This window comes from Phragmites australis, chromosome 8, assembly GCF_958298935.1.
Source record: "Phragmites australis chromosome 8, lpPhrAust1.1, whole genome shotgun sequence".
NCBI classification, from domain to species: domain Eukaryota; kingdom Viridiplantae; phylum Streptophyta; class Magnoliopsida; order Poales; family Poaceae; genus Phragmites; species Phragmites australis.
The window spans coordinates 32,089,008-32,146,557 of NC_084928.1; the positions used below are offsets into that span (position 1 = coordinate 32,089,008).

General features: G+C 43.8%; 6 protein-coding genes across 9 annotated transcripts; 2 read left to right on the top strand and 4 right to left on the bottom strand.

Moving 5' to 3' along the window:
• Window positions 1–1,415: 1,415 nt before the first annotated feature.
• Window positions 1,416–4,171, bottom strand: LOC133927085 (protein SRC2-like). The gene is made up of 7 exons (XM_062373373.1): window positions 4,051–4,171; window positions 3,818–3,922; window positions 2,765–2,891; window positions 2,613–2,684; window positions 2,497–2,545; window positions 2,073–2,424; window positions 1,416–1,987 (listed from the first exon to the last, which is right to left on the bottom strand). The coding sequence occupies exons 1-7, from the start codon at window positions 4,082–4,084 to the stop codon at window positions 1,950–1,952; spliced, it is 777 nt and encodes a 258-aa protein (XP_062229357.1). The 5' UTR covers window positions 4,085–4,171; the 3' UTR covers window positions 1,416–1,949.
• Window positions 4,172–5,728: 1,557 nt separating this feature from the next.
• On the bottom strand, window positions 5,729–13,218 carry LOC133927086 (probable E3 ubiquitin ligase SUD1). Its single transcript, XM_062373374.1, has 9 exons — window positions 12,804–13,218; window positions 11,466–12,143; window positions 10,095–10,862; window positions 9,781–9,992; window positions 9,312–9,683; window positions 7,376–7,533; window positions 7,114–7,277; window positions 6,802–6,948; window positions 5,729–6,642 (listed from the first exon to the last, which is right to left on the bottom strand). The coding sequence occupies exons 1-9, from the start codon at window positions 13,047–13,049 to the stop codon at window positions 6,127–6,129; spliced, it is 3,261 nt and encodes a 1,086-aa protein (XP_062229358.1). The 5' UTR covers window positions 13,050–13,218; the 3' UTR covers window positions 5,729–6,126.
• A 2,651-nt stretch (window positions 13,219–15,869) lies between these two features.
• Window positions 15,870–18,453, bottom strand: LOC133927747 (APETALA2-like protein 4). The gene is made up of 10 exons (XM_062374155.1): window positions 17,849–18,453; window positions 17,683–17,708; window positions 17,548–17,578; window positions 17,355–17,442; window positions 17,096–17,241; window positions 16,939–16,983; window positions 16,743–16,834; window positions 16,517–16,644; window positions 16,242–16,412; window positions 15,870–16,106 (listed from the first exon to the last, which is right to left on the bottom strand). Exons 1-10 carry the CDS (start codon window positions 18,232–18,234, stop codon window positions 15,870–15,872), a joined length of 1,350 nt encoding a protein of 449 aa, XP_062230139.1. The 5' UTR covers window positions 18,235–18,453.
• Window positions 18,454–26,467: 8,014 nt separating this feature from the next.
• Window positions 26,468–30,898, top strand: LOC133927087 (uncharacterized). 3 transcript variants are annotated; one of them, XM_062373376.1, is made up of 11 exons: window positions 26,468–26,645; window positions 26,776–26,844; window positions 26,973–27,047; window positions 27,124–27,194; window positions 27,276–27,378; window positions 27,515–27,565; window positions 28,272–28,425; window positions 29,420–29,564; window positions 29,662–29,767; window positions 29,853–30,034; window positions 30,104–30,898. In XM_062373376.1, exons 1-10 carry the CDS (start codon window positions 26,498–26,500, stop codon window positions 30,002–30,004), a joined length of 1,074 nt encoding a protein of 357 aa, XP_062229360.1. In that variant the 5' UTR covers window positions 26,468–26,497; the 3' UTR covers window positions 30,005–30,034; window positions 30,104–30,898. The 3 variants fall into 3 exon arrangements, with proteins under 3 accessions (XP_062229360.1, XP_062229359.1, XP_062229361.1); XM_062373375.1 differs by lacking the exon at window positions 30,104–30,898 and having other exon boundaries at window positions 29,853–30,082; XM_062373377.1 differs by lacking the exon at window positions 30,104–30,898 and having other exon boundaries at window positions 26,510–26,645; window positions 26,709–26,844; window positions 29,853–30,082.
• Window positions 30,899–40,770: 9,872 nt separating this feature from the next.
• Window positions 40,771–44,618, top strand: LOC133927089 (protein KINASE OF THE OUTER CHLOROPLAST MEMBRANE 1-like). Of its 2 annotated transcripts, none has more exons than XM_062373378.1 (5): window positions 40,771–41,093; window positions 41,615–41,982; window positions 42,077–42,168; window positions 42,603–43,076; window positions 43,423–44,618. In XM_062373378.1, the coding sequence occupies exons 2-5, from the start codon at window positions 41,617–41,619 to the stop codon at window positions 44,381–44,383; spliced, it is 1,893 nt and encodes a 630-aa protein (XP_062229362.1). In that variant the 5' UTR covers window positions 40,771–41,093; window positions 41,615–41,616; the 3' UTR covers window positions 44,384–44,618. The 2 variants fall into 2 exon arrangements, with proteins under 2 accessions (XP_062229362.1, XP_062229363.1); XM_062373379.1 differs by lacking the exon at window positions 40,771–41,093 and adding an exon at window positions 41,111–41,509.
• A 498-nt stretch (window positions 44,619–45,116) lies between these two features.
• Window positions 45,117–47,943, bottom strand: LOC133927090 (elongator complex protein 4). Its single transcript, XM_062373380.1, has 8 exons — window positions 47,731–47,943; window positions 46,992–47,245; window positions 46,828–46,903; window positions 46,322–46,478; window positions 46,049–46,127; window positions 45,755–45,914; window positions 45,573–45,664; window positions 45,117–45,496 (listed from the first exon to the last, which is right to left on the bottom strand). Exons 1-8 carry the CDS (start codon window positions 47,888–47,890, stop codon window positions 45,329–45,331), a joined length of 1,146 nt encoding a protein of 381 aa, XP_062229364.1. The 5' UTR covers window positions 47,891–47,943; the 3' UTR covers window positions 45,117–45,328.
• Window positions 47,944–57,550: the final 9,607 nt, after the last annotated feature.

Here is a 57,550-nt window from a genome sequence, read left to right on the forward strand (position 1 = left end):
CGGGAAACAATGCTTGCATCGTCGTCATTTGTCCATATAACCTGAACATCATGTTCATCATTCATCGACTCTGGATCACGGTTCACTTACCGACCGGACCTTAGTTACCGAGCTCCGACGGTAACCAAATATGGTTGTTGTGGTAATCGATCTAAAATTAAAAAAATCGGATAAAATTTATTTAGCAAAATTTAAAATTTGAAAAAAAATCATGATTTTAGCCGTTCGGTAACCGCTCGAAACCGAGCGGTTACCGAGCGGTTTTTACGATTTATCGAGCGATTTTTTTGAATTTTCCGTATTATCGGTAACCGCTCGGTTTTCTCGATTTATCGAGAGGTTTTCTCGATTTATCGAGAGGTTTTCTCGATTTTCAGTGAAATTAAAAAAACCCAAAAATTATTTCAATCTTGTAAAATCAATAACTAATTCATCTGAGCTTCAAATCAAATGAAACAAATTTTGTTGGTTTTCTTGTAACATGATCTACATGATAAAAGTATTTATACTCATAAAAAAGTTTATACTCATAAAAAAGTTCAAACTTTTCTGTGAGAAATTGTATTTGTTAAACCAAGTTAAATGCATAGTTTACTCTTTGCTAATCCAAAAATCATGAAACTAATTTTTTTGTCTTCTTACATGATCCTATGTCTTTTAAAAATATATGAGCCCATGAATTAGTTATTATAACATACATGATTGTGTAAATATATTGCGACTAGATTAATTCATAATTGACCCATCACATCTCAAAAATTAGTGAAACCAACTTCATTAGTTTATTTATACTATGATTTACGTAGAAAAAATAATTGTAGATATGAAAAAGTTAATTACAGTGTTGTTTCTTAATATATTCACTTTATGCTTGTGAACTTTGTAAAAATCATAGAGAAATGAATAAAACTCTAAATAAAGTGAAATCAATTTTAAAAATCCTCTTAAGATACGTTTTACACGATAAAAATATGTGTTTGCATGTTAAACTTTTCCTTAACATAAGTTAATAACTGAGCCGCACACTTCAATTTTTTCATTTTTTTTCAAACTTCCTCCTATAAAATATGATGCAAACGATATTATTTTTTTAAAAAAATCACAGAATATCTTAGAATTGTGTCTATTTTTAAAAAAAAAATTGAAATTTTTTATTTTTTTTAAATTTTTGAATTCAAATTCGGTTACCGTTCGGTTCCTGAAACAGAACCGAATGAGAAGGTCGGTTATCGCGATTTTTGCTCGGTTACCATCGGTTTTTTAACCCTGCTCTGAACAGAATGTGTAGCTGCTGGATTTAGGGAAACAGGGCAACCACGATATGCCCCACTCTAGGGTCACTGTGCAGGATTTGCTACAAGGTAAAGTAGCACAATGAACAAAACTATAAAAGTTCTTGCGTGCCGGGCATACACTTCAAGAGTTCAAACCAAAGCAAATTTATTGGGTGTTACAAATACATGTGCAACCTTCACAGCTACCACATTTGCAGTTATCACCAATACCCCATTATGCACAATTTTTATAGCCACCGAACAGTCAGACATGACTCCAAAACAGAAGCAAGTTGGGTCTAATCTCTGATCCGGCAAACCACAACAAGCAAATATAGGTTAGACTTCGTCAAGACATTCTGCAAGCTAGTACATATTAGAGAGGGTAAATATAACTGATGTTTGCTGGGCTGTTCACTCGATTCATTCAAAGGAAACAATTTCCATTTGTTTCACTTAACCAAGCTTCTTCAGCGTCAGACATGTAAATACTTGATATTCCCTTCTATTTCTCACAAGGCATCCATGCCTTCAGCTTAGATTGATAGTATTTTGTTAGAAAAATAACCATATAACCAGAAATAAAGAATCCACACGCAGTCACACATCATATAGCATCACGATGGTTGTTTGTTGCTTTTGATGCCTCTGCTTGAGGTTACCGAAGCTACTATATCAATAAGGTCTTGGTGGATAAGTTCCAGGGTAAGGTGCTGCATAAGACAATCGAATTAGTGCACTGACTAATATCATGAAATTGAATGGATTCATCTCTGCTCAATTGGATCTTATTCTTACCAGGTGGATACGGGGACTGTGCTGTTGGTGGGGGTGGGTATGGTTGCCCATATGGCTGTGGTGGGTATGGTTGCCCATATGGCTGTGGCGGATACGATGGAGGAGGATATCCCACTTGTGGGCATGGTTGCTGCGGGGGTGGTGCATATTCTGGGCTGGTGTATGGTGAATGGCTCGGAGTTGGATAAGTTGGGTACCGAGATGCTGCAGGATATGCTGAAGCAGGTGGATATGAAGGTTGGACGCCAGTGTATGGAACTGCTGATGCTAACGCTGGGGCTGGTGTAGGCATTGAAGGTGGAGGAACAGAATGCATCCTTGATGTGGCGGCACTTTTAGTCATCTTGTTCTTCTGGCAGACATAAGAAAATCAAGCACACGTCAGTGTTAAGAAGGCAACAATGAATAATAATCAGTCTCTCACCATTGCTGAGACATCAAAATGCATAATGAGCTTCACTTCCCCAGCAGATCTGCAAATACCACACTGTCAGAAAGTTTACAAGCGCAGGGCGGTCATGATATATGAGACAAGAGTACCTCATGTGGCGTGTCTGAAGCGGCCATGAGGAGTCATCGTATCCTTGTGTGAGCACCTTGTGGAGCTGAACCCTACAAGAAAGCCCAGCCAATGGTTACATAAGAACAATAACCACCATTCGCCAAATGGACGAACATTAAGAGCCACAAACCTGCCACTGCCGATGAAGTCATCATGGGTGAGTGTGTTGCTGTTCCAAACGTTAACATTCAGCTCACGGAGCCCTTCAATGAGGGGTATGTGAAACTTCTCATCAAAAGTCGGATTTCTTCCACCATCTGCCATCAATATCACATTTATCGAGGAAAAAAAAAACTAGGCTGAGATAAAGTCAGAAAATATCGTAATAGTAAGCTGATGTATGAGTTAAGTTCTGTAGAAGCCTACTTGTAATGAAAAATACTGTAAGTTCATCGAGAAAATATCTCTGCAAGATGAATATTTCATCTCTGTTGGCAATGCCTTATAGCTCAATTGGTTAAATCAACCCCAGTCAAGCATATTATGCCAATTGCAAGGAGCCATGATTCCACTAGGGGGCATCTAACATATTGACCGCACAACACATAAATTAGGCACAAAGACACAACGCAAAGTTCGACAGAATCAATCCAGCTAGTCAGCTTCTGTAGTAAGCTGTGTTCCAGTGGTATTTGTTCCCTATGAGTCCTAGCACATTGTCTGTGACTTCTCCTATTTGTTGCTTTGCTTCGCCGTCTTTTCTGTTCATTGTTTCGCTTTTGTGCTTGTTTGCGGTTTGTCTTGGCTTTATCTTTGTAGCTAAATTTCTTCGTCTGTCTTTGTTCCCTAACTTCTATTCCTTTTTAAAAAAAAAAAAAAATCTCTCCTGGATTGTTACCATTCACCATGAAGTCAGCAGCCCCACATTGAGATCAACGGGAGGTGGCAGTAGCTGACCTATTCACCTACCCAGCAACCTTGTTAATATCGACAGTTCGCCCAATGGCTCAACCCAAACCAATTGAACGAGTATGCCCTAAAGGTCCAATCGACAACATAGCTCGGCGATTCGCTGTCCACAGTTCAAAGTTTAGTATCAGGTTTGGTATGTACTGTAGCTTGATACGAAATTGTCTCATGCCGGTTCGTTGACATCACGAAAAACAGGAATACACGCAACATCGGGGAAGGAAGAGGGCATGGGAGAATTAGGGGGGAGGCGAAGGTTGGGGGGCTCACGGACCGGTGCAGGTGCGGGTGCGGAGCTTGGTGGTGGCGTACTCGAGGACGACGTAGGGGTCCTGCCGCGTGAAGAACTCCGTGTCCCGCAGCTTCCGGCACCCGGTGACTGCAGACACACGCACACAATAGGGATTCAGCGAGGTTTCGGCGCATACCAACGCCGAGATGGGACGAGGAAGAAGAGGAATCCGGATGGATTGTTGGGGGGGGGGGGGGGGGATTCAAGGGAGGCACCTCTGACTTCGAGGATTAGCCCGTGGATGGACATGGAAAAGGACCGTCGAATTAGAGAGGAGACCGGCGGAGCGTCGTGGTGGCTAATGGATGCGAGCACGACACGAATGGTGCCGAGGGCTCGCCCGGTGGCGCTTTAAATAAACGGATCTTACAACATCTTTAACTATATTCTTTTTTTTTTTTACTTACTTGATTCCTTTCTCATTCTTATTCTCTTTATTTTCTTTTATCTTTAACAGTTTTATTTCGAAAAAAAACACGAAGGGAAAGAAGAGATAATCTTATCCTAGAAAAAATAGTTTTAGAAATCCTTTCGTAACGAAAACCGTAAAAGAAAAACCGTTGAAGTACTAAAAGAGAAAAAATTCCTTCACGACAGAAATCTGGACCGTAAAGAAATTTCCTTAGATATAGTCTTATTTAAGGAAGAAAAGAAGAGACTTGATCAAAATTTCTTCATGGTCGCTCAGTTGAATAATGTAAGTCGTATTTTATTTTAAAAAATTATTAAAAATAATTTTTAATTTTTTATAATATATTATTAAATGCTATAAAATTAATATCACATTAAAATATTTTTAAATATAATTCTATTAAAACTTTGTATATTAAATATGTATATAATTTGATTAATTGTCGGTTAAAACTTATAAAATTTATTTTTTTAACAAAATAGCCTTGCATTTTTTAACTGAGAGAGTATTATATTGCATAATTTTGCTGGATTTATTGCATAGCTGTACCATGTGATTTGGTTTGGTTCAAATATGCGATCAATCAATTGATGTACGGATGAGTCGTTGCAGCGGACAGGACAATTACCTCGCCTTTTCGGCTCCCCTACCGTTGGGCTTGCGTCATCACGTGACGCACCTTTACAGATTCGTGTTTATCTCCCGTTGCTATTTTTTATTTTTTACAGTAAATTTCTCAAAAGATTTTATTTCTATTTCTCTATACGGATACTTTATTTCTATTTTTTCTTTAAAAAATAGCGCTCCAAAATTCTCCTCCTTTCCATCAGTTTCATCTCAATCCCTACTCAGTACTCACTTATCTTCCCTTTATATACCCCAGTAATACTAGCTGACATCTATAACTATTAAAGCTGCACTAAGTTCCATCACTTGTCTCGAAAAGAAGAGACGAGAAATCAATTCAGACGCACCTTGTAAGTTGTGCTTTAACTTACGTCTGGACCGCGGGAGCCAGACACGCCAGGCAAATCAATTCGGACGCGCCTTGTAAGTTGTGCTTTAACTTCCGTCTGGACCGCGGGAGCCAGACACGCCAGGTCATGCGCTCGTATCGTACGTATCCGTTGGCGAATAGTCTCGTTGCCATCGCCCCTCCAGCGCGAGTCCAGGCCGGGACTTCGCATGTGCGGCAACCGCCCTCCACGTTCCAAGTCAACCCGTGCCCGGTGCGCGGCAGTCGTCGCGGCGCGGCCGAGGCCCAGCCACGACTTCTTCGAGGTGGAGGAGCCCCGCCGGCCGCCGTCCTCCCGGCCGGCCTGCGTCGATGAGAACCACCGCCTCGGCCCCCGCGCGCCCACGACTGAGCAACCCACATGGGCTGCCTTCTCAGCCGCATCATTGCCTGGGACTTCCTTGATGGGTTGCGGCCCATAGCTAAAAGAGTTACTTTATTTTACTATACAAATGGAACATTACAGTTGCAAATAACAGTAATAAAATAGACAGCATCCACATAAAAGGCGGAGCACAATATCATCTAGCTACTCGACACTTCACTTACTCCTAACTCATTAGCCATTACAACACAATCACATCAAACTGAGTGGGGTTGGGAGTGTTCTGTCAAACAATATTTACAGTCAGCAACGACTACCGAAGGAAAGGGAGTTAAACCATCAGTTTCTGGCACGACCATTTCAGCTTTACCCCCAGCAGGCTTTGTGTTGTACAACAATCCTTTATGTAACACTATAGAAAGACTCACTCTACAATGCACGTTACAAACCACAAGCAGAAGCTGCAGGGTGGAAATTACACCGTGGTTATGCGCTCCTTATCAAACTCCTTCCTGCTCATCCTCAGTCCCAGCTCCCTTTCATGCAGCTAGCCTGAGTTGTTGATTCGCACGCAGGTTATTTCGCCTCATCCTCAGTCCCAGCTCCCCTTCCCGATCTCGTAGGATTAGCGCCTGATCCTGGTCATCTGGCCCTGAAGTTGCTCCGGATTCAATTGGCTGGGGTGTATCCTCACCAAAGTTGTGCAGCCTCCGGCCAATCAGATAGCGGTCATCCCTAATGGAATTGTGGAGATTGGTAAACCAAAGATGGAATCTTTTGGCGCAGAAGAAGAGTGCGCTGAATATCAGGCAGCCGAGCCAAGCAAAACGGTAGACTGCGGAGTTCACAATGAGTGGATAGCCCAACGCTGGGAAGACACCCCTTGCAAGGACGTATGGAACACAGAGGGCAGTGAGGAGCTTGCTGACAATCGGCAATATAATTTCATGCAGAACCCACAGACCCCTCAAACGGGAGAAGCCATCATCTCTTACTCTCTCAAACTTCGCCCTCCAGTTTTCATCAACCAAAGGTGCCATTTGATCCAGCATAACCTGGAAATGGTATCAAAGTAAGTTAATCAACTCAACCTATTCTAGTGCAAACATTCAAATAGGTAACTACCATATGGAGCAAGATTCGTAAATAACTGGGAAAAAACACCAGAGGTTTTTAAATGTGAGTACACAAGAATTAAAGATCTATAATCTTACCAGTCTAGTCCATATTTTCAAGAATATTAACCCAAGTGCCCAATCCTGGTACAGTAGAAAAACGGGGCTCTCATCGATAGGCACCCTCATGGGTACAATGACCAGTAGCTCAAACAGGAGTCCAATCAACACTGGAATAACGAAGATCTGAAAGAGAAAAATTACATTACTCGTAAGATTTTTTAGTATACTGCAACACCTAACTATAGCACCAAAGATCTGAAACTCCTCTTCAACAACAAATCAGAGAGCTTAAACAATAAGGGCATAAGAGGATGGTTGAAACAAAGTAGTTCAGTCTAGAAGAATTACCCATATTGACAGGAGAGCAGAGCTCTTCAAAACAATAGAGCACCACTTGCAGATCTGTTGTACCAGGAAGCCCAGCTGTCCTGATCTAATGTAATTAATTGCATATCTGATCCCAGCTGCTGCGCTCCAGATAATATAACACCCAATGCTAAAAGAGAACAGATCTGATCGGAAAAAAAAGTTACCAAAAGATGTTAGCAAATATGTTACAAAATCGATCTCACAAACATGAGAAGCCATAATACAGTCACCAGCAAATTACCATTGCACTTGATGCCATGTGTGATTGGCAGGCGGGGAACAGCCTCAAAAACAAGACGGCCAAGCGAGATAGGAATAACAATCATTCCAGCATTGAATATTAATAGTGTCATCCATGCCAATACAAGCAAGAGCACAATCCGAAGCACAAAGCCGTATCTTCAAAAGAACAAATTCAGATAAATTCAGATAACTGAGCCATAGTTTATGTTGATATACGAATCAGTAAAAATCTATTAATAATGTCATACATGCGTCAAAGAATATGACTTCAGAATTTCTCTAAACAAAGGAGGGGAAACTTCAGGCGAACAATTATTGTGAAATCAAGATTCACTTTTGCTCTTAAGAATTTGTTATAAATAATAGGAAAGTCCAAATTACTCCCTTGAACTATTCCTAATATCCGGATAACCCCCAAACTTTAAAACCGTTTATTTAACCTCCCCCCCCCCTAAATACCGGATCACATAACCCTCTGGAGTGGTTTGCAACAGCGATTTTGATGATGTGGCTACCATGTCACCTGCTTTTGCCACATGGCTACCTCATCATCTCTCTCTCTCTCTCTCTCTCTCTCTCTCTCTCTCTCTCTCTCTCTCTCTCGCCACTTGCCGCCTGCTGGCCTCCACCTCACTGCTGTAGAGCTCTGCTCCACCCTTCACTTCCCCTCCGGCCTTATCCTTTCACCTAGCTGCCCTCTCATTCCTCTCCACCCTGCTCTCTCGCGCTCTCTCTCCAGCCAAGCTCCACCGAGAGCGCAAAGCAGAGCAGCTTCACGGCGCTGACACGCCACCGACCCAACTCCCAGTGGCTCCCTCACCTTTCCTCCGTCGGGATCCGAAAGAGCAGGCCACCGAGAGCTCGTCCACCACCCTCCTGAGCTGCGTCAACAACCGGAGCCCACCAGCGTGACCGCCTTCTTCCTCACAGCCAACAGCCCTCCGCCCGACACCACCTCCTCCGTCAACAGCCCTACTCCGACCGTCCCCTGTCCAAGCCAACCCTGACACTAGCTCGCCCAAGCCGAGGTGAAGCTCCGACGCCCCTTCCCTTTCTCTCCCTCTCGCCGTAGCGCGCCACAGCAGTCGGCCCAGCTCCGCCGCCCGCCATGGCCGCTACCAAGCTAGCTACGCCACTGCATGTCGCCGCCTCCACTCCAAACGGATTCCCCGTCGTGCGTTGAAGGTCGTGGTGTCATCCTCCATCCGGCCGCAACCCATAGAGCTCCAGAGCCGGCCGCCACCATTCCCCTTCCTCTCTCACCCAATTTTGACTAGGTCAACAATTTGGACCGGGTAATGTGGGTCCAAGCCCCACTTTCATCTCTGTGGCTATGTGGATCTTAGTAGAAAAAGATTTGTGGTTTGGTTTTTTCTGGAAAATCCAAAGAAATTGCAAAAGGGTTGTTTGTTAACTGTTAATGTGGGCTTGCTCGCCACGTGTACACTGCCATATCAGCGAAAATGACATCGTGGGATGCCACATCAATGAAACCGCCGCCACATCAGCAAAACCACCCAGAAAAAATACTCCAGGGTGTTATCTGATCCGGTATTTAAAGTTTGGAGGGGGGGGGGGGTTAAATAAACGGTTTTAAAGTTTGGGGATTATCCGGACACTAGGAATAGTTTAGGGGAGTAATTTGGATTTTTTCCTAAATAATATTAATACTCAATCATGTTCAAAATTTGTTTAGTTCCTATGATAGCATAATATGGGCAGGTTTACACAATATACAAGGAATTCAAAAAATTCTAAACAAAGGAGGGGAAACTTCAGACGATCAATTATTGCGAATCAAGATTCACTTTTTGCTCTTAAGAATTTGTTATAAATAATATTATTCAATCATGTTCAAAATTGTTTAGTTCCTATGATAGTGTAATCTGGGCAGGTTGACACAATATACAGGGAAAAACATAGATTGAACTCACTCAGAGTCTCCCTGATCATCCACATCAGATTCTTCAGCGACGTCATTGGCTTCATTTGCATTTCCCCTGCCATTATCTTCTGCAGCAACATGTTGTATCATGCGTTGTTCAACCTGTTGGGCAACCATTTCCTGCCCACCATGTACCCTGTCTCTTCTTTCTGCCCTGCCGTTCCAATTTTCTTGCCCACCGTTTTCTTCAGGTTTTGGCAGTAAGAAATCGGTTAAGCACAGGGCCCAACCAACCGCAGCAAACCAATGATGCAAAAGGGCTTTAATTGTTGCACGAGGCTTGAAATGCTCAATCGCAAATGGGATGCATATTTGGAACAGAAGCACGTCAACCGGAATCTCTGTAAACGGGTCAAAAATGCTGCAACCACAGAGGCCAACAAAATTTAGGTGTGAAATCCTAAAAATGAAAAAAAAAAACACATCGGTGGAAAAGATAAAGGGATAAGCTAACTCACGTGATGTCCAGAGGAAAAATTGAAGGAGCTACTCGCATGGCCAGCTTTACAGGTAAGAAGACCAGCATCACAATCAAGCTTCCATACACTGCAACTGATAAAAGAACTCGTCGAGCATGTTTATGCACAGGATCATCAATCAAGTCCCTAAACGGATTGTAATTTGGATCAGCAGGGTCCCGCAGAAAATAAAGAACCCCATTGCGCAGTACCTAGCATAAAAAGTTGAAAGAAAAGTGAGACAAATGAGATATACAAGAATTTACAAGTCTGAAGGTGCAGTTACTGGAGATATATAGAGGACTGAGTAATACCCCTCGAAGAAGACTAACAAATATGCTTATTTGGAGCATATATACAATCCCAACAAGCCAATGGATAGAGGAGCTCGCCAAAGGTGACATTGTAAAGAATTCAACTCTTTGAGCAATTGTTGAACCCAGCATCTTTAGAGTGCAGACATCAAGCCACCAACCACACATAAGAGGAAATACACCGAGCTCAATCACCAAAAGGAATGCAACTTTGACCATAGTCAAGAGATGCTTCATTCCAGCGAAGAACTGCCTGCATAGAGATGGGATGGCCTCTGATATAGTAGCTATACCATAGAGTCTTCCAATGGTAAAACGTTCTCCCCTGGCATATCGAAGTAAAGCCAGCGATCCGATGTACAGAAATACAAGGCAAAAGATAAACATGTATCCAACAGCAAGAGTTGTCAGGTCGGAGAGATAAGATGAGCCGATAGTTGTTCCCTTTATCAGACTATTCCTCCCAGTGCCTTGAATTACATTAAGACTAGTAGCATTTATCTTCAAGGATTGAGTAACAACCTCAATCACATGCCCAATAACACCTTCATTGCGACTGTCGGAGGAGAAGTTTTTCACAGCATTAATCGCAGTCGTAATTGTATCATTAGCCAATGAAATAGCAGTTTCTGTGAAGGGCATCACTTTCGCCAGCATAGGACTAGAGGCCGATGAGAAAAACCATGATAGATAGTACAGGACAATCCTTCCCAATGAGAATGGAACAAAGATTACAACAATGAGGAATATAGCATTGCTGGCCAAAACCTGGAGAAAAGACATTCCTGTTAATGCTCGAAAATAAGCAGATGCAACTGTAATGAAGGGCTGAACAGATGATCTACTTGCAAAAAGTTAAAAAATAAAGATCAGGTGAATCATGATTTTTGAAAGTATAGGAATGTCAAGCTTCACTCATGCTACTTCCAAGACATATTTTGGCAATAAAAACTAACAGACAAATAAGCAAGGAGATACAAATAAACCATTTGCTGAAACAGCATCCTGACTACATCTTGGACATAAGTGTTAAACACCGTGTCAAATGGATAAACAAAATAAGCTATGCAAGTCCTGTATGGAAAGCCGGGGGGAACAATCTTAAGATTATCAATAAAATTGGATTCAACCATTCAAGCTTATTGGAACGTCATTTCAATGGCTCCCTGTTAAACAAAGGTTTAGGCTTATGGCAGATCTAAATTCACTCCTTATCACTTACATACTGGAGCTTAATAGAAACAAGGAGAGTTCCTAGTATTTTGGAGTAGCATGGCAATATGAGTCCGAAACTCAAAATAGTTATGCGGAGTTTGCAAAACATATGTAGATCCCTACAAAAAAATGTTGTAAGAAAAAAATAGTACTTACTGTTATTGCGTTCTCAACCAAGTGGAAGACAGGGCCTTGCATGCCAACGAGTTCGTCAAAAGGAACATCCTCCGCACCATCTGCATCATCCAGACCATCAAGCATCTGCTCAACTTGGGCTTCAAGTCGTTCTAATCGAGCAGCAACATTTTCGGCATTTCTCCTCAGAAGTTCACCAGCACCGATTCCTTGGGCTTCTGCTAATTCATCAATATTCCCATCGGCAGGAACCCTGTTATTAGGACCAGCTAGCCTTCTGACAGCCCGAGCACCATGCCTTTCACGGCCTCCATCATCCCTCTCAGCATCGTGTCCACCAAGTTCCCGCAAGTGCCTTATATAGTCCCGTAACGAGGTGGCTCCAAGAAATATAAGGACAATGATAGCTGAGAGAAGAAACCCATGTAGGCAATCACTAAGGATCAACTGAGCACTGATGTGACTCAAGAACAACCTTTGCGCTTCGCCGAGACTTCTCACAAATGTTAACCGCCATATCCAATAGGTAATGAATGGGATAATCATGAGCCAAACTGAGAGAACAAAGGCAAGCCGGAGGATGAATTGAAACACATGGCATGCTTTCATTCCAACGCCAACAATGAGTTCTTGGAAAGGAAGTCTTGTTGGAGCATCATCAGCGTACACGGGTGAGAAGGAGAATGCATGTTTACAAACCTGCAGTGCACAGATGCACAGATCAGAAATTACCCGCACAAACTGAAGGTAAGACAAAGAACATAACATTGTACTCCTTTGCCTGCAATTCAAGCCATTACCACCCAGCCCTAGATTAGTGTTTTGAACCCGCAACATCTATCGCCCACCAACACCCAACCGTGTGATGCTTATCTAAGAAGTTATTCAAGAGGAGCTTTCATTTAAAAGAGCATTAGGTAATTGAAACTGTAAATCTCTTGTCAATACCAGGTCGAGACATCACTGATAAGCGGCACAAACACACACAATTGTAGGTTGTACGGCAATTATCCTTCTGAAATATCCCAAACCACAGCAGTAGTGCATTCGTATCAAATTCCGTTTGCTAGCAGAATAGTCCATAAAAAACATTCAGTCGACGTGGTTTTCAAACCGAATCCCCTAACTCTAGCAACCTAAGCCATAACAACCTCAACTATCACTAGCCCTATCCACTACCAACGCCTATCGACCAAAATTTGTCCCGATCCTCATCTCAAAGCAAATAATCAGCACCCCAGGCTCCGTCTGAGCATCCAACCGATCGATTCCACCACCCAATCGAATCAATCGAAGCCTTAAAGCAACAACCGAGCTGCCTGCATCCCAATCCACGCGGCGGGGGCGGGGGCGGCTTACCTCGCACTGGCGCGAGTTGCTGTGGTCGAGCCACTGGAGGAGGCAGTCTTGGTGCACGAACTTGATGCTGCCGCTGCAGGCGCATGGGTACCGGAGCGGGTGGTCGTCTTCACCGCGGTTGCGGCAGATCCGGCACACGTCCCCCTCCTCCTCCTCGTCCTCTTCCTCCTCCTCCGCCCCCGCGGCGGGCGGCCGCGCCTCCTCCGGCAGATCGCCAGCGACGGCCCGGTCGGCAATCTCCGCCATGGCTAAGTCGGCAGCGGCGGCGGCGGGGCCCGCGTGCTGTCGATCGCACGGGGAGGAAGGCGGTGCGAGGGTTGGGGAAGCGCTGCAGCGGAACGGGGAACTTTCCGCGGCCTTGCTAACGACGCGTCGGTGACGAGGCGGTCGGCTTAACGGGTCTCGATGGGGTGGATTGGGTGTGGGGGGGTCGGGTCGGAGCTCCGGAGGAGCATATATAGGGCTAGGATCTGTTAAGCTGATCGTGTTGAGCCCGGATACACTTGTTGTTTAGAGTTTGATGGGCCTGGACTGGCCGACATGGGCTAGCCCATCATGGCGCTTGGAGGCTTGGAAGGCTTGGAGAGGAGAGATGGCCTTGGATGGTCCTCATAGGCCCAGTCCAATTTTTATTTAGCTCAACAGAACCCAGCCCATTCCGACCTAAGTCAATTTGTTCATCCAACACCATTTATTTTCGCCACAGTAGGGGAATAGCCTAATAGCCCAGAAATAGATCCATGAAGGAGGTCAGTCTAATTATATATAATGACACAAGTTGTAATTCCCATATACCACAAAGGGTAAGAGGAAGATTTACCCTTGAGATGGTCATGAGCTCTCAAGCTCATTCGGTTGTCCATGATTTCATTTCTCTCATACCGTAGTTACCACAACAGCCATATAGCATGATTTTCTTGTTAACCAAGATGATGGCAAATAGGTTGCCCCCGAGGCTAAATGAATTAGTGTCCACAAGTCAAAGTGTGTTCATAAAACGAATGTGCATTCATGAGAATTTCTTATATGTGCAAAATATGATCAAAGAGCTCCACGAGAACAAACAACATGCTCTGTTTGTTAAACTGGACATCTCAAAGGCTTGACTCAATTAATTGGACCTACCTTCTAGAGGTTATGCAGATTCTTGGTTTCGGTTGAAAATGGAGAAACTGAATTGCATCATTATTGGCCACCACATCATCCAAAGTTCTTCTCAATGGGACCCCGAGAAAGGAATTTCGACATGCATGGTGCCTGCGCCAAGGTGGCCCTCTCTCACCAATGCTATTCATCATGGCAATTGATCCGTTGTAGCATATTATTGAATTGGCAGCTCAAAAGAATATTTTGCAACCAATCCTACCACGACCAGCATACTTGAGATGCTCCCTATACGAGGGTGATGATGCCATCTTTGCAAATCCTTGCAAGTCCGACCTTATCACTCTATATGAAATCCTGCAGACCTTTGAGAAGTGCTCGTGTTTGATCACAAAGCTAGCAAAAACTGAAGTTTTTCCCATCAGATACGAACAGATACCTCTGGAGCAGATCCATATTGATTTCGCAGGCAAGATTAGCAGTTTCCCATAAACTTATCTTGGGCTTCCATTGCACACACGTAAATTTAGGAGGGTAGATGTCCAACCTTTCCTAGACAAGCTCAGGGGCCGTCTACCTGGATGGAAAGGAAAATTATTCTCAAGAGCGGGCAGAGAAACTCTAGTTAAATCTGTCCTCTCCTCCCAACTGACATATCATCTGTTTGTTTTTAGTCTACTAAAATGGTTAACTAAGAGGATTGATAGGATTCAGAGATCATTCCTTTGGCGAGGAGATGAACATGAAAATATCAACGGTGGATATTGCTTGCTAAACTGGATCACAGTTTCCTGACCAAAACATCTAGGAGGGCTTGGGGTGTCAGATTTGCAAAGATTTGCCAGAGCACTATGCCTCCTATGGATGTGGCTCCAATGGAATCTATGATCTTGCAAAGATTTGCAAAGAACAGCCAACAATCTTGCAAAGAGGGGATGCCCCCATGATCCAATATGCAAGCTATGTCGAACAGAGAATGAGACCTCAATATATTTGTGCAAAAATCGCTCCTTTACAAAGGAGGTACGAAAGGAAATCACCACATAGCTAAAAACTTGACGGGTCTAGGAGAGCATATGACAATTAAGAGACGGTGGCATTAGGCACGAAAGAAGATCGAATGACAACAACTGCAGGTTTGACGATATAGTCATCTATTTTTAGTAGAATATTTAGAAAGAAAGGAATTGAAGAACCTTAAAAAATGTTCAACTTATAGTGACACAGTTGGCTTACCGAATTAAGGAGGAGGTTGATCAGCGCCGTTTAGCTTTTGTTTTTGTTTCGTAAGGCTGGTGTAGCTGTTGTGTTTTTTCTACCAGTATTGTAGCCCCGTGGTAGAAGGACGGGAGTTGCTCTACATTTGTTTCTTCTAGTGCATACTCTAGCTGAGACTTTTTGTTTTCTTTTCTTTTTTATTCTTCTAATATAAGATCGGCAATACTCTGGTTGTCCCTTTTCGAAAAAAGAAAAAAGTTTCAGCCTTTTACATCATGTGATGCATATAACCCTTAGTTTATTATTACAGTATCTCAGCTCATAGCTTAATATTGAAAGAAAATGAAATGCAAGCGTTTTCTTGGATTCACATAGGCATCGAACTATTTTCGACAAAATAAATCAATATTTTTATGGTATCTCAAATTTCATCTGAAAATCCCAACAGTTTTACACACACCATCAGGGCGTAGAAATTCGAGCTTTTAGAGGCTCAGAGCTCAAAACCTGAAGCTCAAACCTTTTCCTGCCTGACGACCAGTTCACCTCAGTACAACGTTCGTTGTAGCCACAGTGCTGTCGGGTCCTCACAGCCGGAGTTGTCTCGTGCCAGCGGGGTGGTGCGCCTGCCACGGCGGGGTGGGCGCGGCGGCCCAGGAGAACGGCGGCTCTTGCTATAATCTTAAAGGCCACGGCGTGACGGCAGATTGCCACTGCTGCGGCTGGTGTTGGTGGTGGACAGGTTCAGCTGCTGGGCCTGGACGCCGTGGCCGGCTGCTGCGGCGCCCAGCAGCGACCCAGCTGCTGCCCCAGTGGGAATCCTGATGATGCTGCAGCGGCGCTGCTGGCGTCGTCGTCGGGCTGCCGGGGCCGGGCGGCGTACGGCGGCAGCCAATTATTGCCGCCGTTGGGCCAGCGCATGTGCGGCCCTGCTGCAGCGCCTCCACTGCTGCCGATCTGGCCCTGCGCATCGGTCAGGTGCTGCCGGGCCGGTCAGTGCGTCACGAAAAAAGGAAACGAAACGAAAGATCGCAGTTTGCAAGCGTCTTAGCATGCATCGATGCATCTCTTGGAATTTTCAGTGAGGTGTTCACACCGATCGTATGAGTGCCGTACCATCTGGAGCATGTGCAGCGTGTCCCTGCTGCTGGGGCGGTGAACGTGATCGTCAGCTGGGTGGTGCCTCAGCGCGTCGCGGTTCGGCGTGGCCGGAGTCGGCGGAGGTCTGCTGAGGCCGCTCCTGTGAGGGTGACCGGCGCTCGTCGCGTCCTCCTCCGGCAGCTCGAGCTGGTTTTCCGGCATGGAACGTTGTCAGTGTCCGAGGCAGTTCAGTCAGGTGTAGCGGTAGCGGTAGCAATGGGCATAGGCAAAGCCCAGTATGGTTAGTGTACCGTCAGGATCGTCCTCTGCTTGCCCTGCGCGGAGTTGAACGCCTCTTCGGCGATGCTGACGGGATCGCCGCCCCTCTCGCCGCCTGCGCAGCCCAGGCTGAGCTCAAGATCAAGCTCACCATCCCAAGCTACACTCACAATCACAATTTGGATTCAGAACACCTGAAGAGTGGTTCGAGAGTGCGTGGTCAAGAATAAACATCAAGAACATGTCGGGGAGACTCACATTGCGCATGGAGCTCGTTGTCGTACGTCTGGGGCTCAAAGTTGGTCACTGCCTCCTTGCCGTAGCACTTGATGGCAGCCTTGTCATAAGCCCTGATTAGTATGGCAGAAATGAGAAACTGTCACATACTAACAAGCAATTCTGTAACAGTCAATGATGCATCACAGAAATGCAGAGAAGTGCATTGCAGACATACCGGGCAGCCTCCATCTCTGTTTCATACAGGCCAAGGTACACATATCTGCAATGACAAGGAAATCAAGCCAAATTCAGTTCAAACTTTTGCGGTAAAATGCCGGGTTTGGCTTCTTGTTTTGTTTATATGAATCAGCTCGGTAATGTATTAGGATTACTTCTTGCCCATGAGCTGGCCAATCCTGGCCTCCCACTTTCCGCACTTGTGCTGGGTGACTCCCCGGAACCTGGAGCCCCCTCTGACGAAGCCGGCGCCCTGTCGCCGGAGGACCTGGACGAACTCCTCCTTGCTGAAGTATTTCATCTGGCAATGACATGGAAAGAGCAGAATCAAACAGTGGGAAAGATGGAGATGAAACAGAGCAGCTCTTTGTTACACTACTGTTTATGACGTCCTATGATCCAATCAGTGATCACCTTCTTTATCTCATCCTTGTAATCGTCCAGGGTGAAGTTGATGTCTGCATTCACACCGCGGAACTTGATTGCAGCTTGGTCATAGGCCCTGGAAAAGGTTCAGAGAACAAGGGGATTCAGATAAAAAATCATCCGCGTAACCACATTTCCTTCAGACTTCAGTCTCTCTTGGTTTGTGCACAACTGTGCTAACCTTGCAGCAGCCTGCGCTGTATCAAATCCACCTAGAAAAATAAAATAAATAAATAAAATGCAATTTTTTTTTACCATGATTAAAGGTCCAGAAATCACAGTAAGTTTTAAGTGTTTGATATGGGCAGGAACTCACCCAGGTACACTTGCTTTCGACAGTCCCTGCGAATCAGAGCACACACACAAGAGAGAAATGAATATCAAATGGAGATTGCACACATAACTTGCGAAGCTTGTTGTGGGCTGTATGACTCTATCTGCATCCGAGGCTCCGAGCAAAGGGAAGCGTACAGGTGACTGACCAGATGTGGGACTCCCACCGGCCAGTGCGGCGGTAGAAGGTGACGCCGCGGTACTGCGAGCTCCGGGACCGCGGGCCCCGCCGGCTCTTCCTCGACGCCGGGCGGGCCCACGGGTCAGCCGCCCCCGCGTCGGACGCGTTGCACTGCTCCATTGCCTGAGGCGCCACCGGCGCCGCCGCCACCGCCACCGTCGCCGGGAAGAACTGCTGGGTGACGGCGGCCGGCCGGCTGGGCACCCCGGGCACCGGGAAGCCAAAGATCATCCCGAAGCCTTCCTCCAGCCGGTGAACCTGCAGCTCCTCCTCCGCCGACGGCGCGCCGTTGTCTCCGCGCACGGCTCGTGCAATGCCGTCGACGCCGCGGAAGGATCTCTTGGTGGCCGCCATGGCCGTGCACGGATACACACACGGTGTGTTCTTGGCTCTTGGCTTCCTAGTTCTATGTGATGGAATGCATCATTGGAACTTTTCCTTTTTATGCAGCTACGTGATATGATACCAGCTGATCTTCTCTCTCTATGTGTGTGTGCGCGCGCGCGCTGTTGCCCTTCCTTGCGCTCTGATAAAGAATCTGCAGGTATCAAGGCAAATGAAAAAAGATTTCTGAGCAGGCTATCACTACATGTCATGCGTCTTCTTTTTATGGCGTTGGAAGGAGAGAAGAGAACGTCAGGCTCAGGCCATCCAAAAGGCAGAGGCCCTTCGCTCCTCTTGGATGCATTGTTTTAATCATTATTTTTTATTATAATGTATTTATAAAATTTATTGAATTTATAATATTATAAAAGAATTTTTAAGGTAAATCTACATATGATTTTAACATATCTAAACTAAATATTTCGAAAGCTATTATTAATAAAAAAATTAAAAAATTGATCAAATCTTTTTAAAAATAACATGTATTTAGAATAGGAGGGAGTAATTTCTTCGTGCCTTTAGGCTTGTCACCTAACCACCATCCATCCTTTCTCTGTCTGTTCATGGTGCACTAGTCCATCAACCTGGGCTAGAAATTTAGAAGATAATTGAATTAGGATTTGAAAAGGTATATAAGATTTATGGACGTATTCTAATATGAAGTCCAACCTCAGTGAAATTTTTTGCTCTCTCACTTAAAATTCATTCGAATATTTTGCACTTATCCGTTTTGCACTTTGCAGTTGCACTGAAAGCCCTGTACTTTTCTTATTCTTGAGTTCCAAAGATGCCATTAGACGATGAACTATTAATGTCATTCTCATCTGAAAAACTGATATCTATACTTTGATGTATAACAGGGGTCACCGTTAAAAAAGTTTGATTGCACATCTATTTTTGAGCCAGAAATAGAAGCTAGTCACTTGGCTTGTTCTGGTTAAGACAGTTTTAAGCTTTGTTTGTGATGATTTGATGTAATAAATTAGAGCAGTGGTACACATACTAAGCTTTTGTTTAAAAAAACGCTACAAACAGAACTCTCAACCGCTATATTTATTCGAGAGGAAGCTAAGGCAAATCAGGATTTAATCACAATCTGCCACATCATCATTTGTAAAGCAGTTGTAAGAAAAAATTAAATACATATACCATTTCCCAATTAATTAATGGCTGTGTAGAAGTAAAATCAGGGTTCAAAAATTCGTTGAAAACCTGTTGATATTTGCGAAAACCGGTTAATTCGGTCCGCACCGAATTATGAATTTGACCGGTTTTTGAATTTGAATTAAAAAATTCAAAAACATTATAATTTTTTTAAAAAAATACTAGAGACGATTCTAAGACCATATCATTTGCATCATATTTCATGGAGAGTAAGTTTGGGAAAAAAAAGAAAAACATGCTTTAAAAAGTGTGCAACTTATTTAGTAGGGTTCATGTTAAGGAGAATATTAACATGCACACATATATTTTGTGTGTGTAGGGTGTACCTTAAGAGGATCTATAAAATTAGTTTAACTTCATTTAGAGTTTTATTAATTTATCCATGATTTTTACAAAGTTCACAAGCATAAAGTGAACATGTTAAGAAACAACACTGTAATTAATATTTTCATGTCTACCATTATTTTTACTACATAAAGCATAGTATAAGTAAACTAATAAAAGTGGTTTCACTAATTTTGGAAGTGTGATGGATTAGTTATGAATTAATTTATTTGCAACACATTTACACAATCCTACATTACAATAACTATTTCATGAGTTCATGTATTTTTAAAAGATATAGGATCATGTAAGAAGACTAAAAAAATTGGTTTCATGATTTTTTTTATTAGCAAAAATTAAGTATGCATTTAACTAGGTTTTGGCAAATAAATTTCCTCACAAAAAATATTCAACCTTTTATGATTATAAATAATTTTATCATGTAGATAATGCTACAAAGGAAAAAAAAAATTGTTTCACTTGATTTGGAACTCAGGTGAATTAGTTATGGATTTTACAAGGTTGAACTAATTTTATGGTTTTTCTTGAACTTTACTGAAAATTGATAAAACCGAACGGTTTTTGATGAACACCGACAAAATCGAGCTATTAATTGATGAAATCGTCTGATTACTAAATGCCTAATTGGGTCAGTTTTTTCTACGATCAAACCAATTTGACCAAGTGAATTTGGTCGAATTTCAATCGATTTTTCCGAATATCAGGAACTCGATGACCTCTGCATTTCGAGGTTTAAACAAATTTTTGAACCTTGGATAAAATATAACTCACATTTATATGGAGCTAAGACCTTCCATCCTATTTGACATGTGTGATTTAAAAGATGCAGGCGGATTACTCTTCCTCTCTGCTAGACAATGTGACTTCTTCGTTGGAATATCCACACCATCCACTTTGTGCCTACTTTTATTCTACCAACATCTCGTTCTCTACCCTCGTGTCTCTTCGGAGCTTGCCTATCAAAAATAATTTTGTTGCCTCTCACCTATGATGCTACAATGGGAATATAATGTGTTTGTCACCTATGAAATCTTTGTTCTTTCTGTTAATCTCTTTCAAGACGTGATCTTCTAAGCTATGTGCTGTTATAGATCTAGATATGCATGTAGAGTGTGAGTATGCGTATGTTGAGTGAGGAGTATGTATTCCTATATGAATCTATGTTGCCTCTCTACCTAATAGAGAGGTATAAAAAAACATCTCATTCTCTCTATCGGCACTGGCTCTGCTACATGCCGTTTCCCATGCTTCCATGCTTGTGTGCTTGGAGTCGAACTGTGCGTATAGTCCTCGGTCATCAGCAAACTTTCGTTGTGACGTCGCTACTCACTCTCTCCTGAGCACAGCTGAGACCCTTCCAGGAGGCACATCTCTCAACAAATATGCTCCTTCCGAGAATGCCTCCACATCTATCTTGTGAGTCATGACTGTAGATATACCTCTATGTTAAGATATTTTCTTTATTAAATTATTGAGGAAATTTCTAGTTATAGTGGTATACCAACGTCTCGTTCTCTCCAACGGCACTTACTGTACTCCATTGCCATTCACCGTGCTTGTGTGCTTAGAGTCAAACTATGTGTCTAGTCATCTTGTCATTAGCAAACTTTTGTTGTGTCATCACTATGGGCTACTTCCTTAGCACACAGCCAGCAACGGATCCAACAGGAACACTTAAGAACCCCTACAATTTTTGATATAGAAGAGGAAAAAGAAAAGAAGGGAAGAAGGAAGAAGAAAAGAAAAAAGAGAAGATGAAGGAGGAAAAAGAAGTTGACCCCTCTCGATTTTAGCTTCGAATCCACCTCTAAGCGCAACCAATACTCATTCATAGGGCAATGTTTTCAACTTTTCATGCTCCTCCTAGCTAGTGCCTCCACCTCTATCCTGTGAGCTATGACTCTGATGCACCCTTGTGTTAGGATGTTTTCTTTTTTAAATCAATGTGAAATTTTATAGTTTTTTTGGGATAATGTGGAGCTTTCTAGCGTTTTTACCACTTGGGGCTTCTACAGTATAATCGATTACCTTAGTCGTAATTTTGCTACAATTCGACCTGACCTATATAAGATACACAATAGATGTATATAATATAACTTGTTGCTTCTGTGATAGTGTATTTGACAAACTTTAATTCATGTGGCACTATGGCTATAAAGACTGCCTGCCTGTTGCGCCATGTGTCAATGCGTGCATGCGGCGGCCTTAATGCTGGGGTCCATCTGTCGGTGGAGTTATCTCTTTATATTACCAGTGTTGAAGTATGGCTATCCTCTATCTCCATAAAAAAAGAAGTATGACTATCTATATTGTCTGCGTTTCAGGGTCTTGAACAGTATTTAAACATGCCAAACAAGTACTCGGACTTGTTTGTTTCAACTTGATTGTATGTTTCGGAAAATCGATTATGAGAATCAAAAGGTGTCTTTGCTTTTAGAACCCATAAGTTGGTTTCGAGCTACTTTTAGGGTTACAAGGGATGATGGGCTGAGGTTGTCACTAGCGATATTGCATATATTATACACTTCCTTCACAAGAGCTAATCTGTAGTTGGTCTTTTCAAAGTCTCAATCCATAGTCAACTTTTCGAAAGCCACAATCTATAGAACCAGCTTTTCCAAAGACGCAACCTAGAATCCACCTTTTGAAAGCCACAATCATGGATCGGCTTTTCTAAAAGCCAAAGCTCAGACAAACATACCCTAACAGTAAGAACAAGAACATAAGTTGATTTGTTTTGTTCAGAGAAAAAAAGGCAATTGGTTTAGACATTCCTTTTCCGTTTTAATGTTTGCCGTTGTGATTGGGATGTGGCTGCAGCTAGGATATGTTGATTGCAGAAAGTTTCATGGGAGATGATCTCATGTCGTTGCATTAGTCTAGCTGGTTGTTGCAGCACTAAGGAATCGTCATTTTTGCTTCTGTGTTTCTTTGGGCAGTGTTAGCAAGCACTCTTATTGGATGCTCGGAATGATAGATGGTTGGTGTGATTTCTCTGAAAACACAATTTATTTGTAGAAAAATCAAGCCTTTGGCATCATGCGTGGGTCAGAAAAGTCTCTTCGGAGTTCATAGAACCATGGAATTGAAAACGCAACCAGATTGATAAGTAAGTGTGACGTAGTACACAAATCTAGCACGGTGTTTTTAAAAGCAAAGAAAAATAAACATGATTCTTCTGGCAGGATAAATCTTCCCCGAAAAAACCAAACAGGCTCCATGTAACAAAGATGCAGTACATAAATTGCAAGAGAGAGAGAGAGTAAAATAAGAGTAGCTTGTATTTATTATTATGTGAGATGGTGATGCCAAGGCGAAGGGGCTTTTATCGTGCTAGATCTCCAAGCAGTGCTGTCCATCATGAACAGCTGGGAAGGGTAGAGAATCAAATGCGAGCAAGCGGAGTATTTCCATAAGAGGCCAATCCACGAGTACCTTGTAGGTCCTTGTTCCTCCTTTTCTTGCCTCCCCTCCTGTGCTCTATCTCCTCTATCTGTCTTCCCTTGAGGCGACTGGCAGGGTACGCCGCTGCTGTCCTCATTCACTGCTCATCAATCGCGCCTCTTTCTTGCTCCCAGAGCAGCAGAAACCATCACTTCAGTCCCATTTCAGTTCGGCTCCCCTTGCCATGCTACCTACAACTTAGATCCAGCAAAACCATGGAAAGAAGCAATGAGATCGTCCCTTCAACGTGATATCTCAGCAGAAAATGCTGGAAATCGCAGTCTCTGTTGCTGTCCTTTGACGTCCAGTGGAAGAACTACAGCCATCAAGATAATCGGATTCACAAGATTACGAGCATCTTCTCTGTTTAAAGTAAAACAATGTTCACAAGATCATCGGATTCACGACATTGCGTATTTGAATGTGTATGTCAGGTTTCAAGAAGAAATGTTGTACTGTTAACTTGGACGGTTCTGCCAGGCCTAAGTAACCTATTCTGGATTTCTGGTACTTATTTTAGTAGGATTTTGTAGGATCTGAATCTTCAGATCTTCCATACCAATCAGATCCTACCTCTCGAACTTGAACATCGCAAGGACCAAGGAGGTAACAGTTGTCAGGCCCTTAATACGGACAGCAGCATGCTTTTATGTTCCCTGCCATGAGATGTGCAAGTGTGTGTGCAAGGAAGGAATCAAATGCTACGAGAGGAGGAGCTCCCCGGAAGTAGCCAATGCAATGGTACGAAGCTCCTTTATTTGTCCACCAAACCCAATGTTCCACAGGGGTGCATTTGGAACAAAGTTAAGTCTGATACTGTTTGATTTTGACAGTGATGGTACCTGATTTGAGAGATGCAAACGTTGTTCCAAAGTCTTGAGTTACAAAGAATGTTCAACTCCACAGCACCTTTCAACCGTGAACAGAAATTACGAAAATCTGAAATGACATTAAGTATTAAAATCGGTTGATTCAAGTAGATACTGATCTAATATTAAAATCATTGGTTTAGATTAACTGAATCATAGGAACTGTTTCATTTGCACAGGTTAGAGCGAATTCTTCCAGGAACTGGTTAAGAAAACAAAGTAAAAGGCTCATGACATGTAAAGCAAATCAATTATGAAGTCATATGCCCCGTGCCCAAAGCAAAATCATACATCGATCCAACAACAGATTTTACAGGAACCTCTTTCTGAAGTCTGAAGCAATCACATTATAATGAAGAAGCATTATCTACAGAAGGAGGCATGTTTGAACTTTTACAACACATATGAACTAAGCCAGGTCCTACTTGATCAGTAACTAAGAAGGCCTCAAATACTTTTATCGGCATCATTGTGTCCTGTAATGGAGTTGACACCAAATGATGAAATTCAGAAAGTGATACATTCTTCCTATTGCCACTCTACTCTTGGAGGTATCCCTTTTAATGGAAGGAGACATAAAGCCTACTTAGCATTTTTCAAACTGCACTGGATCTTGGAACCCGCATTTTCCTCTTTCTAGGAATTCATTGGAGCTTTCACGTGGTGTGTTGGACAGACATCTTTCAGCAAAATAGTTTGAGGGCCTGACATGCAATTGCAACCACCAAGCACGAGTACTATGTTTACACCAAAGGAAAACAAAATGGTCACAGAAAACAGAGAAATACCTTAAGTGCTTTTGAAAATTCCTAACCCTATGCTTTACTTTGTGGGCCACAACAACAAGTTCACAATTTCTTCTTCCAAGTCGAATGAGAAGGTTTGATTGGTGCGTGGAAGGGGAGATAAAAACATAAAAGTTGATAACCGAATTTATAAGAACAGTCTCCATAGCCACGAGAATTTCAATTGCGCTGTCAGGAAGGATATGTACTAAAACCTGCAGTTGCTCGCCTACCTCATTTTTTTTTTATACCTTTCACTTTCAAAGCTCATGACATATCTAGTTTTCAGGGCGTTCTCTAGCGAGCCTGACGTCTCCTATGTTCATTCCCCAGTTGTGTCACTCTGCAAAACTAGTTGAATGAAATTTTAGTTATGCTGTCAATCCTATAGTGCTCATGAAACGACCAAGCATTTAGCTAAGTGCTGTGGATTTGCTATCAACCTGGAACTAGACACACGTTAATGAAGATGGTGCATACAGCAATCAATATGACTTGCGGAAAGTACCAGATTACACTGCAGCAGCACTATGCACTTTGAATCAGTTACAGAGTACAATAAACATGCCAAATGAGAACATGTTTCTCAACTTTTCAGATCCACTCATGCTGCTAAACATCCTAAAGGGCATCAACAGAGCGACGTGGTCAAGAAAAAGTGAGAACTAGCACAATGAACAACAGTCAGGGAGGGCCACAAATACATGGGAATATGTTTCTCATGACTATGTATAACCAAAGTGAAAATGCTAGTACATCACAGGAGCATCAATATATCCACAAAAGCTAGAATTTTACTGGCAAGGAACATTGAAATTCCGAAACATAAATACATTGACTACTGGATGTATTGTTATGCAGTTATGCTAACGGCACAAGCCAAGGCCCAATGGACTCGATTGGTCCTAGCTGTCCTCCACTGAAAATTCTAGCTGCATACACAGAAAACAGCGCAGCTCACTGCTAGAACTGCATAATCTCTTTTTTCTCAGCTCAATCTAGAACTGCATAATATCTCTTTTTCTTTCTCAGCGCCGCCAATTCCAGAGCCTATGGTTTACGCTATACAAGTGGAGGTAGCTACCTCAAATCACCACCATCTCGCAGCGAGTACGGAAACCAACGCCTCAAGGATCAGATTATCACAACAAAATCCTAGCGATCTAGCGTCAAATAAAACGCCACCACACTGATCAAATAACGATATTTCACCGAAAAAGTTCCGCGCACAAATGGGGAAGATCAGGCGATGAAAGAGAAGAGCAAAAGGCACCTGCACCAGAGGAAGGCGAGGCGAAATCCACGCTAGCCATCGTCGCTGGGGCTGCATCCACCGCCCGTACTCGGCCTGGTCGTGGCGCCGGAGCATCGCCGCCGCCGCCGAAGCAATCGCAGACTCGCCGAGCAGTTTCAAATGAGAAACCAAAAAAAAACAAAAAAACAAAAACAAAAACGCAGCTAACCCCAACGGATACAGCCCATTACGCGGCCATCTCCGGCCCAATGGGCCTCCATTTGTCCCGCCCAATGGGCCTACCAGCTTCATTCTCCGGCTTCTCTAGTGGAAGACGACGAAGACGTCAGAGACGGAGGGAGGGGGGGGGGGGCACCTGCGCTGCGACTGCGATGGAAGCCGGAGGCAGCTGCAGCGGCCGAGTAGGAGGAGCGGAGGCGGCGGAGGAGTATCAGGTGATGAGCGAGGTGCACCTGGGCTGCCCGCCGGGATTCTCGGGCCTCCACGTCTCCCGCTTCACCTTCTCCTCACGGCCGCTAGGTATCAGCCGCCCATTCCCCCCGCGCGCATTTCATCATACACCTTATTTGCACTGCTTCTTAGGTGCCAGCCGTGATGAGATTACTGGGAAGGGCATGGACCGTCCTGAGCTTTGATTCGGCACTTTCAGGGCCATGTGGGGTTTGCGACGGCGATGGCAGCAGCAAGAGCGAGCTGGTCGCGGCGACGAGCGGTTCTTGTAAGTGCGTGGGGAGTGGCTGTGTCGTGCATTAGTTGGTCGTGGACTCATAGTGTAGAGGTTGGTTTTCTGTATGTGTGGATTGAACTTCTCGTTGTGGTGACATGATTGTTGGCTCCGTTGGGAAGGTGGTTTGCCTGATGCTGTTGCCGTGGATGAAGATGGAGATCTCGTTCTCGACCGGAGGAAAAGAAAGAAAGATGGTAAGGAATTGCTAGTTGCTACATATTGTTTTGATGTAATTGGTGAGCTGTTCATTTAAGCCCTCTTGGCCTGCAGTTCGAAGTGACTACCATGTGCTCACCATTCAGCACGGTGTCACCAGCTCGCTCAAGAGCGTTGGGCTTCAGGTTGGAGAATTTCAGTGGTGCTTTTCGAATTTCATTTTATCTCTCTTTCATTTGTGATTCGTTGTCGGTGCTTGTTTGCAGGTTTGGAAAGCGGCCTTGTTATTAACTGACTTTGTGTTGCACAAAAGCTTCACATCTTCCGACTTTGATGGTGTTACTGCCATAGAGATTGGAGCCGGAACAGGTGATTGATGATTCCATATGAAATTAGTGGATAGGGGTTCCTAGTACGATGGTACTTTGCTTTATCTATTACTTATAGAAACAGTCTATATAAGGCTAATACATGATTTGTTCCTAACTCCACAATGTTTTGCCAGGTTTGGTAGGGTTGATACAAGCTCGAGTTGCTAGAAGAATTTTCATTACAGGTACTTGGGCCTTCTTTCGATTCCAATTTGGCAGAATGTCTTGCTTTAACTTTTACTTGTTCAATGAATTACATGTTCCACGTCAACCCAACAAGCATAGTTTCATCCTTCTGTCTGAAAAATATAGTCGATTGAGTGGACAAACTATATATCAAAAGTTGGTTGAAATCAAAACTTCAACACATGTGGCACCACATATATCAAAATTGATCTGACTATATAACTAAGTTGCAGGATATGATTCCAATTATGTTCCTTCTTACTCAATTTCATTCACAAAACTCAGGCACTGTTTAGCTGACTGAATGTTTCATTTTTATTGCCATGTTTTGGAAGATTTAACTCCTATGTACTATCAAAATCGAGATTGCAAAATTTTGCAATCCCAAAATGTGTCATTGACATGTGGGCCATGGACCCACATGTCATTGGCACATTCAGGGGATTTTCCAAAATTGCAATGGCATAGGAGGAATTCTCCCCAAAATGAATAAATTATCTGATTAGTACTTATTGATGTCCTAACTCCTAAACTTAGCCAGGACATATATATCTGAATGTTGGATTGGCATAACACTTGCAACTTGATAATATTCATAACTTGTGCATACTATGAATCTATGATATAATTTGGAATATTCGATGTTTCTTTTGGCACTTATCTATCTTCAGTTCTTACAAAATTATTCACCATGGGAATGAACAGATAGAGGAGTTGATATCTTGGATAACTGCTTGGCTAATGTCCGTCTCAACTCTAGTATGCTAAAGTTTGACAAAGCTAACTTCTGTGTACGGGAACTGGACTGGAAAATGTCATGGCCTCCACCTGTGGGTACATGTGATCCATCTGATCCAAGGTTTTTTTTTCTGCACAAATTGATCCCACTTTAACATTTGTTTATGATGCATTAATACAGTGATGTGTAAGCAGTATATTCAAGTAGAAAATGGAGGTGAAGATCATGTGTTTCTTTACCACTTCCTGTTAATAAACAAAAAGTTGCACACATGTGTGTGCATGCATTGTATTTGTCATAGGGTAGAACCCAAGACATGAGTGTAAGTTAGAGGTCGCTAGCATCATCGAGCAGGCGGTTGAATAGATGTAAAACGGTGACAAAAGCAACAGGCAAACATGGACCAGTGTCCATGAGGGAGAGTGACATGGGTGTTTATGCAGTTTCAGGTAATCAGGTGTACATGAAGACACCTACTCCTGTCTGTATGCCTCCCACTCCCCACTTTGTAGTTGAAGGGAGCTTCTAAATGGGGGTGGGGGGGGGGGGGACCTGGGGCCTGGGGGACATGTTGATTTTTGATAGTCTGAGTTGGAAGATAACTAGAGTAACCCCGGTGGAGAGATAAAGACATGGGCAGAAGCATCCTTGCCAAAGATGGTCATGATCCGGTGGGTTGACCAGTTAGGTGGTCCCTTGTGTATGAAGTACAAACACCTTCATTGACTACAAGGGAGAACCTGATATGCTTCTCATGGACTCCTCGCTGGGGTCTTCTAGGGGTCTGGGAATTTTTTTCCTGAGGAGTCTCCGAAGTCGAAGGCACTAGTAGGCATCGTCCCCAAGAGTTGGAGGTGCCCTGAGTTGGAGGCACTTGTAGGACTTAACAGGATTGTGATGACGAGTGAGGTTCCACACATCCATTCAGAGTTCAGAGCTAGGCACCGTTGCACTCTTGGGCAAGGGAGAAGGTCTAACGTTGTCCACTCAATAGAGTTTGTGTGCACAGATGTTAGACGGAGTATTCCAACTCTTACATATAATCTTGCTTTTGCGTGTTTTTTGGTAAATGTTTCTTCAGCACTGGACTCAAGTTACATGTTTTCTAATGCAGTTTAAGGTACTTTTGGTCTGCAAGTGAAATTGAAGAGGCTGAGAAAGCAACAATCCTGTTCGCAGCAGATGTAATTTACAGTGATGATCTTACTGATTTGTTCTTTGACACAGTGAAGAAATTGATGTCCAGTGGTGCTAAGAAGGTATCATCATATTCAGCATCCCCTATTCTTTTCTAAGAAGTTGAGCTAAGGTGCTTCCCCAAACTGAAGAATTAAGATTCTTCTTTGTATTTCGTAGGTGTTATACTTGGCCCTGGAGAAGAGATATAACTTCAGTCTGGACGAACTAGACGTTGTGGCCAATGGTTACGCGCACTTCAGAAGTTTCTTCACGGTTCAATATGGTAAATTGTTCACATAACATTCTGCTCGGCTAACCAAACAATTGCTGTCAAAGCTATCTAAACCTTCCCAATTCATTTGTTGCAGAATGCGGTCATCGGGACGGTACATCGAAACCCGGTTTTGTTGGAAAGCAGATAGACCTTGCAGAGATTCCTCAATATATCAGAGAATATGAGAGGGGCAAGGATTTAGAGTTGTGGAGGATTATGTACACTCTAGACCAAAAACAGCAGTAACCTCTGCAAAATTCGGAAACCTAGTTTGAGGTCAGTTTTGCACTCAAGCAATATGGATCGCTATTATTGTTGGCAGCACCCTTCAGTATTGGCATGCAGGCAGCTCGTCCGCGTTCGCTCCACATCAAAAGCAGAACCAGTAGACGATCCCCGCCACGATGGCCCAGAAGAGCGCGACGGAGAAGACGACCTGCACCAGAAAAGAAAAGCACCGAAGCGGTTCTGTGGGCACTGGTCAGCTCCCAACATTATCGCGCGCTGCAAACTGAGACGGATGGACCATGACATGCGTACCGTGCAAGACGTGCCGCTGGCGGCGGCGCCGGGCCAGGGCTCGACCGGCGCCGCCGCGGCGTCGACGGCGGCACCTCGACGCGCACCGTACGAGATGTGTCGGAGTCGGATGAGCTGCCGCTCGGCCTCGGGAACAGCGCTGGGTTGTACAACATCGGCGGCACTCGGCAGCGGGTGGCAGTGGCGCGCCGGCGGACAGTGGCAGTGAGCCAGTGATGATGCATCGCGCCATGCGTGTGGTCCTCGTTTTGGAGTTGGGAGTCCGGCTCTGATTGCGCCTGCCGGCTAACGTAAAACACACGAGTACGCACGCGCGCGACATATCGGCGGCGGCGGCGGGTGTGCCCGCCGCGGCCGTCGCCGGCGCCGGTCACGGCATGCGCGCGCGGCAGAGAGCACCGGAACCTATACGTGCAAGATGCAAGACGCGCCGCGCCGCGACTTGATCGTGTTTGCTTGCCGGCTCGCGGTAGCCAAGTGCTCTGGGCCGTTGCGTGCCCCGCGGGATTACAAAACGAAAGGGAGTCGATTTTCGCACCGTCTGATCCTCTCGATCGTCGATCTGTAAACTTTCTTCTTCTCTCTAATCACAAATGAAGTAGCTAAGATTGGAAAGTAGTTTTGACGACACGTGATCGATTTTGGCTTGCACAGAGCTATCAGGTTTACCTATTTGTTCAAGCAACTAAAATAAAATATATTAAACTAAAATCTCAGGCGACTGGTAACTACTGGAGTAGCAAATCTATTAAAATAAGCGTACATTTGCAAATGTGACTGCACCAGAAAGGCCACGACCAGCGTTCTTGGTTCTTGACTTGAACGAACTGTCATCCCCAGCCGCTAGCTCCCACGTTAGGCCATTGCGACGCGCTCCAGCTCACCATATGATCATGCGAACATGATAATCAGGACGAACGCAATGATAATCAGGCGAGCCCAATGCTGAGCCAAACCTGATAATTTGTTGTGCTGTCGTGATAACCTGCTGACTTCGTCAACTTTTAAGTTGTATTATGGTGTAATTGTATGCGTGTGTATGATGGTGTAATTGTATGACGGTGTAATTGTTTGGGTGTATGGTGGTGTAATTGTATGTGTGTCTACGAGTTATATCAGTGTCTTTTAAAAAAAGATAAAAAATTATCTGGTCGTCTCATCTGTAGTAACAAACATCGAGGAAAACCCGGAATGAGGAAAGGGAACTTTGCCAAATTGGCAGCCGGCCCACCTGAGCCCAGCCCACGAGCACCGTCATGCTTGACACGGCCACACTGAGCGAGCTGCACGCGCAATGGTGCTAGGTGGAGGGACACCTAATTCGCATGCGCTCGCAGCACAGCGCGCGAACCACCTCGATAGCTCCTTCTCTTTTCATCTTTGGAATTTTTTCCTCCATGTATTTTCTTTTTTAAAAAAGTTTGCATAAGAAAATTGACTCAAAAAGTTTTGAGAAAAAGTTTGCCTCAGAAAAGTTTTACTCAAAAGGTTTTAAAAAAGATTTGCATGAGAAAAGTTTTGCTCAAAAAGTTAACAAGAAAAGTCTACTCAGAAAAGTTTTTTTTTAAAAAATATGTGAACCCCATGCTACAGTCGTCCACAAGTTAAGCTCCAGCGGTCACGTGTGGAATAAGATTTCTGTAGCTGGAGGCAGGATCAGGGGCCCTCTTTCTCTGTGTTACGTGATGGCCTGGTCAGTACTACTGGGTCCATAATGATCCACGAGCTGGGCTGGGTTGTGGCCCAGGGAAGGAAAAACAAGAGGTGGTACAGAGCAACAGCATGGATTGACGTATCAAGAGGCTACTCTCAGTGATCCTCTCTCTCTCTCTCTAAAAAAGAAGATAGGCTATTAGTGATGTCTTAGTGCTGAGAATCTGGAAGATATACTAAAAATTGATGATTCAGACTTTCAGAGCAAGGCAAGTTATCTCAGTGGTCAGAGGTGGATATTTCGCAGCCGTGCAAGCCTGCAAATTGTTGAGCAGTTCGATTTCTCAACAGTTTTCTGGTAGATGATGTCCTACGATCAGAAGCAATAATGTATGGATGTACCTAGGTTTCTAAGAGACTTCTGAACTCTGACAGGAGCCGGACTGTATATGGACAAAAGCTTCACCATCCCATGGGTTGCCAATTTGGAAATTACAACAACTTCAGATGTAAGCTGCAACTGCTCTATTTGAAAAAAAACCCAGATATTTTCTTCATGATTTGTTACACTACAGAGGAATAATTTCATTCATGGCTTGCATCCTAGAAGTTTTCATACAGTTTGTCTAGATTTTTGTTTGCGCACAATGATGAATGACGCATCAATGTCATTATCATTTTGGTTAGCTTTAGACGAGGGCCCCACTATACTAATATCCGATTAGAGACATGTTCCTTTAACAATGAACATAAAGGATAAAAGGTGAAGATACCTTGGTGCTTTGTTCTTTCCCAGTCTGGAGTACTCTGCCAGTCTCTCAGCTGCACTTTGCTCATCCATTGGGAACTGGGACTGTGTTCAAGCTTGTCACTTTGATGATCTGAAGCTTTTTACATAATTTCAGCTGCTCATGAGATCGCAGTATTTTGTACTCTTTCTCTTTCTGTTCTAATTATTTAATATACATTTTCAGATAAATAATCTAGTACTTGGTTTTATGCATATGCCTCTTATACTATCATATACTACTAGCTGAGTCCTAGTCCAAGGCGTACAGGCACAGCCGACACAGTGGAGTGCCTTGGCAGAGAACCTGTTGCCAAAGAGTGCAGCATCTGGTGCCATTGCCAACCGCACATGCAGGATCCTTGCAGAAATTGGAGCCGGCACAAGTGGTTTCAGGCTAGAGTCTTGTCATAACAAGTTAACAGCACAGCCCAGTAATCTATCTCACTCAGCTCGGTTGAGTAGACAGGGGTAGGATTCCTTTCTTGCCGCTGGGTCTAATCCCAAGCTCTTTCAAAGACAATCAAGCATGCTTAGATATTTTTGAAATTAGCATCATACCAAACCTTAAGTTAACCCCTTTGATTTGGCTTACGGTCGGATCCAATTCTTCTGTAAGAGGGGACAGTATTTTTTAGATGCGGCACAGTAATTTTTATGGGAGGATACTGTAGCAATGGTGCGGTCCAAAAGAGTATCGCTGACGTTTTAACGGTATATTAAAGGTGATACGTTTTAGAGGTAGTTATAGAGATGATTATATTACGTTTACGTTTATATATTTTTGAATAATATATTATTCAAGAATGACTACTATTTATATTGATTGATAAATATGTTATTTGTTTGTGGAACTCTTTATTTATATTATGATGTCATTCTAAATTGATCTTTGATCACGTATCATTGTAATAATTCATAAGACCAGCACATATATTGATTAATGATCAAGTTTTACGGATTATAGGTATAGAGATATCAGATCAATAATATAGATATTTATATTGGAGAACATGATATTAGATAGATCTACATTGAGATACTACTGGAATTGTTATTTATAATGTGCCATCAATTATTATCTCAGATGGTGTACTTGTAGAATCCTTATACATAAGATCATCATTGATTCTCAAAAAGTGTAGTGATATATTTTAGGGCTGTCAAACGCTATTTCATAATTAGGTAGTTTTTCAGGTTTGTTATGAAACATGTCATAGGGTGTAAGCGATTAAGATAAAATTTATCCTTCCTTAATAACGAGAGAGATATTTTTAGATCACTCGAGATAGTTGGATTGAGAAAGTGTATGATCATGCCAATATGATTAAAGAGTTAATCATGATGAATTCACTACTTGATTGAGTGAATGAGCGAGCTATCACAAAGGTGACACATATCTTACTTTAAGCTTGACTGGTATCGCGAGGTGAAGAGATCGGTGTGTGTATATCAAGGTTCAGCTGATATGATCTTTGTGTATACTTAGGAGTCAACATGTCCTGCTAGAGACCGCTATGGATTTTGGTTTAGAAACTGTTTCCGAGTCGTAGCTGTTTGTACATGAACCTAATAGGTCATGCACTTAATAAGTTGGAATAAAATATACGAATTGAATTCATATATGGGTTCGATTGGATTATAAACTATGAGGTGTTAGAGTTCTAAAGAGCTTCCAATGTGGGAGCCCATTAGCGAGCCTATATAAGGAGGAGCGTGGTGTAGGGCGTGGAGAGGTGAGCCACTCTGAAACCCTAGCCGCAACCCTCTACATGATCTCCCAAAACTCTAGCTGCTCGCGCGGTGCTAGACATCGGTGCTTGGCGATCTTGCCCAGTACGTGTAATGCGACGAACCATTCAAATAGTATTCCAATTAATCATTAGGATGATCATTGACTTAATTATGACCACAATAATTAATCGAAATATCATCATTATAGTCCAGACACGTGTTTTGTGTCTAAGATCGTAATACATGCATTTCCAACATATAGCATCACAACAAAGCTTAAGAAATAATGAGTAATTAAATTATATTACAAATTCCTAAGCATTTAACCATTCACAACAATTTACATCAAAAGGAAGCTAGGAAGATAAAGAACAAATTACCTCCTAACTAAAATAGAAACTACGCAGCAAACGATTAACACTTATCAACACCAAAAGCTAGGTGAAGCCATATGCCCTTAGGCTCCACACAAAATCACGCTACACGAGTAATCTGCATTACTCTTTCCTGCCACCTACATCGGCGGGCGTGAAGTAGCCAAACAGGAACTCCTCCTCATCGGTAGAACCTGAAAGAGCAATGTGAGTACGAAGATACTCACAAGACTTAATCCATATTGGGTATATATAATAACCCAACTTGAAGGATTATGCATTTAGGTCATTAGCAAGGAGTATGCCACAATGTTAAGTAAATTCGCATGCGTAAGAAACCTTAACATATATGTGTGAGCACCTAATCTTAACCACATCTACATTTCTACTCTATAACTATTAACTTGCATATAAACGTAAATGGAACCATTTCATAAACATAACTATAAAATAAACCATCTCAAACCCATCTCATCCCACTATACAACACATCCCACATTCGCAACTCTACGACTGCTGTAAATGGATAGAAGCATGCTCATGACTGAGAGCTCGGCAATTCGAATTGTTTTTACACCCTGCAGAGGATACAACTTTACTCACACGATTGGAGGACTATACGACTCGAGTGATCACATAGGCCAATCTAAGGGGGTACTCGTGCCAACCTTTCCCAATTAGCTCCAACCATTTGAATCAGGCATCGCTCGGTGCGGAACCCATTTAGGTTAACTTTTGGAGCAACCACAAGTGTCTCTACAAGTATGCCCTTTCACACCGTCGGTATGTAAGCCTAAATAATCACAGGTACAGGGGTATTTGGCTTATCTTACCATTAGATCAATATGTAGTTAGTACAAAAAGTGCTAGAGTCAACTGCAACACTGGACGATGATTAAATGATGAAAACGGTCTATGGCATCCGGGTTCCTCTTCCGAACTACACCGAGGAACTCCTCATGTGTAGAGGATACCCCTAACACCGCCTATATCTCGCCTCATTCTTACATCTCAAACAACCCACATCATTATCATTGTGTTTGTAACCAACAAGTAGGCCCTAAGCTCGCGAACAATTGTGGCGCCATCGCTCGAATTCTACCTGAGATCTATGTATTGCTAAGTATTTTGAATAACTCTTAGGTTAGACATCAACAATGTTATTAAGACTATAAAAATATGGATAATCAATAACTCATGGTAGAAGTAATGTAATTCCTTAACATAGGTTCTATCCACTAAAACCTGACAATGGACTCACTACTCATGCAAATATACATAAAGCATAATTTATCAAATTATACAATACGAGATTCAAAGTAGTAGGTTGAGTATGCTTAGATGCTTGCCTTGTTGCTCTGGTGATTGCTTGATGCTCCTAGCGCAACACTCATAGAATTCTGGTAGATTAGAGTCGCCTTCATTACCTTGGACCGTCGATGTAACGCTCTGTAAACGAATCTAGAATGCATGCATAAACAAATGAACAATGGAAAAAAAATGCAAATAATGCATGATTGAAAATTAATAGAGCGTCGTGGTTCGAAAATATTTATAAAATACCACCAAATGATAAAGGTTCTAAAGTTTAAAACCCCGAACAAGATAACCTAAGTACACATAACCTTGCATGGTTGGCGGTCAGATCGACGTGAAGGTGGCTGTTGGAGGGTGAAATCCTCAAGCGGGGATCCGGAGGGACCCCCTTTGAGATTCGGCTGGGGGATGATTCTGAATCCACTTCGTAGGTGAAATAAATAGGAGTAAATGAGATGCAGGTGGAGGTGGAATGATCGGATGCAGGAAGGAGTAAATGCTCAGGAGATTTTTAGACAGGTTCGGACCGCACTGAGCGTAACACCCTACTCCTGCTATAAATGCTTTGAGAGTGTCTCTCGGAGGATCTGTTGCGTTACAAGAATATTTGTCTAAGTCTAGAGCTTCGTGCTCCTTGTTCTTTGGGACTCGTTGATGTGTTACGTGCTTCTGTGTTCGTCAAGGCTCCTAGACTTGTCCCCTGATGTCCCTCTTCTCTCCGGGGAGCCTGCCCCGCTTATATACCCATCGGGGCGGTAGCGTGCCCAGAAAGGATGGTGCGAGTTTCAAGGCGCTATAAATGGAAAGCAACCATCATGGGTTGCTGCGCGAGGTGACAGGGAGGGTTGAAAATGTGCCCCCGTCCGGTCTTGTTTGTCATCATGCCGCTTTTCAACGGGCGCCGTGGGGAGGGCCCACCGGGCAGCTCGACGTGCCCGTGCATTAAATATCCCCACGCCTCCCTGCTAGGTCGTGGCAAGGACTGACAGCAAGCGTGGGGGGAGTCGTTGGAAATGACAGGCCACACACCCTCTTAAATGCAGCATCGGGCCTTTCACCAGTTGACACCTCACCGCTGGACCTCTGTGGGGGACTTCTCAGGCCCTCGGGGAACTGTGAGTGCTCGGGGCTACTGTTCGCAGCCCTGAGCACTCTCTCCCGGATATGCCCTCTCTTGGTCCTCGGGGAACCGAGTACTCGGGGGCCATTGTTCACGGCCCTGAGCACTCTCTCCCGGAACTGACTGTTCGGGTCCTCGGGGAACTGAGTGCTCAGGGGCCACTGTTCGCGGCCCCGAGCATGCTCTCCCGGAACTTGACTTTTCTTGTCATCGGGGAACTTGGGTGCTCGGGGACTACTGTGCATGGCCCCGAGCACTCTCTTCCTGGTACTTGGTCTTCTCGGGTCATCGGGGAACTCGGGTACTTGGGACCACTATTCATGGCCCTGAGCACCCTCTCCCGGAACTTGGTCTTCTTAGACCTCGGGGAGATAACCCCGCCATGTGGCACTCTGCTGTTCTGACCTCGGGACTCGGGGACCCCTGGTTCCTGCGTCACCGACAGTGGCGGTCTGACCGTCAGCCTGCAGAAGATTTTGGCTCTCGGCGGTCAGACCAACGGTATGCCTGCGGTCAGATCGGCCCTAGTGGCGGTTTGACCGTGAGACCCTATTGACGTCACTTTGCGAGGCCACCGGCGAAGGCTCTAGCAAAACCTTCGACCATGAAGGGTATCAAAATGCTCTATAGGACTAGTGGAGTGTTTATAAAGTGATTTGAATAACATTTATCGAGCTAAACTCGATGACATAGGGATCCACTTGAGCTTGGGAATGATGGAGAATCAGTAGGGGATGCCTCACCTTAGTGTGAGGAGGATTTCTATTGGAGGAGTTCACTCCGGAGAAGCTCCGATTTGGAGATCGAGCTCCAGGGTGGTATAGGAGCTTGAGGTGGATGAACTCGCGTGAAAATTTCACCGATGACGAGGGTGAAGGGGATGAGCTCAAGGAAGCCTTCAGGGAGCTCGAGGAAGTTCCCTCCGTCGATCTCCGAGCGTCGTAGACGTCGAGATGATCTCTCCCTCTCTCTTGGTGTGGGTGAAGGAGTGAGTGAGAGTGAGAGTGTGAGATAGAGTGAGTTTGAGAGAGTTGGTCGATTTTTTTTAAGTGGAACCTCTGTGCTGTGGCGGTCAGACCACAAGATGGGTCGGTTAGATCACGGAAAGCCCATGTGGTAAGCCTACATGGCTTCCCTTGGTGGTCAGACTGCGAGGAATCTTGGTCAGATCGCGAGAAGGATCTTTTGCTGAAATTTTCTAATTTTTCACTGTTTCTATTCTTCCTCTTCTCTAAGGCATTTAGGACTTCCCTAAGAAGCTTTAGACTATCTCTAAAGTATTTTTGAAACATGTTTGAACTCAATTTAACAAATGAATACGCATAAACATAGTGTTATAATGATTATGAATGTTTAATCACATGATTAGCGTTTTTGGACGTGACATGTAGATACCGTAGAGGCGCTGCTACTATTACGATGCTAATCTCCTCGGCGTGAAGATTGCGATGCTTTTGTCCGGGTTCAATGACTTACTTGGTTGGTCGATATACCTACTCGCCTGGTTGTGGGACACGACGTGACCACTCGGAACTTGTCAAGGAGCGTGATCACCTACGCGGGGCTGGTCACAGATCTAACCGAGAAGCTGCTTGAGGAGTTTGACGCACACGATATTGAATCGGTCTACTCCAACTCTTCTTTCGCTACACTATACGTAAAGTGATAACAATATATGATCTCCTATTTGCATGATTTTCTGAGTAAATACGGTAATTTTTTTTAAGGCTAACATAGCTAATTCATTCCCTAACATATACAGGGTGTTGTAACACTGCTATGGGACTGAACCTTGTCCCTCCATTTACAATCCAATAGCTTACAACGGATTTTACTTCATTGTGAAGTCAGAGTCCGTTGTGAAGTCAGAGGATCCCGTCCTTAACTGCAATCTTGTTTGCTTTATCAGTTTTCTGAATGCCATTTCCCAAGCTGTTGCTTTGTGCTACATTTTTCTCTGTGAGTACAATACAAGGAGCAGATTCTGTAAGGAGAGAGTGAATCTTGCTTGCTTTTGAAATACTCTAGCATGGCCCAGAACCAGAAGCCCCTAACATTCTTTGAAGCATAATGTGGCGCATGAGACAGCATTGATGCTTGAAACTAGGGATTTCAATTTCATTTTACAATTTTTTTTTCGTCGACGAAAGTTGCTTTGTGCTACATTTTTCTCTGTGAGTACAATACAAGGAGCAGATTCTGTAAGGAGAGAGTGAAACTTGCTTGCTTTTGAAATACTCTAGCATGGCCCAGAACCAGAAGCCCCTAACATTCTTTGAAGCATAATGTGGCGCATGAGACAGCATTGGTGCTTGAAATTAGGGATTTCAATTTCATTTTACAATTTTTTTTCGTCGACGAAAAGATCAAAATTCGTGAAATTTCGGTCTTTTTTTCGTTCTCTGCTTTATAGGTCTTATATGTCAGTGAAAGACAATTTCAGAATTAGATATTTCGTTCCCTCCAAATTTTTCAAAATTTGTGAAATTTCGCTAGAGAAATTTTAATACCTACTTGAAGAACTTTCGTTGGAGCCCAAAATGACGGTAGCTATAGCTGAAGCCTGAAAGAATGGCTTCGCACTTCCTTCTTTGCCATACGACCTACAAGTGTTCAAAAGTCGGTCAGCGTTTACTCCTCGCTGTTCCGGCCACATAAGCCACACAATTTTTTTTTCCCTCTTGTTTGCATATTCATGCAATTCGTGTCTTAGTGTGTTTACTGATTGTTTGCATCTAAATATGACACTCTTTCAGATCCAAAATAGATGGAAAAACATTTGACAAACCGTAAATGTGCAATATGTGATGTATGAGCTTGAAGTTTGGATTGATAATATGAAAGAAATGTTATGCTGAAGTTATTTACAATGAGAATATGGTAAAAGTAAAAAAAAAACGAAGTGCGCATTTACCGGGTCCCACCGAAAGAAGCAAAGTCTCGTCATGGATCATCACAACACCTAGAGACACCAAATAAAATGATTTCTTTCTAGTTCCCAAGAGAAAGACATAAACGTCTTAAGAATCTGAGTTACGTGATATATCCGTAAAAGCCTGATACAATCATGGTCTTAGTATGCAATCCATCATAAGATAATATTACAATAACAACAAGTTGGCCCTTAAGAGCATGCATAGTGGGATATTTTGAGGAGATGCTTATGGAATCTCAACTATATTAATGTAAATGTTTAGACAGGATATAATATATTTATTTAAGTACAGTTACTTATATTAGTACTAACAAGATATTTAACTATATTTAAATATTTGTAGTCTTACTTTGTATTATAAATTACAATTTTTATATAGATATTTAACCCACTCTTTTTTAAGCATATAATCATAAATATCTAGTATTGTTCATGTCCTAATCATCAAATCAAAACGCATGACAAGGTAGACAAAAACTGCAAGAAGCAAAAGAAGAAAAGAGAAAGGCAAGCGGAGGAAAGCAGGCCGGGAGGAAGACGCAACGGGCGTAGAAAATCCACTTCCATATATAACCGCTCTCCACCGCTCACCTCCTCCCAGCACGCTTCCCCTTCCACCTCCGCAGCCCGCACACCACCCAACCAACATGCGCATGTAGCAGCGGTGTTCCAGACCCAACCAACATGCGCATGCATAGCAGTGTTCTAGCTGTTGCCTGTGTTCTCTTTTTCTGCGGATTACTCCAGTAGCCGTAACGATAGTTGCTTGCTAGTTTCTTTTTTTTTTTAGTTTAGTTTTAGTCTATCAAGAACCAATTCGTCGACATCATTTGGAGAAGGGGAAAAGTAGCGGGGTGGAGAAGAAGAAGAGACAGGTGAGAATCTCCTTGTTTCATGGGTTCTTGATTTATTGCTGATCCAAATTCTTAAGAATCTCCCTGTTTCATGGGTTCTTGATTTCTGCTGATCCAAGTTCTTGCCTTTCTGTTCTCCCATTTAGCCTTGATAGCATGCGTATTAGCCTATTTTTATATAAAAGTAGATATCTTGGTCTGGACGCTCGCCCGTTCATCGGCCGGCGCTCTAGGTGTCGGCCTCTGCCTTCCGCCCGCGTCGCCCATCCACCGTGAGAGATCGCTGCGGCGAGGCGAGCCTTCGTCTACCACAGCTTCTCTATCGAAGCGAGTACTTCTTCTGATTGTTTTCTTCCTCGCCGTCGCTTCGCTCCGGGGGCGGGGGAGGGGTTTGCGCCGCCGGCCATCTCTGGCGGCCGCCGGAGCTCGCAGGGATGGTAGATCCCTCCCTGACCATAAGCATGGCTAGAACACTATGAAGCGTTGAGATTTTTCTGCTACAAAAAGTATTGAGCTTTGTAATGGTGAAATTTGCTCCGCAGGAATGGCAGAGCAAAGCTCCGATTCCCAACCCACCGAGGCATTCGAGTACATGCTGCTTGAGAGGGATCCTGACCTCTACCGAACGGTCTTCTCCGGCCCGAGCCAGATAAGCCCATGGATTGACCCAAGCGTGCTGAACCTGAAGCACCGGATAGGGAGAGGCCCGTTTGGGGATGTCTGGATAGCAACTCACCATCAGAGAACGGAGGATTACGACCGGTACCACGAGGTCGCAGTGAAGATGCTGCATCCAATCAAAGATGACCAGCTGCAGCTCTTCTCGGCAAGGTTCGATGAGATCTTCAGCAAATGCCAGGGCCTCGGCAATGTCTGTTTCCTGCATGGTATCTCAACACAGAATGGAAGGGTATGTTGGTAGCATTGCTATGCCAAATCTCGCTGTTGTATCACCTTGGCTATGAAGGTTAATTCACTGCTTGTATTGCTTCATGATTTTTTAGATTTGTATAGCAATGAAGTTTTATGAAGGATCCATTGGAGACAAGATGGCTAGGCTTAAAGGTGGAAGGCTCCCTTTGTCAGATGTTTTAAGGTAAGGTGAAAATGCCTAAAGGTTTATACAGAAACAATAAACATCCAGTGCATCATGCGGACCACTAAGATATACTTGTAGAATCTAAAACTTTTGGACTTGAGCAAGTAGTTTCTATGAGGTACCGAGTATCATATCACGGACTTTAGCAATTTATTAGAAAAAAATATGTACTCCATTAATCTGTTGATTGATGGCTAGAAGGGAAGGAATATCACGGCATTTTTTCTCTACCATTACAGTGCAGTGGTAGGGGATCCAAATCCCACGTGCAGTCTTAACTGTCAGTCTTGACTGTCAGCTATCCTTGCTCATTTTTGTATAACTTCAGGGTGTTGCTGATATCTGATAATGCTTATGATGGTATTATTTGGAGGTGTCTTGTGTGGCTAATTTCCTTGAATATCTTTCTCATGACAATTTTTAATTTGCAGATATGGAGCTGATTTGGCACGTGGAGTACTAGATCTACACACCAGAGGAATATTGATCCTAAATCTGAAACCTTGCAATTTTCTCATAGAAGAACATGATCGTGTTGTGCTGGGTGATTTTGGGATCCCATCCCTGCTGTTTGGACTTTCACTACCTAATCCAGACCTTATCCAAAGGCTTGGAACTCCAAATTACATGGCTCCAGAACAATGGGGACCAAACATCAGAGGTCCGATTAGTTACGAGACTGACTCATGGGGTTTTGCCTGCAGCATCCTTGAGATGTTGAGTGGTATTCAGCCATGGCGTGGAAAATCACCAGATGAGATCTATCAGTTGGTTGTCCTGAAGAAAGAAAAACCAATATTCCCATACAGTTTACCTCCAGACATTGAAAACGTCCTTTCTGGGTGCTTTGAGTATGACTTCAGAGACCGTCCCTTAATGAAAGATATATTGCATGCATTTGAGAGGTAACATGCTAAATGTGTGCTTTTGCATTATCAGCAATCTACAGGTTTTGTTTAAATTCCCATTAGATGAGTCATTTCACCATGGTTCGTTCTAACTTTTGCTTCAATTACATCTAAGACTGCTCGGTTCTATTGAAGTACCATGTTGTTTCTTGTCAAAGCATGGAAATATGTTGATATGCTTTTGTGGTTCAATTGTAATATGGTCTATCTTTGGTCAATATCCTACTTTTCCTCTTATTTTTACTGTGTCCTAGCATTTTGTTGGAGAGCCTATTTCCTTCGTGTTTAGTAAAATGTTGGAGCACCTGTTGACCTAATTCATTTTCTATTTTTCATTTTTTAGTGCTAAAGATGCAGATCATGACAACATTGTCTGGGACAATTCTGAAAATTTAAGGGTGGACAGGCCAACCCTGGCAAGTCGCACCAACTGGTTGCTCTATAAGGACAAGCTGCAAGTGGGTGACAAGGTCCGCTCAAGAAAGCTTCAAAATTCTTGTAGTCCTGAAACTAGGGAAATCCCTGATGGAACAATAGTTGGCATGGAGGAAGATGGAGATTGTGACGGTTACATTCTTGTCCGAGTCCATGGGCTACACAATCCTTTAAAGGTTCGATCCTCAATGGTTGAGAGGGTAACCTATGGTTTTGCTGCTGGAGACTGGGTACGCCTGAGGGAGGAGGACAAAAGGCGTTCACAGGTTGGCATTCTTCATAGCATTGACCGTGATGGTGTAGTGACTGTTGGTTTGATAGGAATGGACACCCTTTGGAAGGGTAATTATTCAGATCTCCAAATGGCTGAAGCCTACTGTGTTGGGCAGTTTGTGAGACTGAAAGTCAGCATTTCAAGCCCACGGTTTGAATGGCAGCGAAAAAGGGGTGGAGGGTTAGCTACAGGCCGAATTTCACAGATACTACCGAATGGGTGTCTTGTCGTGAAATTTCCTGGCAAATTTAGCCTTGGTGAAGTATGCAGTTGCCTGGCAGATCCTTCTGAGGTGGAGGTGGTGAGCTTTGACAAGTGCAACGGGATTGTGAAGAAGTATGAGCATCTCGAAGACTTCCATTGGGCAATGAGGCCCCTGTTCATTGCTATAGGTTTCTTCACCGCTCTCAAGCTGGGTGCCTTTGTTGGGAAGAGCATTGTGAGGCCAAGGAGTCGAAAGGTTGCCAGCATCTCTGATCAGAGCGGTGATCACCAGCAACTGCAGCAAGAAGTCCAAAACAGTGTCAATGTGGCATGGCTTCCTCCACCAGTGGCAAACATGTTTTTTGGCGATGGTGTCACGCCTTCTGGATAAGAAATCATAAGATCAATTTAAAGATGGAGATTTTCTGGAATTAGCTTCTGGAATTCTGGATTATGGACTGCTTCAACCAAACGTAGTTGTGCATATTTAGGCGTGAAACTTTTCATCGTACTAAAACTTCCGTGAATCTCTCTCTGCAACTCTGCACGTCTGCTTCTGTACATTTATTCTAGAATCATCTCCAGATGTTCTTAAAATATACAATTATATGAAGTTATTTCCTGTATGGCCGACTGTTTATGCCATCCCAGGCATCTCTTATGCACTGGTATCATGTTTCTGTGCTTCTGTATGTTGAATTGTAGATAAAACTTGTACTTGTAGCCGAAAGCCAGAAACTGTCTTTTGCTTTTGACATTACATAGCAAACTTTTGAAGTCTTTGTCTGCAGTTCCGTCTTCGTGGAGACCACTAATTCTTCAGCTGCATCAACATGCCGATTTGTTTTGGGTGCTTCTGAATTGGTATATCCCTATAACTTTGCGAAAAAAAAAAGTATCACTTCAAATGGGCAACATGATTGCAAATCTCCGGATTTTGAAGACAATTCAATTAACGTGAAAAATTACCTGCCATCAACAATGATCAACAACAACAATGCATTTGTCCCAATCAAGTTGGGATAAGTTAGAGATGAAACCACAAGATCTAACTTAAAAGATGATGATAAAACAATAATAAATAAAGGTACTAGTAACAGTAGAAAAGTAAAATAATGTAGAAATGTAGGAATCAAACATGTTCAAATACTATTGAAACTGGTATACAACAGTGCTGAAAGGTACACGAGGGGGGACGGCTAACATGAACCATCAAACTGCCTCCTATCTAAAAACTAAACCTCCAAAAGTTGCATTTTTCCTAGAGTAACATAACAGGTACACAACACTCCTGAGCTTCTCTCTCTTCACAAAGACCAGCCTATTTGAATCTGAACTAGAAATCAAGCTGTGAACCTTGCGACGAGGAGGAGCAACTGCCTGATGCAGCATACGAAGGCCCACTTGATCCATCCACTGGAGCCTGATTCAACCGTTCTAGCACCAGCGACCTCCTCTTACGCAGCTTAAGAGAAAGTGTGGAAGCATCTAAGATCACAGGGACCTGCTTGTAGACATAAAAGGCATCAAAACGAGTGTGCACAAAGTTTATTTTACAGCAGTTCTGAAGACTTCGGTACCTGGCTATTAGTCTGTGCCACCTTATGGACGTGCAAAAAACCAACCATATCTTGATATCCTGTTAGGAGTTTTGCCAAGTCTTTGTCCTCATCTGGTAACCAAGGAAACGGGCACTTTAAAGGCTGGACATTGTAGGTGATTGCAATGGTTATCAAGAAACAATTTCAAGGGTCAAGCTTGCCTGGAATTGCTTTGATTGACAATAATGTATCTGCCAGGTGCTGCCATCTCTTACAGAACGAATTTGACAGAACTGTATTTGGAAATGTGACAACAGCGACAGCATTAGTTGAGCGCACCATGGCCTTCAGTGATCTGATAAATGAGACCATGTCCCAGTCCTGTGGTGCATAAATTCAATTATTTGCAAGTTGCAACTACATCAAAATTAGATAGAAAAGAAGAAACATAAATTGGTTTCAATTTTTCAGCACATTGCAGTAACCACTCGGATATTGTCGAATTAAACGCTTGCCTTTTCAAAGTATCCACACTGCGGTGCACACAGTGATTGTATAGCAATTCGCCCAGCAGTAAGACTTCCGCCATCTTTTCTGAATGCAGAAAACAAAAGAAGTGTTCAGAAGCAATACTAAACACAATGCATGGGTCGAGTACAATCAACTCGTTATTGGACAATAGCATTATGTTAAGATAGATTAGTCAGTAATAACAGGGTACTGCAACTATGGCATGATATTCCTCAAAGAGACTGATTTTTTAACATCAAGCCAAGAATTAATCTCACCTTGGAAGTTTAGATAAGAAAGTGGAACAACGATCCTGCATGTCGCTGAGAGTGTCTGTATCTTGAGTGCTTACACATTCAATATGCTGTCCTTTAAGTAAATGCCTTTCCAAGGGCTTCCTCAAATCAAAATCATGGCTAAATTCCTGCCTATTGTCTGCAACGATGATAAATGAGTCAGAATTGCCATGAACATCTGAGGAATTATGATGAAAGCTTAACTTAAATATTAGTACTAGAAAATTATGCTTATACAAGTGAACTAATATGTATTGTAAAGATAGCTATTATCTTGTCAGCATCAGGTCTCAACTAATCATTCTCAGGAATAATTATTACAAAGGCAAAGATCATGAAATAATCAGCTCACTAATGGGTAAATATCTCCTTTTTAATATAGTTTCTAACATATCCTTGAAATGAAAACTTGCACATAAAGCATGGTTCTGCAGAAAATAACCAACAACAGAACAAAATGAAAGATGAAGAGGGGGAGTGAAGGACACCTTTATGTTCAGCATGAGAAATCTTTTCATCTCCAAAGTATTTCTTGTACTGCCAGGCTATCCTCAAACCCTCATCCTGTACAATGACATCCAGAGCAATATGAAAAGAAGAACGCTCCTTGGCAACTCTGATTCTGCTAATAAAAATTATTCAGGAGACCTACACTTGCCCGTCCATCACTACTTGCTAAAACCCCCATCACTCTGTGCCGTCCATCCTCCTTTGAAGATGAAACCGGAGCAGGTAGTGTACCAAGGAACGACTGGGGCTCCTTCATGGGGCCTGCAAAGAGCAGGTGCTGCTTGTGCACAACACCCTGAGCCATGAAGCACCGAAGAAGCAAAAGGTGGTGTGGTGCATCGGTGTCCTCCATGACCATAACAACCGAGCCAAGAAGGAACCCACCACCCAAAATCTCTGCAAGATAAGAGAGTGCCAAACAAATGACGATCTGATGATCACCAATCCGCATCACAATTCTTCATAAAAGCACCCTTTTCTTTGCCATTTACAAGTTCCCTTTTTAATTGTTATGCTCCCTTCACTTCATGACGTAACTTATATCACATATCCGGTACCTACCAGCATACGCCAACCATGCTTGTGTTCCACATCCACATATCCCAGAGAAGCATCTCTATTTCCCTTCCAAAGCCTAGTGGCTAGGCAACTGATAACATACAGATGTAAGCAAATAATAACTTTTGCAAAGAAAGGCCTCTGATTCTTTCTTGTTATTTGCTAATTGGCACTGTTTCCATCAAAACGCCTAAGCATCGCCGGCGAGAGGCGACCAAAAAAATGATACTCTCCTCACATGCAAGACACTGGATAGCATTCGAGAAGCATAAAGACGGATTTTTTGGTTAAAGAACGAGGGTTTTGAGCAAGAAGCTGCTTACTGTCGAGGTCGGGGATGCCCGAGGAGACAAAGGCGGCGCCGTTAGGGCCAACCTTGACGCCGGCGGCACCGGACGAAGAGGCTGCCAGGTTGGGTGCGGCGCGGGAGAAGCTGCTACGGCCGAGGGTTTGGCCTCCGCTGCCGCTGCCGGCGGCTGCCATGGTGGTGGAGGCGATGGTTTACAGTAGTCTGGACTCTGGAGGAGCGGTTTCCGGTTTCCCCCCTGGGCCTTATTAGTGCAAGACTGACAGGGCCACAGATTGCATCAAGTTTCGAAGATTTGCTTCTGGGCCGAGCCCATCTAAATTATGGAATAAATTCCTTTAACCTTGACTTTTTAATTGGGTGAATCCTCTCTCTAAAAAAGAAAAAAAAAAAGAAAAGGAGAAGAGACTGTCTAAACGATAGTCGCCTAAGTATATCAACAGCTGAACTGCCATCATATCAACAGGATTTGAACAGCAAATGTGTTAACAGTGATAATCCCCTATTAGCACAACACTTTCCAGTATAATAAGTATACAGAGAGAGACAAATACAACTGAATTTGACAAAAAAAGTATAGTAAACCCAACGAGAGGCAAACCATTTAAAAGTGCATCTAGCCCTTATGTGTGGTTTTGATAATTAATGACAATACCTATGGACTAATAATAGTATTGAGTTTGTTAGTAGGTTATTCCATAGGTGATGCATGGATGAGAAATATGCATAAGCTCTAGGTAAATGGGGAGATTGAAAATGCATCAAGATGAATGAGCTCTAGGTGATGCTCGGGTAAGTGATGACAATGCCTATGGACTAACAATCATATTGAGATTTGCTATTAGGTTATTCCATAGGAGATGCATAAATGATGAAGCATGTATTCTTTGAGAAATGTCATGAGTTTAAAGAATTGCATCAAAAGTCATTGAGATTTTAGTGATGCTCATAAGAAGAAGAAGAAGCTCAATAAGACTGGTAATAAGCTTAAAGGCTAAGTTATTTGTGGAGATCAAGTAACTAAAGGTATGACTTGTCAATAGAGTTTTATGGACTAACCCGTGTGCTATGTGTTTAAGAATGAGTGGGGTTAGGTTCTATATGAAGATTGATAATATGCATGAAGGCTAATAAGTTACTTGTGGAGATCAAGTAACTTAAGGTATAAAAGTTATCATTTAGGTTTTATGGACTAACCCATGTGCTTTGTGCTTGAAAGTGAGTTGGAGTTAGGATCCATAAGAAGACATAAGTTGAATTAAAATCATATATGCCAAGAGTCAAGAACAAGAGTGGACTCCATATTTGATAAAATAAATTCTCTGAAGATGTCGAATACAAAATAGTTTTCTATGGCAAGACGGTAAAGGGCAAGCAAGACTCGGCTGCGATGGACCATCCGGTGGTGAAGGGCAAGCAAATGGCTTGGCGCCGAAGAACCAAGGCGATGGTGAAGAGCGAGTGAAGCTATGCGCCAATGGACCATGCAAGGCCATGAGAAGCTATGAGTGATTCGCATCAATCATATGAGGAATCAAGAATAGATGGAGTGAAGATTTTATGGAAGTTAGCAACCCTCAAAGGTTTGAAAGTAAAAAACGGTACTTGAAAGTATTCAAAAGGCTCAAATTGGTTCAAATATGTTTTATCTTTGAAATTGAGTCTAGGTATGCCGCACTATTAAGAGGGATACAACGTGAGCTAATTGTCGCGTCTCAGTGCTCAAGAGTTCCCAACCAAACCCAAAGTGAGAGTTTGTTGTTAAGAGTCCGGAGCAGGAAGTGCGGAAGTGTACAAAATAGGTTTTGGAGTGTTTTTAGTTTGATCCTATGTGTTTTAGGTCATGAATTCAGTTGAGATGTGTAGCCCTCTGAATAAGCTTTCTATAGAGTCCAAAATCGTCGAAATCGGACTCCGGGATCAAAAGTTATCGCCGTTTTTCGGAAGTCAGCTGTGCTGTGGCCAGAGACTCCGGTGTAGGCCGGATACTCCGGTACCTGGAAAGGCCGGAGACTCCGGTGAAGTCCGGATACTCCGGTACCTGGAGTGGCCGGAGACTCCGGGAAGTCTCCGTGGCTGTTTTCTGTGTTAAGTGCCGACCGGAGACTCCGGTGTAGGCCGGATACTCCCGTAAAAGTCTAGAAAAGGCATAACGGCTAGTTCTAACACTTCCTGTGACCGTTCTGACGCCGTTTTTGGAATTGGAACCGGATACTCCAGTGTTCACCGGATACTCCGGGGTAGGTGTGTCAGAACAGTAACGGCTAGTTCTTTGGAGTGGGCTATTTATACCCCACTCATCCCATCCTTTGGGGCTGCTGCAAGGGCACGAAAAGAACATCCTCTAGAGCCAAAAGAACTCCCTCCCACTCCATTCTAGTGTGTGATTTGAGAAGAAAAGTGAGTTGGGTTGAGAGATTAGAAGATTGAGTGCATGTGAGCTAAAATCCAATCTTGAGCACTTGAGTTCTCGGCAAGAAGTTCATCGTCGTGTTTGTTACTCTTGGAGGTGAAGCCTCCTAGGCGGCTAGGCGTCGCCGATGAGCACCCAAGGTTGTGGGTTGCCGCGGAAGTTTGTGAAGGGCTCGATTTCACCTCCGCAAGGGAAGAAATCAAGAGTGGATCGAGGAAAGCGGTTGAAAGAGACCCGGCTTGTTGGAGCTTCCTCAACGGAGATGTAGGATTCACGGTGGTGAATTCAAACTTCGAGAAACAAATCTTGTGTCTCCTCTCTTGTTTATTTTCTTTTGAGTTCTTGTTCAAATCTTTGAGCATATTGCTTGATCTACTTGTTTGTGTGTATTTGAGTGTAGGTTCTCTGTGGATCTACTTAGAATCATCTCCGGAAACACACGACATCACTTGGTTTGAGCTAGAACTCTCTACCCATCCTTTATATTCAGTTTCGGGCTCAGTTCTGTACAGAATTCGGAGAATCTGGACCTGTACAACCCGGTCTCCGGTGAACAGTAATTTCAGGCATATGAACAGTACTTTTAGCCTTTTTCAATTTAAGTTTTATTGCATATCTTTTGCTAGAATTGAATAATTTTAGTCACCTTAGGATTGTAATTTCCACACTTATTTAGGGTGATTGTGCACTAGTTGAGCCTAGCATATTTAGTTTTTTCACTTGTGAAAAATCCGTTAATTTATATTCAGCTGCAAGTTTAGGTCAACGGTAAAAGGGGACGAATTTTTGTAAAACGCCTATTCACCCCCCCTCTAGGTGACATCATTGTCCTTTCACCATTAGGATTGGTGAATCCCACAATTTGAACACAACCTCTAACAACATGTATGATACGGAGAAAATTGTAACTCCGGAGCCCAAATTCAAATATAAATAAAAGACAAAAAAAATGAAAGTTCAGCAAAACAAATAAAGAAAGATAAGATTATTTGTTGACATAGAAACAACTATTTAGTGCAAAATTTAGTAATGCAAAGTTCCATATACATGTATGAGATTGGATCCCAAAATGTAGGGTCAAAAGGCATATAAAAACAAAAGACAAATAAATATTTCTAAGTTAGACAAAGAAAGAACATATATGATTTGATCACCTAAATTTACAAGACAAATAAGATGATTTTAAGGAACAATAAATCAGATGATTGCCATAACCCGTAGGTTATGAAGGACCAAATTAGTAGCATGCATTATATGGGAAAATATTTCAAAATTCAGAAGGACTTTTAACTCTCATGTGCACAAAGTTAATACTAAATCAAATTTCATTTAGGGAAGTGGGAATCAAGTATATTAACAGCCATTCATATAGAAAATTACAATATCGATTGCACCAAAAGAACTTTGTATATAGACTGTAACTTAGGGAAACATTTATCTCCAAGCAATTACATGTTTGTCTACATATGAAAAACTATTTAGTATGAAGATTACTACTTTAAGTGTCAAGGTAATTTCATCGAAACAAATTTCAGGGACAAAAGGTGCAGCAGAGAACTCGCCAAAAAAAGGTGCAATAGAGAACTTATAATTTTTTTTAACAGTAGGACCTATTTCCATGATCTTCATTGGAGACAGGGTCATGCGAGGCTGAGGGCTCGAACCTCCGACCGGCTCGGTCCCTCCACGGGACTTTGCCACTGGGCTGTGAGCCCGTTCGCGAGAGAACTTACAAAATTACATAGCCTAAGGCACTAAATTTGTGTAAATACAAATTTAAAGCATCTTCATTGATTTCTTGAATATTATTAAATCATAGGCATTTCCTAATACCCTAAATATCCATTACAGAACAAAATGAGATGTTGACAAAATATGAACAAACCAGTGCTTCAGCAGGAATCATCCGCACCTTCCTTCTAGCAACAAATTCTAATACAAATACAACTAGCACATCATATATACTGCAATCATTGGGACAGATGATCTACTTTTTCCCCGAAGAATCTCTGAAAAGGGTAGGAAGTTCCTACAATTTAATAAAGAAGAATGAAGTTAACCTAGTTTATAAGTGAAACCGGACCTGATAACCTTATAACCGTACGGTTTATTAGAAAGTAACACCGGCAAAAACCGAAACACCCTAAGAACATAGTTTATCTTATATCATCGTTGTCAAACTCGTCTTGAAGGGGGCAACAACTCTGACTTCCTGTGGTAAACATCAACCACTGCCTCGTAATCGTCAAGTCCGTGCTCGTGGTCACCACTGATGCTTCGAGAAAAGAGTCCTGCCTCGGACAGATGATGTACTTAAACAGGTAGAAAATCATCTTAATTGCAACTCAGAATAACCAACACAAAGAATGGAAGTTTGGTTTGCTGAAGAACAAAGAATAAGACATCTCCTCTCCCTAAACACACAGTGCTAACATGAGCTCATATACTAGAATATTTGTTCTAAACTGAACATTTACAACAATTGTACTAATCGGGTGCACATGATACTCCTTGCCAGTGTTCTCTGCTTTAAATAGCTCCCCTAAAAATGACATGTCCAGCTTCAATCGCCTCTGGGAAGGGAGAAATTTGAAGGACCAAATCAATTACCTACAGGTGCTCTCCATTAATCCATTTGAAGCTTCTCTACAATTGATATATTTAGCTGCATCAAGCCCCAACTACAGGTACATGACTTCTGATTTAGAGAAAAAAAATATGGCCAAAAAACACATAAACTTAATGACCTACCTTTCAAAATCACAATTTTAGATTGAGAAGCTAAGCCCTAAATTCACCAAAATGTGCAATGATAAAAAAAGTCCATCATCATGGCAAAATGTAACTGAAGATTCTCCGTGGACAGGGCGTTGATGATGTTCCCTGTGGCTTCATTCTTATATTGAAAGTATTGTTAGGATCAGCCTTCTTTCCTTTCTTAGACTTGTAAACTTTGTTGGACTGCTTGCACATTTTCTGTTCTCATTCCATCTCTTTTTGGGTGATGTAAAAGACTTTAACAGTACTTTAATTCAGTTACTCAATAATGGAAATGGGTTTTCCTGTGTAAAAAAAATAGCAAAATGTAACTGATCTGACTACAAAACAACAATATTTAAAAGAGCATCAAACATTAACCAGATCTTAGCACAGCCCTGATAATCGAAATGGGAAAAAAGAGAGAGGCAACACTGGACCCAAAATAAGACCAATAAAACACCTAAAAAGAATCAAAATATAATCTCGGCGGCAAATCATGGTGCTCTGGAACCCCGTGGTACACGCGGGTTGAAAAAAATATGAATCCACACCGGAATTCAACCTCGATCGCAACACGGATGTGGAATTAGTGGTACGTGAAGTACCCGTTAATAATAAATTATCTATGATGACTTCATCAATCTTTAAGTTTTGTATTTTCGATATTCAATAGATGATGTATGAGTAAATGTATGTGTATAGTAGTATCAGTGTGTATACATCTACAAGTTGTATTGATGTTTAAAAAATTATATATTTTCTGAACAACTGAACGCTAACCTATGCCATGCATAATGCTATTGGTCTCGTCGTTGTTTTTGTCCTTCGAAACAGCATCTGTCTGGTGCCATATATCTTGGCACGTCTGTGCGTGCAACCATGTCTTTTTCCTGGAAATATTAAACAGCAATAAGCCTGGAGCCCTGGACCATGTCTTCGCAAAAATACAATGTAAACTATGCAAGGATTTGTCTTCATTTTGTTTTGTAGTCAATTTATTCGAGTATCGTTTCGCGTACGCATGTATTTGGCTATTGAAATTTGTTCGGTTCAGAGACACAAAGTCGCCCGATAATATTAAGAAATGCACGTGCGAGTACCATGCATGTGTTTATAATTAGTAAGATTACCACTTTTACATGTGTGTTATACTTCTTTATCACTTTAAATATATTTCATTAGTAATTATAAGATACTACAATATAAATCCCACAAATTTTTTATGAAATTCCATGATTTTTTATCATAATTTGCGTATATACTTCTTTTATGTATAAAAAAGAGTATATAGCAAAAATAAAAGACTAACATTGATTTTTTTTCCATACAACTCATATTGGAGTATCTTAGAATTAGTATTAGAATATACTAAAAATGATAAAAGAGTATAAAGTGTTTGTTTAGGTGGTATATTGCATGTGGGAGTACATACTCCTAGGAGTATAGAATAGGTGTCCTATATATAGGAAAACTAGTATTGTCGGAGGCTTAACTCCAGTCGCAGGGATCCCGAGAGACCTCTTTTTAGAGATTCGGCTGGGGGATGATCCTGAATAAGTTCGTCGGAGAAATAAATGGGAGTGAATGCAACGGCCGGTGGTGGGGGTGTGTTGACCTAGTGCAAGAAGAAGTAAATGCACCAGAATTTAAACAGGTTCGGGCCGCACGGGGGCGTAATACCCTACTTCTGTATGGATGCTATAACTGTCCTGAGGAAGTCCCTTAAGGATGTTGCTAGTTACAAGAATATTGATCTATCTAAGAGCTTGGGGCTCCTTATTCTTCGGCTGGAACTGGGCTCAGCCTTCCTCACGGTATTCTCTTGCGCTGTGTTCTTCGTGTCTGCTCTCGGTCTCTTGTTCTGTCTCTCTTTTCTCGTTGCTGGTCCGTCCCTGCTTCTGTGCCGCCGGCTGTTTTAAGTACTCGTCGGCCGTGACATGCCCCGAACGGAAGGAGGGGGGCTCGAGTTCTGAGACGCCATAAATGGAAAGGGCGTCATTATTTCCTCTGGACGAAGTGACCGGGGGTGGAAAATGCGTCGCACGCCCTGTCACCCGTCACCATAAATGCCCTAGCAACGGGCGCCGTAGAGAGGGCCCACTGGGCAGCCGCAGAGCAACCCGGCGTGCTCGCCCTGTCTTGTTCCCCTGCCACAGCAGTGCGGCAGACCGAATGCCTTGATCCTTACGACGTTATCCCGAGACAAGCCGGATGGCACGGGATGGGACCCGTGCAATTAATAACCCCACGCCTCTCTGCCAAAACATGGCAGGGACTGACGCTGAGCGCGGCAGGAGTAGTTGGAGGCGTTAGGCCACACACGCTTATTAAATGCGGCCTCGGGCCTTTGACTGGTCGACACCTCACCGGTAGGCCCCTCGGGGGTCTTTCTAGGTCGTCGGGGAACCGAGTGCTCGGGGGCTGCCGCACGCAGCCCCGAGCACTCTCTCCCGAGCACTCTTGCACGGACCTTCGGGGAACCGAGTGCTCGGGGGCTGCCGCTCGCAGCCCCGAGCACTCTCTCCCGGAACTTGTCTCTTCTGGGCGTCGGGGTACTAGGGTGCTTGGGGGTGACTGTACACCTCCCCGAGCACCCTCTTCCCGGTACTTGGATTCCGTTGATCATCGGGGAACTGGGGTGCTCGAGGACCACTGACTGTGGCCCCGAGCGCCTTCTCCCGTGACTTAATCTTTTCTCATCTTGCAGGAGAGATCCTGCGGATGGCGCCATGTGGCGGATGGCTGGCTCGGCCTCGGGATTCAGGGATCCCTGGTTCCTGATACACCGACAGTAGCCCCTGGGCCCATTGGCAGGCAATGTTTCAGAGACTGCGGATGGGCCCTTTGTCGCGAACGAGACCGAAGCCGGCACGGACACCACGTGGCGAGTCTTCAGAAGGTGGTCCTTTTGGTCCGGGCCTTCGGTACGGCCCAACGGGGAGCCGAATGGACGCGTGTCCATGCAACTCCCAAAGGGTATGACAACAGGACAGGCGGTGCGTGATGACGGAGCAGGCGACACGCGCGGCAGCCGCGCGAATCGAGGAAAATACGCATGGCAACCGCTGACACCGCACGACCTGTGGGAGACCCGCTTGGCAGTTGCGTCGATCGAGGAAACCATCCCGCCGAGTGCGTTGCGGCAGGAGACGTTTGAATTCCCTGAGGTATAAAAGGGTGAGGGGAGCGAACCGCCCTCCTCTTTACGTCATATCATGATCCAGCCCTTGCTTCCTTCACGCTCTTGAGCCCTTAGAATCTCCCTAGGCGATCAGAGCACATCTCCTTTTCCGCCGTCCAGACCATCTCCCCCCCCCCCCCGACGAAATGCCGAGAGCTGGAGGAAGCCACCGCGATAGGACTCCGGACGGCGTGCTGCCGGAGTCTCGCCTGACGAACGAAGAGGTGGCGGGGAAGATCAAGAAGTTGTTGGTCCCTAAGGGCCAGCAGGGGGCCCTGGTGGTGAGGCCGGTGAGCTTCCCACCGGTGACCAACCGCCCGGGGCGCATCGTGCTCTTCACCTCCTTCGTGGCAGCCGGGCTGGTGCCGCCGTTCTCCACGTTCTTCCTTCAAGTCATCGACACCTACGGAATTCAGTTGGTGCACTTGAGCCCCAACTCGGTCGTCGTCCTGGCGGTCTTCGCCCACTTCTGCGAGATGTTCGTGGGGGTGGCGCCGTCGGTGACACTCTTCCGGCATTTCTTCGCGCTGCGATCTGCCGGGAAGAAGAGGGGCTACTCCACCGCGGACGTTGCGGGCTGCTACAATTTCCGGCTGCGGGATGGCATGGGGGAGCGATACATCCCCCAGGTGCTGCGAAGCAGGTGGGAGGAGTGGAGGCGCGATTGGTTCTATGTCGACGTCGACCCCCACGACCGTCTCACCCTGCCGGAGGTGGCGACGGAACCCCAGAAGGCGACCTGGGAGGTACCGCCGCCGTCGGATGCACGGCTGGAGCCGGTCTTCGAGCGCATCGGGTTCTTGCGCGACGCTAGGCTCACCTCGGTGATGGTGGTGGCGGACTTCCTGCGCCGCCGCTTGGCGCCCCTGCGGGAGCGGGCCCGGCCCTGCTGGCTCTACACCGGGCCTGAGGACATCACCTGGACCCAGATCAGCGTGGACTGGGACCTAGGCATGCCGGAGTTGAGGGGCATGCTCCGGGTGGTGATCGGGGTGGATGAGATGAGCCGGGCGGAGCTCCCGTGGAAAGAAATGGCGCTCTGCGCCAATCCTGAGCGGGTGGCGATCCAGGCGAAGCTGCCGGAGTTCGACGCCCAGGGGTTGGTCGACCGGCCGAGGAGCCGGAGTCCCGAGGCCGCTGAGATCCCCGGGTTGGATGAGGCAGCCGGCGAGGGGGCCGCAAGCGGTCTGGTGGCCCGGGCGCCGCGAGCGGCGAGCCGCAGGCCAGCAGTGGGGGCGCTGCGGGCAGCAACCGCTGCACCGGAGGAGGAGGCACCACCGGCAGCAGAGCGGCGGCAGCGCTGGAGGACCGGGGGAAGCACCCCCGGCTCTTCACTCCTGCGCCAGAGTCCCCGCCTTTGCCATCGGCGGGGGCGGCATTCCCGGTTTTGGAGCCGCGCCTTGTTCGGCTTGGGCCCGATCCGGCGCCTGGAGACCATGCGGCGGCCCCGCAGAACCCCCGGCGGAAAAGGAGGAGGGAGGA

Coding starts and splice junctions, on each gene's coding strand:
- LOC133927085 (XM_062373373.1), bottom strand. CDS start 4,084: ATGTCCATCCACGGGCTAATCCTCGAAGTCAGAG. Junction 2,425..2,496: donor ATTTTGATGTCTCAGCAATG/GTGAGAGACTGA, acceptor TATGTCTGCCAG/AAGAACAAGATGACTAAAAG. Junction 1,988..2,072: donor ACAGTCCCCGTATCCACCTG/GTAAGAATAAGA, acceptor TGTCTTATGCAG/CACCTTACCCTGGAACTTAT.
- LOC133927086 (XM_062373374.1), bottom strand. CDS start 13,049: ATGGCGGAGATTGCCGACCGGGCCGTCGCTGGCGATCTGCCGGAGGAG. Junction 12,144..12,803: donor GCAACTCGCGCCAGTGCGAG/GTAAGCCGCCCC, acceptor TGTGCACTGCAG/GTTTGTAAACATGCATTCTC. Junction 6,949..7,113: donor CTGCTCTCCTGTCAATATGG/GTAATTCTTCTA, acceptor TTTCTCTTTCAG/ATCTTCGTTATTCCAGTGTT.
- LOC133927747 (XM_062374155.1), bottom strand. CDS start 18,234: ATGGCGGCCACCAAGAGATCCTTCCGCGGCGTCGACGGCATTGCACGA. Junction 16,984..17,095: donor GGCCAGCTCATGGGCAAGAA/GTAATCCTAATA, acceptor TTGTCATTGCAG/ATATGTGTACCTTGGCCTGT. Junction 16,107..16,241: donor CGCTGCACATGCTCCAGATG/GTACGGCACTCA, acceptor CCGGCCCGGCAG/CACCTGACCGATGCGCAGGG.
- LOC133927087 (XM_062373376.1), top strand. CDS start 26,498: ATGGAAGCCGGAGGCAGCTGCAGCGGCCGAGTAGGAGGAGCGGAGGCG. Junction 27,566..28,271: donor TAGAAGAATTTTCATTACAG/GTACTTGGGCCT, acceptor GGGAATGAACAG/ATAGAGGAGTTGATATCTTG. Junction 29,768..29,852: donor TTTCTTCACGGTTCAATATG/GTAAATTGTTCA, acceptor CATTTGTTGCAG/AATGCGGTCATCGGGACGGT.
- LOC133927089 (XM_062373378.1), top strand. CDS start 41,617: ATGGCAGAGCAAAGCTCCGATTCCCAACCCACCGAGGCATTCGAGTAC. Junction 41,983..42,076: donor TCTCAACACAGAATGGAAGG/GTATGTTGGTAG, acceptor ATGATTTTTTAG/ATTTGTATAGCAATGAAGTT. Junction 42,169..42,602: donor CCTTTGTCAGATGTTTTAAG/GTAAGGTGAAAA, acceptor TTTAATTTGCAG/ATATGGAGCTGATTTGGCAC.
- LOC133927090 (XM_062373380.1), bottom strand. CDS start 47,890: ATGGCAGCCGCCGGCAGCGGCAGCGGAGGCCAAACCCTCGGCCGTAGC. Junction 46,904..46,991: donor GTAGTGATGGACGGGCAAGT/GTAGGTCTCCTG, acceptor GTCATTGTACAG/GATGAGGGTTTGAGGATAGC. Junction 45,497..45,572: donor TGGCACAGACTAATAGCCAG/GTACCGAAGTCT, acceptor GTCTACAAGCAG/GTCCCTGTGATCTTAGATGC.